We start from the raw sequence: 72,089 nt of genomic DNA on the forward strand, positions 1-72,089 counted from the left end.
GGAACAAAAACAGTAACATTTTAAATTTGAGTTTTGGTATGGAAATTTTAAAACAGACAATTAGACAAAATAAATATATCTCAAGTTTTTATATATAAAATTATTTACCAATTTTTTTTTTTCACGACCCAATTTAGTTCAAATATGTCAAAAACTTGTGTAAGACAATCTCACGGGTCGTAGTTGTAAGACGAATCTTTTATTTGGGTCATCCATGAAAAAGTATTATTTTTTATGTTATGAATATTACTTTTTATTGCGAATATGAGTAGGATTGACCCGTCTCGCAGATTAAGAGACGGTCTCACGTGAGACTCACTCTTCAAGTATATGACGAACTGGTGCTATTTTTCTGGAGATTGATCTATCAGTTGGAACATCGAATTCAGTACTGGAAAATATGGTCCATTCCAATTTATTGAATAAGATGATAGATGGGTACCCCCAAGCTCAAAAGAAAGAGAGTTGTGAAAAGTGATGCTAATCTCTTCTTTCAATTCCAACCTTTTCCACACCTGGATAATTGGATTTCATCTTAGAAAATTGTTCAAAATTTTGAATCAGATGCTATTTACCTCAAACAGTGCTCCAAGAAAAATGAGATGTATGTGTCCAATATTTTTTCCTGGAATCAGCTTTGTATCTTGTTGTAGTCATACATTGGACCGGTGGCATAGACATACTGTAAACCAGTTCCGACATTCTCCTTGATAATCTCTAAGCAACAATTTTATCAAGTCTGGGATCTCAATGCTTTTATCCAGTCAACTTCAATGTGAAAATCGCCTGGACCAGACTTAGCACCTGGAAATCCACCTTCTGCATTGACTGACAGGGATAAACCAACTATTCGAGCTGGGTTCATCTCTAACTGTGCATCAATAACATTGCCTCTCCATGTGGGAAGATATCGAGCAAGAGGAATCTGCATCATAAAGGTGATGCAATTAATAAATTAATATATATGCAAGTTGCTACCATCAATTCACTGCCATTTTATAGGCAAAGTTCAGATCGATCTTGCTTCAACTTGTCTTCTGTATGAGACCAGGTCGAAGCCAGCACTTGAAGAACTGGGTAAATTCTGTTTTGTCTTTAGACAGGGCTCCATTATTATCAAATTTATATTTACCTCAAACAAAACAACAGACGTAAAAACTTCAATAATCCACATGAATTCGTAAGTTTTTGTTGAAGGACTTCATCCATGTTTTCAACTATTTAACTCTAAGAAATCCAGAGATGGAAAACTGAAAAGAAGGTTAGGCTCTATCGCAAGTATGCATCTAGATATGTCTGTTCTGAGCGAACAACAGCCATCGAGTTCATAGTTGGAATGAGCACGTGTATGTACGCATGCAATAGCAAGGGAAGGGAGGTGGAAACTTGCCTTTGCGATATACCAGTTGTCCTTGGGCACAAAAACAAATGCTTGCCATGAGTTATCTTCCTCTTGTCCAGGAGAATTTACCCAATTTTCAGTATAAATCTGCGAAAAGAAATAAAGGTTCAATGAAGCTTGGCCCTAGCCATTTTTACTCATTCGTTCGTACAAGTTTCAAAGATTGCAAGCATGGCAGACACTTCCTTTTATTTCTTTTATAATTTATGATAAGAGCAAAGTTACTCACAGTAGAAATGTAGCATCTACCATCTCCTTTAAGTTTAAGTGCTATAGTGTCATATGCATCCAAATCAATGAAGCCATCAAACTGCAGAAACAAGGACAATGTAAACTGACAACCATTGATATAAACTGGGACAGACACGAAATTGCGTCCAACGAACACCTCCAAGTTTAGTCCGTCACAACATTTCCTAATACTCCAGATATGCAACGATACTAGGTAAGATCATTCACCTTTTTAGATCGCATTCCACAGAAACCACTTCTACTAATATTCCATCTTGAACTTTCATTGATATCCAATGAAAGGTTCCCTGAGAACAGTCCTATGAGATACACCATAATCAATTGAAGGTCCGCAGTTATAACTAGAATTTAACGGTCAATGAACTAAACACAAATAATAAACCTGTATAATTTACCATAAGAGGAACGAAAGAGATATTTATGGACCTGTACAACTGGACCCATTTACAGGGTTTTGTATCTCCAGTGATGCTGATGATAAACCTGATCAATCAGTTCAAATCAGTGATAAGTACTTGAGAATTCTATATATTTAACCCATATACACAAGAGAGAAACCCAAACACAAAAGACTAGCTTTTGAAATGGAAGAATCCCTCAAGCTTATTAACTACTTCAGATTTAATTGTGGAACTCTTGAGTAGCTGCCAACTCTGAACAATCTGCACCCGCACATTAGTAATCGGTACATGCATCTCAATCCAGCCGATGATCCAAACACAAGCTGCATTACCGATATAGACTGATGGTAGCACTTTCTCAGCCCCCTTTCAACACCCTCTCGGAAAGACAACCAATATTATACCATAAACCCAAAAAGAGGGCCATACCCAAAAGATTAGCCTTCTAGGCGGGAGAGCCATTTAAACTTAACATCGCTGCACATTCTATACTAGAAAATATATGGACACATAATCATCTTTATATCTGTAGTAGCAAAATTCCATTTTTTGAAATGTAACCGTAGGGAATTAGCAATTTTGGACTAGTATATATTCAAGTTGCAAATTTAGTCCTGTATTTATGCTCTTATTTACAAAATTAGGACATGTCTCTAGAAACATTACATTGTTTAGCCGTGTATATATGTTTTGATTAGCAAAAAGTTGATCTTGTATCTAATAAAGTTTCACATTTAGCTCCATATCTGCTTCAATTACCAAAACTGGTCATATGTACAAAATAATTTCAACTATGGCTGTTTAATTTTCCCCAAAGTTTAATATATGAAGTAACCTTTTAGCTTAAATCTTTATTTCTAAACGTCAATGAGTGTCAATACAATATCTCCAATAAACACATTTAAGATTTGCATGTATGATATGTTAACACTTCATCTAATTTATTAAAAAAACTCACTATTGAAGCAAATACGAAATATAATATTTTACTGTTAAAATGCATTTTTAGATCGATAAAATAATTGTAATCATGTACAATAATATTAAAGTTATTTGATTTTAAGTTTTTAGTGGCCTAAAACATTATTGCAATCTATAAAATTATAACTAGTATATGTTTCAACACGAAACCATAAAAAGTATGTAAATGATGATATGAATGATTACGATTAAAAATTTTAATATCAGAACATACTTAAAATTTATTAACTAAAGGTGATCAATGTATTTACTTTAATTTATGCAATTTTAATGTTCTAATAGTAAAAAAAAATCTTCAAAAAGTTAGTCAACATTATGCAAAATAAAATATTTCATCTGATAAATCAAAAAATTCAAAACTAAACACAAATTTATATTTCCTGTATGTGGGACCGGACGGATTAATTGGTGCATAAATAGTAGGACTAAAATTGGAACTTTGATTGACATAGAACCAATTTTGCTAACAAAAGCACAGATATGCTACTAAATATGCAATGCTAATAGACACGAGAAGAATTTGCCAATCACAGCATAGAATGAGAGTAAATTTGCAACTAGAACACATACAGAATTAAAAATAAGCAACGCTAATCTGCCAATCATATCATAGATATGAGATTAAACTCGCAACTTGAACACATACAGAATCAAAATAGAAAACCCCACAACAAGATGGAAAATTTTCCATTTTTATTTAATTTTTCTAGGAAAGACATACTCCACTGTACGTAGAAAAAAAAATCATATCCAAATTTTTTCTTGTTTATCAAAGAATGAGCCCATGGTTTATTCACACATCCAGGGAAAAAGAAAAAAGAGAAGGCTTAGTTGCTATGTTTCATCTTCCGTATCCTTTTCAATTTTTCGAGAAATGTATCCATCAATATTGGATGCACTGAGCATGAATTGAGAGAGAGAAAATCTGATTACTCTATTATTGCTCAAGTGAAGTGTAAAGTCTAGGTTTGTACAGATATATGCATCCGCTGGTTAACTAACTAACTAAAAGCAGTGAACCGCTAACTGTGATGCTAACTAATAATTAGCTGACTAAGTATTAATTAAAGCTAATAATCAATACCGAATCTTTTTTTTTCCCCACAAGTCATGTATGTCACCATTATAAGCTACAAGAAATACACAATTAAATTATCTTCGCCCGAAAAAAACACTACAATGAAGTTTAATTAACTTTTAACGGAGTAGCAGAAAACTTGGGCCTATCCATACCTCCATATTCAGAATCTGAATACAAGTGCCACCTTTTAAGCTCCTCTGCTGAACTGAAATTGAAGATATATTTTTCATTTGGAGGAACTAAGTCTTCAAGGTTCCACGTCAGAGCTGCAAGGCGTAGAAAAATTGAAAACAGCTATCGAATTCAAACAACAAAAAATTCAAATCAGAAGAAAACTGAAAAATCACACGAATCTAGACGAAAACAGACGAGGTAGGAGCGATCAGGAAATCAAATCACACACCTCTTTTCGTTGCATTAACAGAAGCTTGCCACAATCCGCGAAACCTCGACATACTCCGATAATCTACGAAGAAAAGTTTAGAGTAGAAGCACCTGTGAGTCGAAATGGATTCGCCCCTGCCACCGCTACAATCTGGAAGCGTGAAGCAAAACGGACAAACGACACCGTTTCGAGAAACAAGGTTTATCGGCCCGTGTGAATCGGGACAGTCTCCGTCGGGTCGGGTTTGGACCATTTTTTGGTCCATCAAATCAACTAAACCAAGAAAAATGAATCGGGCAGATGCAAAAGCCCACCTTTTAATTTATGTACTTAAATAAATCATACAATAATTTTATTTTATTGTTTGAGACATTTGTTATTGTATATATGTATTTTCATTATCCCCTCCGACTCATTAGTTTTTGCTATCGTTATGATAATAATAACATTAAACATATATAGAACATTTTTTTCCTAAAAAAATGATGCACTAAACTATGTTTAAAAATAAACTTTACAAATGATTAAAATATTTAAATGAATCTGAAAAAGACTGATCGGACTAGGGGTGTTCAAACTTCGGATAAAACCGAAAAAACCGAAAATCCAAACCGAAAAAAACGAACACTAAACCGAACCGAAAATCGAATTTTATAATTCGGATATAAATGTTAAAACCGAATTAATTTGGTTCGGTTTCAGATTATAAATGTCAAAACCGAACCGACCGAAAAAACCGAAATTTAATTAAATTAATAATGTTATTTTTATTTTATATTATTTATTGAGATGATATTAGTGAACGAAGAATTATTTTGAATAATACTTATTTGATTGTTGTTTATGTAATTCATTTGTACTTTATATTTAAATATTTTACTAAGAAATCATTTAAAAAAATAACATATTATATTTTATAATATATTTATATTATTAATTTAAATAATTGTATCAAAACCGAAATAACCGAACCATTTCGGTAGAAAACCGAACCGAACCGAAGAAAAATGGTTCGGATATCGGATTATATATTTGTAAAACCGAAAACCGAAAAAACCGAAATAAAAAACCGAAAACCGAACCGAATCGACCGATGAACACCCCCAGATCGGACCAAACCGAACCGAAAAACTCAAGGTTACTCAAAGTTTTAAACCGATCAACCAATCCGAACCGAAATTATATATAGTTTGCCATAAATTTAGTTAGATTCAAGAAGAAATGGTTACAAAACCTCCAACTTTTGAGCGGATTATTTTTGACTGGCTTAAACGACATACGACGCTCTTTTATGATGTAGGGAATTTAATGGATTAAATCAGTGGCCGACTCAGTTTGGCTCGAGGGAGGCTCTGATTTGTTTTTCTGGAGGGAAAAAAGTGCTAATACATCCATCTTCCACTTTCACCTATATATATGTTTCAGATGCAATTTGTCCAAGACAGATTTTGTTGCATCTATGGAGATTTATATCACATCAATAAATTAAAAATAATAAAAGAAATTTAACATTGCAGGGAGAAAAATGATATTGGCAAAGAAAAAAATTATTTCAGCAAAGAATTGTAGATGTCAATTTCTAAAGAACTCCCTGCAAATATTCACAAGACTGAATTTTTAGTCTAGGAATTTATGAACGGGGATCTAAAGGGAGTCTATTTGTGCACTGCTTTGGGGTTAAAACGACTCTAGATGTAAATTAATGCCCGCAAATTTACAGTTTGAAATTATTTTTGGTGAAATCTACTACCTTCTGTACCAAAAATCTTGACCTGTCCCTTTCTTTAATATCATCTTTTGCCATATTTATTTCCAATGAATGATACATTTCCTTCGGGTGGGTTCAGTTCCAGATTAGAAATTCTCGACTTCAAGGAAAAAATAGATCTCCACGGGTAACCCATTGCACGAATCTTTTAGGGAATCCGGTCAATGGACGGGAGTCGATATCTTCATCTGCAGGTTCCTTTCCCTGAACAACGAAGATGACCAATTTTATTTCCCGACACTCAACCAACAATACATAGAACTCAAGAAAGTCCTTTAATGTATCTCCATAGTGCCTTTCATTTATTTAGCTTCAGTCTCAGTGTTACATTTGGTTCATTATTGACTACGTGTCGTATGATAACCGGATATCCATCAGATCAGTCAGTTTGGACAGAGCATGTTATAAAAAGTCTAGCTAACGATTTGTATTGTGGGGAATTATAACGATATGCAGGAGACAGACAGATTATTTTTATATCAGGTATGGTGAGATAGAGGCATCATGCATGAAGGTAATCATCCAGCCAAACAATAAATTGGATGCAAGTGAACTAACCTTCGGGAGGGAACTGGACCCGTTTTCCAAGCTGGCCTCCGGTTTAATTTCATCCGACGACAAACCAGCAGACAACGAGCCAATTAGTGCAGATCTGGAAACGTCAATAAGATGAATTGTCTGTCAAACTGTCGCAACTCCACGAAATGTAAAGTTGAACAAATGAAGGGAAAGTAGATACAAGATTTTAGTATCAATCACGTAAATGCTATTCGTAATGATAACAATCAAAGTTAGTAATTAATAATTGATCAGAATTTAAGGCCTAGAATCAGAATTAGCAGCTTTATCGATGGTTGGGATAAAATCGTACACAAAAATCTTGTATTTTGCTTTCGTTGAACCGCAGTCCAGCACCCACCCACCAAAAAAAAAATCTCTTCACTAAACTCTATCTGCCCTCGTATTCACTCAAATTATGGGAATAGAACATGAGAGCAAAATGGAGAATTCTTATCTATACAATTATTACCTTTCGTATGTTTCCTCTTCACAAGAATTTCCAGATGAAGAAAGCCAATCAATGTCAAGAAAATTTGAGCAGCTGAATGAATCTCCACGTTTATATAAGCACATGTCCTCAGTTTGGAGATACTGATCTGGTTCCGTATCTGGAAAAAGCTGTCTGCGGAACATTGAGGGGGTATATCTGCATAACGCAGTCTCCATTAGAAAGGGTGAACAATACAAACAGTATCAGCAAACAACTGCTAACGTGATGTCAAAAGCAATATTTAATTTTTTCAAAATGAAACAGTAACACTAATTTCCTATTTACTTGTCCAAAAATCCAGTCATCCATTCATAATTCAAAAATTGCCAGGAATAAGGAATATCATTAGGTCAAGACTTGCCTGGAAAAAGATACTTCGCTTCCACAAGTTGAGATTTCCGGAGTTGACTCAGAAAGACCCATGTCACAGCTTGGAGTCTTTCCAGATAGTGGTTTGTTAGAATTATCCACGTTTTCAGCATTTGCATCATCAATAGGCGAGTTGGTATCGCAAAGAATGTTTCCATCGGAGAGTGACCTTTTGATAATTGACCTATACACTCAAATAAATGAGAATCAAGGCATTTTCGAGGACCCTACTTGTTCGACACAAATAAGCCTGGAAGATGTTTAACGAATACTTCAACCAGGGGATGCTCAACAATTTTGTCCAAATGAATTCTATTCTAAAAACAATTACCAATTGACATACAAATAAAGAGTTAAAAACACTTATCAGATGCTTATGTCTATATATTTCCTGTCAGGTTCGTTTTTCAGGAAAAAAAAAGGATATTGCTGCAAAGAAGGGCATAAGTGATATGTTAGATGCTAATTTCACATGGAGGAAACCAGTGAAAATGCAAATGAAGATGACTGCAATAATATGAAAATTTAGCTTCATGAACTAGGATTTGGAGTATTAAGTTAGATTTACAATGTTCTAAAATTGAACAAACAAATTTATAAAGCGTAACCTAATTTTAACTCCAATTAGTATTAATGGGGTGTTTTAGATGAAGATTGAAAAGGTGAAATATCTTTTCACTTTGGCTTAAATATATTGGTGGTGAGCGGGTCACCTTTTTATTAATGAAGTACTTTTGAGATGAATACTGTTAGGAAATCGAATTAAACAAGACATACGAGCGGCCGGTTATTGAAAATTAGACTAACATTAAGCTGTCTTCAAGTATATAAACACTTGAACTTAACAAACCTAGCACTTTCTTCAGTAAAATCAGAACCACGCCTTCCAACATCGTAATGCTGATCAGAATCAAGTTCCCACAGAGCTGGTTTGCCCTGTTGTGGCTGAAAATATCCCAAAAACCTGCTCATGGGAAGAAGAAGTAAGCACTACATATTAAGCTGGAAATGTGGTATTCTTGATAATGGACATTCTAGAAATGGGCTAAACTAAAATATGCCTGAAAACTTATTTGGCAAGATAAATAAATTAGAACAGGAACCAAGTTAACCCTGATATCTTTCATTATAAATGTGGTAGAACCAATAGGCTTACACATTAATGGTATCTTGTTTCTCAGCATCCATGTAAGTATTACTGTAATAGCGTTGAAGAGTTCTCAAAAACTCCTGGGATTGTGTTGCCGCTTTCCATTGACCTCTTCTTTCTGAAAATATCTGTTTAACATAGCAAATGTGGAGTGCATATGGTGTGTGTTACGACTCTGAAGCAATAACATTAATGCATTGGTATATATAAGAAAAACCATGGGCTTCAACTGAATAATCAAGCAGAAGATAAATGGAGGAAAAGACACAGCTGTACATCTTATCACAGATTGCAGCTTTTCATCAGACAATGGTTGATACACTTCTGCAATGAAATGAGTTAAGTCAAAGCATCATTACTGCAACAGTGCATGATATTTGTTAATGCCATCGATCTGATGGAACAAACCATCTCCCAGGTAGTGCAAATAGATAAAATATCATGTTTTCAGCATTCAATAATCCAAAAATTGAAATAAGCAATTTAAGTGAAACAATGCCTTCACACAAACAGAAGAATCTCAGCTCTTCGGCAGGAAGATAGTGGTCAAACATAACCAAGCTCTTATCTTTGAATCAAATGTTAAACATTGTTACCTAACAAAAAGTAAAAGATTTTTGAAGTGGCATACATAAGTTCTTGAGTGCAAAATGTACTTCTCTTGTCAGAAGAAAAAAAGATCCTCACTGCTCTCAAAAGAGGTGAAAAGTTTGGATCTAATATTAATCAACTCCATTGTGGCCCATCCTGACAGTCACGAGTAAACGTAAATATTCTAAGCAAAGATTAAATGTTGAAATACATCTTTTGATCACCTTACATTCATTAAGCAGAAATTTCATCCATAAAAAGCCTTAAGCTGAGTCATATATTTTAAGCCTTTGAAGATAAATTATGTAAATTTCCCCCAACTTTTGGGAACAAAAATATATCAAGTGAAAAATTCCACTCAACTCGTTCTAGCACAATCATAACAATATAGCTTCCCAGCCACATCATTTACCTTATTGTGTGCTGCAGATCCACCATATTGTAGAGCAAGGGTGTCACCCATCGCCTCATAAATCTTCATTAAATCATTTGCCAAAGGGGAGTCTAGGTTGATGGTAGGAACATCAGTGTACCCAAAAGCATGCAGCTGACGACCAAGAGCAACCAGCCCATACACATATTGAGCAACATTTGTGCGATCCAGACAGTCGATGCAATTTGTCCTTAAAACTCCTTTTTGGAAGGCAGAAGCCTTGACAAAAGGACTTCCATCCACTTGACCATTTTCCTTGTCCTCTTCATTCAAGTTGTTAGAATCCTCAACCAAAATGCATAGATCCTCAATGGCGCAATTAACGTTACAGTTATTACCGCATTGAAGTTCACTGTAAAAATTTCCACAGCTGGTCAGATACAGAGACACACAAGGAAATATTTCGCTCCCAGGTGCTCAATAATGTCCAATTGTACATAAAGATCAGAACATCATTTCTAGGAAATACATATTCTATTGACAAGGACAAAAAAAACAACTTGGGGTTATCAGATGAGCCAAAGGAGCACAAACCCAGCTAATGCTAAGATAAGTAATACATTTGAAATAACAAGTCAGTTTGTGTATGACAAGTCATTGCGTGTAACTTTGACAAAATGTCCTTTGGCACATGGATTTTTCCGAACAACTAGAACTTGTAGCAGGCGAATGCATCACCAAAGTAACATGATACAAGCACAAATCAACGTTATGGTCTCACGCTGACAATCTCCCAAGAAATACTGACTGAAATAAGAACGAAAAACTGTGTTTTACTAATAGTGGAACTCCTCAAGTCAAACTCGGTCCACTAATAAACTTCTCTTACCATGAAGATGGGAATACTTGGCAGCAAAAGAATCCGGTCAACTCTAATGCATTAACTGCTACTTTGACTAAATATGCCAACACACTTGTTCCTTTGCTGAAAAATAAACAAGTTAATAATTGAGTCAATTATTTATAACCTGCAAAATGCACTGGAGCCAAAAGAAAGCAGGATACACAAACATACGTTCTCGAGTATTTATTTAAATCCCAGTGAAGGAACTTTAAGCGACTTTCAGGGGTAAGATCTTTATTAAGAACCTCAATAGCATAAGCAAACTCTGCACGGAGAATAGATTCTCTAGGCTTCTTCTCACGAGTCTGACAATCAAGGAAAATATGGAAATTAGACATATGAACCAAAAACTGAAAGCTAAGGAAGTATGCAAGTGTTTGGAACACCAATCCCAACCAAAAGTACCTTAATTAGATTTAATATAATGATAGGATTCCCATATCTCTTGACAAGATTCCCGAAGTGAAGTTTAGTGGCTTCATACATGGGGTCCTTTCTTGATACTAGAAGAAGATGTGGAGTCAGCATTAGAATGAAAATCAAACAATTTGAAAAAGCCTTTAAGTTTTATGAGCCATACATAAAATATCAGGTTTGATATTCAAACGCGATGTCTCTTGTGACCAAAAAAGGGGTATTGATCCCCGGTTCTGTACAATGGAAGACATCTGTATGGGACTTCCTTGAAGAGCCTCCTCGAGCACAATTTGTTCAGTCTCAACGTCATTTGCTACGCGGCCCTTCTCGTTCACCCCCCGTTTCAAATATCTGAAATACAAAAGAGAGAAGGGAAATGGTCAAACTATAAAAGGAAGAAAGAGAAGATTAGCTGTCTCATTTGTCATATCTTTTGGTCTTCCATCAGACAAAAGTGCCTTGTAAGTCCACTGTAGCAAAACACGCGCTACAATATATTAAGCTTAAGACAATATTTTGTTAACTATGTTTTGTTCCTTCTACATGCAATGATGTGTGTCATGTTACATGTATAGTATCAATTCATTCATTAGCAATAGCAGAAAAATCATAAAAAGTCACCAATTATAAATAATTTGAAAACCTGGTTCCAGCATAGTGACGGGATCTTCTAGCAATGAGAATAAAGTTGAAGTAACGCCCAGATATTGACAGTTGAACCTGTTAAAAAGAATAAAAAGTGCATCTACATGATTCCACAAAACGAAGAAATATAAACATAGGGGCCAACAACATATTTGATAAACCACATACTTCCAAATAATAACATATTTGATAAACCGCTATACATCCTTGAAAGCTTAGTCTTAAAATTTCAACCTTAGAAAAAGAAAGTCGTAGAGAGATCCAAAGCGAAGGAGTATATAGTAAGCAAAATGTAACGTCAACCAGAGAGAAATACTATAAAATACTATGTTACAAAGACTTGAGTAGTAGTTACTAAGTTAACTCACAACCGTCGTGCTCTAGAAAAACCTCAAACTGTTATTACCTGCTTAAAGAATCCATAAAGTAGAGCAATTGTCCAAATTGAATTCCTGATCTGACTACGAATTCCACGCGTCAAGAACGCGTTCCAGACGAACATTGTCTCATATATAGCTTGTCCTGTTTCATGATTGCTCATATTCTTTTGAAGAGTATACATAAGACGGTAGGAGTAGCTAAAAAAGAAGTCCTTTGTAAGATCCATGGACCGGAGCAGCTTCTTGTATCTATTGATCAACGCAAAAGAGAAGGCAGAGGTAAAAGCAAATGAATAGAAGTCCACTGTATTGACCAAAAATGATACTTAAATTCATCAAATATAAACAAAACAAAAAGGTAATATATGCCCTGCTTCACCTCTGATGATACCTTTTTTGTGTAACATGATAATACCTTGTTTTGTACAACATGGCAAATTAACATCACAACACATCATCGTGTGCCCCTGCACAGTTACTGGGAGAAAAAAAATTGCAATGGTGCAAAGAACATTGAACTATCAAAGGCTAACAAAACATGAAGTATTTCTCCGCTGTTCGAGCTCAAATAAATGTACATAAATTAATTAATTTCATATGATTGGCCTCACGCTAAGAAGGTGCCCTAGCAACATAATCAGAGACTACCACCACTGTATAAGTGGTCTAATGCTAAACCCTAGACAAACAAGACAAAATTAGAGAAAAACCTACATTAAGACAGTAATCTATACACCCCAAATGAGCATGATTAATTTACAGTTCAGAACTCTCCTAATATCACCATCGCTTTACATTTTCATGCAAAATCAGCAAACACCTGTTCTCATTCCTAGAATAAGCCATATTTGATTGAATCATAGCGTTGGGAATGGGAATCATCTCGCTCTTGGCAATGGCATATACTGCATGACCACATATTGTGCCAATATTCCTTCTTTTAGTGATAAGCAGCATGTAATAAGGTCCCAGAAATTTTATGAAACCTAAAACCACAAGAAAAACATTAGTAAATATCTGGACAGAGGTAGAGAGGGCAAGTTGCTTCTCAAGTTTAAACACATGCAAATTTTGGGGAATAGAATCTTGAGAATATAACATACCAACAATTCCATAACAGGTGGTGACAAATTTAAGTCCACCAGTAGACATATTTCCTCCATGTATTCTTCTCAGGAGGTCGTAGCAATCGAATTCTGAATATGTTGTTGAATCTTCAATGATGATCAGCTCAGTCTGTTCTAATCTATTGATCTTTAAGACTTTCCAACAGGTTCTACTTTTGTCCCGTCCAATCATATAAAAGTTCTAAAATGAAACGAACATAAATACTCTCAGCATATTAGAATGAAAATCTAATAAGTGACAACTTCTGACTACTTCCTATGAAAAGGAGAAACAAGAAAAGATGTCGAAAGACAGAACTCGTTGAATACAAGCAATATTAAGCTACTGTGCATGACCAATGACTATAAGAAAATTGTGGATGTGGAATATAAAAAGATGATCCCACTCTAGTTGCAGGTACTAAATAGATAAATAAAAAAGGGTTAGGTTCGTGGAAACCATTTCAACGGCACAGAACTGTTGACTTAAACCCAAAATTACAAATGTTCAGCAAGAAATTTACAAATTTAGAAGAAAAATCGCACCGCAAACACATAAATGTAAAGACATTGGAATTAAAATTACTCTCTTTGTACGAAAATTAGAAACCGTCATAAAAAATAACTGGGCCTTGTCAACCCTAGATTTCACCTCTTTTTCTAATATTCAAATAAGTGATTTCCTTCTGTTTTCCTCCTTGCCAAATAAACACAAATGCAACTGCATAAAGTGGCTTAGTGAATTTTGCCTCACAAGAAATATCTCGCATAACCTTGTGTTGTCACAACATATAGCATTGATGTGATGGTTCACAAAAAATTAATTACAACGATTTGGTTCAAGCTTCCCGATATTTGTAATAGCTCTTTCCTCTCTCCATTTGTTTTCTCATCCATGGATTAGGAAACAGATTTCATACCTAAAAGGTCAAAATTACCGTCTACCATCCATGATAAACACGAGAGATGCATTTACTTTCTGATACACCTTTCACTTACATCTGAAAAGTTAATATTTATCACTTTTACGCCAAAGTGTCATAGATGCAAGGGAAAAATAACATCTCCCATCCTACCAGCTTAAGGCAAATTAAATCAAAACAATAATAGATGGAGAAAGCAGACATAGGATGCCTCATGAAGTTCTACAAAACTGAAGCATGGTCGTAGTTGTCACGTCATGGAAAATTAAGAAACTAATATTTAAGACTAAAAAATAATGTTGGACACGTGTCCGGTACAATAAAAGCCCGAAATTTTTCACGGTAATAAGGTTAAATCAGCACAGTATTAAAGTTAGATGCACTTATATCAATAAGAATGAAGTATACGCGTGGCTGATTCTTCAATCCAACCACAAAGTAAGAGAATAACTTTGCATTCACTTTTATAATTACAAGTTAAAAGAACCGTTTTAACGTCCTATCAGCTAACTGTTGGGTAACACTTCTATTTCCACTCAAGCAAAACATGCATGCACGCCCTCACGTACCAAATCTTCAGTTTTATAGGTTTCAATCATGGTTTGAGAATCTTTCACTGCTGCATCTATACTTGCAGTTGCACAACTCTCCAGTTGTATCCTACCTCCAGATCTGACACGATGCCACGCACTCACGCTAGTAATTCCATATTTTCATCCATAAATTATACCAATTTACTAGATTCGTATAAAAAATGGCTGGATGATTTGATCAAAAAAAATAAATGTCTGGATGTAAAGTTAAAGTGTTGAGCAGTTGAGTTTGCTCCAACCTATCTTCATCCCAAATGGCAGTTTACACGTAATCATTCCAATTAGCTTTGTTAGAGAAAGTTGGGCGAAGATCACCATATTCACGGGATAATTTAGGAGTTAAAGGGGAAAAAAGTTTTTCTGGCCAAGCTTTCCTGCATATTTCCATCAAGTTCTAGGAAATTTAGCGAAAAAGATGTGAAACAAACAGATAGGGAAACCTCTGGATTTTTCTAAATCACAGCGAAAAAACTAACTATTTACAGCAATCATCAAGGTCTCCAAGATCAAAATCTACTGTGATAATAGACAATTTTTCAAATTCTAGGTTTTACATGAAAATAGCATTTTGTAGGGAATAATAAATGCAACGGGAGATTCAAGATCCAGTTTTTGGTTTAATTTCAGTCTTCGATCACCGACCTTTGAGCAACATCCTACATTCTTCCTTACCAGACAACAAAAATCCGTGCTTAAGCAACTACACATCTACAAATACGCAAGATAAACGATCAATCCATTGGAAGCAAAAAAAGGATCAAAAAAATTCAATCACAAAATCATACCGATGATGTCTCATAAAGCCTGAACTTCTGCAAATAGCCACAGCCCTGAATGCTGCTTATTCTCTACAGCCATGCTTCCCATCCCGAGCCTTTTGTGCCCGGGCTTCAATCAAGTGATCAGCGCATAAAATAACCAGAGTCAACTCTGCCTTACAAACCCTAGACTACTTCAACAAATCACACCATACAAACATAAATGTATATACATATCTAGACACCAGAGTCCACTCCTACGAATCAAAAATTTTATTGCATTGAAACTCCGAGAATATAGCTAATTCACTACAATGAGGCAAGTCCCAAACAATCGGGAAAATAAACAGCAAAGAAAATCCAAAAAAAAAAAAAAAATTAAGAACAAAACAACATATTCTTACGCAACACCAAGACTAATTGAAGCAAACATAAGAGAGAAATTCAGATGTTCTCAGGTGTAGATCGAGAGGACAATGGGAGAACCAGAGCTAATACGCTGACGGCTCCAGCCCAAAAAGAATAGAGCATACTCTAGCATATTGGCTGTCTGTCTCAATATATATTTGATATATAGTAAACATATGGTGCATACTCATGTGATCATCGATGAAGTGTCACGTATCTATTATATGTGTAGTTTTTATATTTCATCACGTCCAATTAGTCATGTTTATCGGTTCCGGCTCCAGTCCAGTTCCAGATCAGGTGGCGCAAGAGACGGTCAAAACCAGTGGGAAACCGATTCCGGGAACCAATCCGCACCTCGGACCGAATCTATGCTTTATAGACCATTTCCGATAGGATCGAACTATTCCGAGTTTCGAGTCCAACTATTATTTTTTAATATAAAATTACTTTAATTAATAGAATTTTTTTAGTATTTTGCGTTGAAACGTTAGTGACTAATCATAAAATAAAATAAATTTAAATATTGATTTTGCAATTGAATATTTATTACGATTTATTAAAATATATTTTGAATACTCTGGATCTTTGTCGGAACTTGAGCTTTGAAATTCGTCGATTGCTCCAATTGTCTTATTCTTTTTTTCAGCTGCAACCCATCTTGTATGGCTTTAAATTAGTTCTTTGTTCACTGATGATTCTTCTTATTACTGAAAATGATGATTCGGAAGCAACATTTGAACTTTGAACATATATGACATCTCTTGCAATTACCGCTAACACTTAATAAAGTTGAAAACTCACCGTCTACAAATTAAGAACATCGAAATTCTGTGTAGTTTTGATATACTGACTTAGATAAATTTGGATTTCATTGTATTCTGTTGTTGTTACCGATTTTCCTTTGAAGTTTTGTCGCTTCAAATTTTGAAAGAAGTTGAGTGCCCCATTTTTGCTTTTATATATCGGTCTCTCCTTCGAATGTGCACTCGGTTCATGTTGTTCACTAGCATACAAATCAAACGATTCTTGAAAAGAATGCATGATTGACTTCTTTTGATCGTCAACATTCTTCCGAAGAAATTTAGCATAATATTCAAAAAACACGTCTAACTCACCTTAACTTTGACTATGATCAAGTAATGTTGATAAACCATACACAATTGGGATATTATCTCAATAGTTTAAAATTTTGCTTTTCATTTTTTAAACAAAATAACGGTTAATAGCATTATCACGATATTCAATAAATTTATAAAACATATTAAAAATAAAGGTAGAAACTAGAGATGTCAATTGGGCGGGTATGGGGCGGGTTTAGCTAAACCCAAGACCCTCCCCATGAAAAAAACTTTGACCCATTACCCACCCCACCCCTGTTAAATATTCTTCGGACCCACCCCACCTCGAATACGAAATGGGTCCGGGTAGACTCATGAGACCCGTGAGACCCGAATTTTTTAAATAAAAAGTAATCTTTCTTCTCACATGACTGAATTATGAAACAGACATGCCTCTAAATACAACATTGTGGAAAATTAATTCATGTCTTCGACTACACTTAATAATAACAAACAAAGTATTTTCACCACATAAAGAATTATATATATAAAAAAAGAGTTACTAGCTCTCCAAAAAAATCTTGACATCCCCAAAAAAAGTCATAACATTATTTAAACAGATCAATATAAAATCAGTGAGTAGACAATATTTAAGTCTACTAACATGAGGACCAACTATTCTTCCACTATTGCTAAAAGTAGATTCAAATGTAATAGTTGACAATAAGAATAGCTAAGATCGTTATAATTGAGGTGAGCTACTAAAAAATGAAAATTAATAAAACTAAAACCCTAGAATATTTATATGTACATATATATGGGGCAGGTATGGGGCGGGTATTATAGGACCCATGACCTGCCCTATATCCGACGGGTCTGAAAAATTAGACCCGAGACCCACCCCATGACCCATTTAGTATGCCCAAACCCACCCCATACACGCGGGTCCATTGCGGGTCTGAGTAAAACCCGGACCCATTGACATCTCTAGTAGAAACATGGTTGAAGTATGATAGTTAATTCCATAAAATTTTCCGGTTGTTTATTTTAAAATTTCTAACAGAGAAACAAATTTACTCAAAATATTACAATTATCGTCAGTCAATATTAAAGACTCTGTCGCAATATTATTGTAATATTGAGTAACTAAATCTTGAAAACGTAACAAAAAATGAAACAAGCGATATAAATAATTCCATTTAGTTTCAACATAAAGATAAATTTTTTTAGTTTAATCTCGTTTGATTCAACCAATGTTTTTTATTCACGTCCATGTCTTCTTTCACGTAATAATTTTTCACATACTTGAAATTTTTCTATTATAATAGACATATACTCATGACATGTATATTTAACACATAAGTTGATAATATGACATGCATATCTAACATGAAATAAAATACCATTTAAAATCGGTTTTAGTGAATCTTTAAGATATTTAATCACAAGAGTATTGACATTCAAATTATCTAACGTGATCGATATTATTTTAGTTTGTATGTCATAAATCTTAATAACATTTAAAACATATCTAACTACAGTGTATACGTTGTGTGACGATTTTAAATGATCTAATGCCAAATTTTTTTTTTCATAGTTTAAGTTTCATCAATCCAATAACATGTAACAATAAGATAAGACTAATATTTCAAATTAGTCCAAGTATCAGTTTTCAAACTAATTCCATAAGAAATATTTGAAAGATGCGATTTTAATGTTTCTTTATATTTCTCAAATCAATATTTCTCAAGTGTATGCCTAGAAATATCGTGAAAACTAGGTTGGATAATACTAGTAAATTCAACAAAAACCTTCTTGTTCAGTTATTATAAAAAGTTGACAACATTTGGTAACAAATTTTACGATGGTTTTTTGAAAAATTTGTCTTGTAATTGTGAAAGATTTACCACTTGAATGATTAATTGGTTAGTTGATTGATTCCCTATCGAATGCATGTAGCGAATCGGGGGGTCAAGTATGTGTACTTTGACTAAATGTTTTTCAAAGCGTCGGTGTCATCGGAACCACAATTCGTTTTGTAAGAATATCTGGTTCTGAAAATTTTAATTATGAAAAAAGAGTTGTCCGTATCTTGTTGTTCAATATCGAAGTAATCTCAAACTTTGCTCGCTTTGCTAGGGCTATCATCGTGCTCATTACCATCGTGTTGCTTGCTCAAGTGGACGATGACATCCCTACATCTTTGTTGGGGAGTATTATAGCTTCTTCGTCCTCATGGCCAAGTTTGACTTCATCAAAGTCGGGGATGTAATCAAAATGTTCATCAAAGTCGGAAATGTATTCACCTCCACAACCACCACAATTTAAAGATGATGCCATTGAAATTCGAATTATTCATACGAATAAATTACGAAATAGTAAGTAAATAATAATAAATAGAATATTGATTGTAGATAAAATATTGAAGCTCACGAGTCTATTGAACAAAATAATTTAGGCTCAGGTTCGGAACAAATTTGATTATTTCGAATATGAATAAAATGTTTTTTTAGTCAGCTCGTGAGATAATATTCATCTACGTCACTGGTTGTATGGTAATGATAATAACGAGTAGCGACGGGATGTTGATTAGGTATCTGAAATAGAATAATCTAATACTCAAATTTGAAAAATATTAGGTGACTAGAATTTTTATGACCGAAATAAAATAATCAGTCATTGATTTTTACGTTTGTAGTTTCTTGACGATGGAAACTGAATTTATTCTGTGGTCACATTTTAGTTTTTTAGTCTTTTGATTTTAATTTTGTGGCATATGTAATCACGTTGAAATCTGGTGGATGAGAGTCAAATAAATTCACAAACTCACTCTCAAAACAATTTACAAATTTTAATGGTGTGACCAACAGTAGCAACTAGCATGTTGTAATAACGGCTTGTTCTTTTACTGCAAATCTGAAATAGTAGCCGATAGTTGTTCTATGTTGACACGTGAAATCTTGCTCATTTACTTGTCTCACCAAATACTTTCAAAAAAAAAAAATATCAAAGAAAATACTTTCAAATTTTTTTAATACACAGCAAGATTCAAGCACAAATGCCTCAAGATCATTGACCAATTTCTCATAATTGTTTTTACACACTCTCTGGGCAATTAAGATGATAAATTTTATCCCGAATTAACGCGAAATTATTCAAACATTGAATAAACAATAAATTAAATGAAGGAAATTGGTTGGCACAAGAGATTTCATGTGGTTCGATTCTTCTGAAATCTACATCTGCGACAACCAACAGAAATAATATTTCCAACATGAAATCTGGAGAAAATCGTGCATGTGTATTACAACTAGCTTTCACGTATACATTGTTAAATAGAATTGGACAATCCTCTACCATCGAGCAAGCTTTTGAGGTTGAGCTAAGTACAATTCTCAATCTTAACATGATACCAGAGACATATTCTGATAAATGACTCAGCCCTACCGTTATATGTTGGATTGTTCTATGAACAACTTCATAATGTTTTGTAAACTTCACGCTTCAGTTGATCATTCCTAGACATGAGAAGGTGTGTTAATGTCTCACATCGACTGAGTTAAAAGGGTGTTTGACAGAACTTATAAACTCTAAAAAGCATCGCATGATTTGCTTTGTAGCTTATGAGCTCTCATAATTTGTTTGGTTGAAAAAGTTACAGACAACTCATAAACCATCAAAATAAAATGTTGGACGGTTAATAAGTCGTTTTTTTTTTAAAAAAAAAGTTGGATAGCTCACATTTTTAAAAAGATCTTATTTTTATATTTCACTTCTCTAAAATATCTTTACATATTTTCTTTAAACTTCGTTTCATTCTTACTTCTTAAATATCCACTTTATCAATTTTTTTTATCAAATTTAAATTACGATTTTATTCTATCTTTTTATTAGAATATAAAAAAAGTATTAATATTTTATTGAATAAACTATTAACTATAATTTTTGAATCAAAATTTATTTACACATATTAAAAATAATATTAAATATGATTTCTCGAAAGAACATAAATATTTCTAAATATAAATATAAAATAGATTTATTATTTAAAATTATTAAAAATAAATCTATTTTCATATACATATAACTATATATATAACGCATAATATCATATTATTTTTGTAATTTTGACAATAAAAAGATCTTATAATATCAAACACATTGACGTTTTTATGTTGTTTAAAATAGGTTCATTCAAACATTTCAGCAACTTATTTTTTAAATAAAACCTCACAACTTATAAGATTATTAAACAACTCATAAGATGTAAGAACTTATAAGTTATTTTAAATAATTTTAGCCAAACAACCTTCTAAGTCATGAGAGTTGTATATATAAAATCGGACAATCTTGCTTTCGAGGTTGCGTTAAGTCCAAATATCAATCTTAATATACGTAGTTGTCAACAAACGGTTATTAGCTGCACTAACTAACCATGCAAAAAGCTCATAACCACTAGAAGCTTCTTATCCTTCGTTCCAACTAATCCTGATACGACTGTGGAACAAATGAGTCGAGGATAAGAGAATTTCGAAGACTAAACTACATTCAACAAATATCAATAAAAATCTCCTTGTATCTAAAATTTCTAATTACTTCTCGCCCCATTTAATCGAATTAGCCATCCTAATATTTGGTGCTCTCCTTGAGTCTCTTATTTTTAAAATAAAACCTCACAACTTATAAGATTATTAAACAACTCATAAGATGTAAGAACTTATAAGTTATTTTAAGTAAGTTTAGCCAAACAACCATCTAAGTTGTAAGGATTATTTTGTCTGACAGATATCGAAAATAATAAAAATATCAGAATATGATGTAAAACAGTAAATTCGTGTTTTATCAGAATTAAATGTTGTGCCAGATGTTACAACATCTCGGACAACATCTATACGCAGCGGAAAATAGATAACACAAATTGACTTGAAACAAATAGATGGACAAGATTAAATATGCACAAGTATAAATACTTGTGCGGTGCCTTATGGCAAAAATTAATCACTAGAAAACTTAACCGTTCACAAAAACCTATCACTAGTGATTTTTACAAAAATCAATTTCCTCAACACTTTGAGAAAATAAAGCTTTCTAAAAACAACCAACAATATTAAAACATGAATAAGAAAGCAAAAACGATATCCCTAAAAACACGAGCAGCTAAACACGATCTTCAGCCAACATCGTTACGGATGTTGTCTGTAGATGTTGGCAGCATTCAGGGCAACACGTAAACCAGCACTCTTCAAAACAGCAACGTCTCTTGAATAAAGTTTTCTCTGAAATTCTGAACGTGCAAAAGTGCATAAGTTATGCATTCATGAAAACCTCCAAGCGAAGAGTGAAAACCATATAAATCGAAAAAGCTCTCTCTTAAAAGTATGCGTGAATCCTCAATCCAAGAGCTCTCTCCAAAGTGCGTGTATGAATAATCGAGAAGGCTTGTGCACAAGAAAGAGAGAAGAGAGAGTAAGAGAGAAAGCTTCAACAATGTCTTTGATCTCTTATTTATAGATGTAGACTTTTATTCTTCAAGGAAACCTATTTCACAAAGAAAGTGAGAGTTTAATTAGAAATAAACTCCTTTTAAATATTGATACCATATCTCTAAGATCTTTATCATAAATATAATATCTAGCAAATCTTTATCATAAAAATAATATCTAGAAAGGTAAAACTCAATATTCCACATGATATTATATCACAATAAAATCTTAACATAATTATCTAGAAAGGCAAAACCATAATTATATGTTATACTCAATCAAATCAACAAAGAAAAGATAATATTAGGGAAATTATATTTCCCTTCAATCTCCCCCTTTTTGCCTTTCTAGACAAAATCAAATCAAACTCAATTTCTCAGTTAAGCTCCAGTTAACTCCCCCTTAATATGAGAATTTTTCTCCCCCTGAATAAAATCAAGTTAGTACGGGTGTTGTTCGTTGTGTTGGCAACAACTGAGACAACATCTGCAAAAATCATTAACAGTTCATTAAAACAGAAACACATCAGGGAAGCAGAACCTTAACAAAGCAGAAGCAGAACATTAAAAACGAAATCAAGCAAGGGTATCAGATAGATGGTATCATGTGATCCTTTCAATATACAGTCCCACGAAATCAAGCAAGGGTATAAGATAGATGGTATCATGTGATCCTTTCAATATACAGTCCCTTGAGTTTGAGTCGAATCTTCTCCCCCTTTTTGTCTAGAATGGAAATCTACCTCCATAGCCAAACGATAGTCAGAAACTAAGTTCTCATAGGAGACAAGATCAGCTTTAGCGAGTAATTACTATCCAAAATTAGTGAATAATTGCGTCAAGAATCATTTCAAAGAAAAATTCTAGAATTGAAACCCACATCGAATTAACACCACCGAACCATCAAAAATCACAAATATTGGATTTCTAGCAAAATCAGGATTTTCATCGAATTTTTCCTGTTGAAATATGCATATCCTCTTGACCAACAATATTCACAATGTTATGTTTATGCATGACCTATTTATGCCTAATAACAGAATGTAACAGAAATAGAAACATGAAAACAAATATGAGATATGTTCACAAATGAAATGTTTTCACAAATGTTGGCAACATCTTCTGATAACACGTATAATTCCATAAAAACAATTTTTATTTTCTTCACACTTGAAAAGACTTATCAACTTTCTGATCATAGAAGTGGTAGCTCCCACACTAGAAGAACGGTCTTCTTTAGGACTCCTCTAGGTAGCTTTTTCCATTTTATTCTATTTTTTCCCTTTGTATTAAATTCAGAAGAGGTAGCTCCCACACTAAAAGCACAGTCTTCATTGGACTCTTTTAGGTAGCTTTTCCCATCTTTTCTTCTGATACAAAGCATATGCATAATTGATTTTTCTTTTTACTCAATCTTTTCAAGTCACTTTTCGTATGAGACAATGTCATGGAGTACATGATCATCCTTCAACTATTTTGTGATTTAATCAGATTGTTAAGCATATCCAAGTGTGTTAAGTTTAGATAGAACAAGAAATTGTAAGTGCACCAGAATATTTATGCAACATAGTGATAACACATCATATAACAGTATGAATGAGAAATGCATAATGTCTAATGCCTAAAAATGCACATGCATGTTAGATGTTGTAACATATGAGACAATATCAATGTATGATTAGGTTGAACATATGCTAAGAGATTTCCTAAGGTTAAAGAATCTCTCAAAGTCTAATGGTTTTGTGAATATGTCAGTCAGTTGGTTATTTGTACCAACAAATTCAATTCGAATCAATCCTTTTTCTACTAAATCTCGAATAAAGTGGTGTCTAATGTCAATGTGTTTAGTTCGAGAGTGTTGTACTGAATTTTTTTTTTGAGATGTTTATTGCACTAGAATTATCACAGTATACAACTAAAGTTTCACTTGAAAGTCCATAGTATTCAATCATTTGATTAATCAACAAAAGATGAGAGCAACCACTTCCTGCTGCCACATATTCGGATTCAGCAGTTGAAAGTGACACAAAAAGGAACAAAATTATCAGCATGCTTTTGAGATGAGGAACCAAAGATTATATCATCAACATAGACTAGACAAATAAAAATCTCACCTTTAGATTTCTTAATAAAAAGAGTTTTGTATACCTCACCTCGTTTGAATCCAATTACCAGTAGATATTCACTCAATCTGTGAGTATAAGGAGCTCATGCAAATAAGTCCAGCCATCTTTCGGTAATCCACTTTTTCTTTCTTTCGAGTTTGGACACCTTCATGCATACTTCCAATTATTTGAGATGATGGATGGTTTTTCTGAATTTTACTTGGAATATTCTGTCCATCATCTACTGCGTCATCATCATTATTCGTTTCGTCCGCAGCTTCAGTGACTTCAGTGTCAGGTGTTGTGTCAGATGTTGCAACATCTGGGGCAACATCTACATTTTCCAGTGATATTGGAATTTCCAGAAACTCATCCACATCATCTTCAACTGTTTTCTTTTTGAGATCTGCAAGGTCATCAAAAACAACATTAATGGATTCCATAATAGTCCTAGTTCTTAAATTAAACATGCGATAGGCTCCACTATTAGTGGCATATCCCAAAAACAAACACTTATCACTCTTCGAGTCAAATTTTGCAAGTTGATTCCTGTCATTCAAAACATAGCACACACAACCAAAAACATGAAAGTATTTAAGATTAGGCTTCTTTCCCATGATTATTTCATAAGAAGTCATGGTAGAACCACTTCTCAAATAGACCCTATTCGAAATATGACAAGCTGTATTAAGGGCTTCTGCCCAAAAACACTTTGAAATACTCTTTGAAGCTAGCATCACCCTTGTCATTTCTTGCAAAGTTCTATTCTTGCGTTCGGCAATGCCATTTTGTTGTGGAGTTTTTGGTGCCGAAAATTCATGTGAAATTCTTTTTCTGTCACAAAATGATGAGAATGAAGAATTTTTAAATTCCTTACCATGATCAGTCCTGATCCTTCTCACCTTCAAATTATGAAAGTTTGTGATCCTTGTGACCAATCGTTTAAACACATCGAAAGTGTCCGATTTCTCCCTAATGAAACTTATCCATGAAAACCGTGAGAAATCATCAACACACACAAAAGAATACTTCTTACCTCCAAAGCTTTCCACTTCCATAGGACCCATAAGATCCATGTGTAGCAATTCCAGACAGCATGTTGTCCCAGATGTTGGCAACACTGGGTGCGACATGCGAGTCTGTTTCCCTTTTTGACAATCTCCGCACACAAATGGTATTCCAAATGAAAGATTAGGCATACCTCTTACTGCATTGTACTTACTCAATGTTCTTCAACGTTTTGAAATTTGCATGTCCGAGTTTTTTATGCCAAAGTTCAAGTTCGGTGATTTGCACATGTTTGCATGAAAGATCTTCACCTATTTGGTAGAAATTATCCGAAGACCTTGTACCTGTCATAATGCACATATTAGTTTCATCAAAAACTTCACAAGTATGTTTATCAAACTTAACAAGCAAATTATCATCACACAATTGGCTTATGCTTATCAAATTTGAATTTAATCCTTCAACATGAAGGACATTGTGGAGCTTTGGTAGTCCTTCCATATTCAAAGTTCCCTTTCCCACAATTTTTCCTTTAGCTCCCCCTCCATATGTCACTTTGCCACATTTTTGTTTAACATAATTGGTGAGATATTCCCGTGATCCTGTCATGTGGCGTGAGCTTCCACTATCAAACTACCAATGATCTGCAGTATTAGTTTTCAATGAAGTATAGACAACATTACAGTGAGTTTTTACCTTTGGTACCCAAATTTGTCTTACTGTAGGTCGATGGTGGGAGGTGTTGCGGAAAGTGTTGGACAACATTTGGGGCAACATCTGGCTCGACTTTTGATTCATGCGATCATCCCTGAGTTTAAAACAGTAGGGCCTTATATGACCAGGCTTAAAGCAGTAATGACATACATACCTTCGTTTTCTTCTCTTAGGGACATGTGTAGTATATTGTCTTTTTGGTGGAGAGATTTTCATTGAAGGCATAGGCTGTGATGGTGTGAGTGTTTCAGTCTTTCCCTTCACAAAAACAGTGGATTTTGAAGATTCATTAGTTTCATGTACACTGTCTTTGAAGCCTAAGCCTTTTTTGTCATCTCTTCCCATCAAAAGTATGGAATCAAGCTTGGATGTGTTTGAATTGAACTTGGACAAGGTTTCAGTTGCCTTTTGAAGTTCTTCTTTGGTCTTACCAAGTTCAAAATCCTTTTTGCTCAAAATTACCTCAAGTTTGGCAACTACGGCTTTTAGATCAGTGTTCTCCTTCACAAGACTTGAGTTCAACTTGTTTCTTTTGGTCCAATCTTCAAATAACTCTTCATAAAGCGTTTGTACACCCTCAAGAGTGAGTTCTTCATAATCAGCCTCTGATCCATCATCTCCACTCAAATTTCCAGAAGTTGTGGAGTTCAAACATACTGAATTTTTGCAGATGTTACGGCCAGGAGTGGCAACACCTAGGGCAACACCTGAAGGATTTACTTGCAACCAGCGTTTTTCTTCATTCCTTGGTCGAAACTGTTGTTGGACAGGAGGTTTAGGAGCTGGTGGTCGAAGTGCTCCGTTTGCAAGTGATGTGTCCATTAAATATTTCTGTCAAAACAAAACAAAAACCAGAATCAGCACTTAGTATATCAAGAGTTGGCTCTGATACCACTTGTAAGGATTATTTTGTCCGACAGATATCGAAAATAATAAAAATATCAGAATATGATGTAAAACAGTAAATTCGTGTTTTATCAGAATTAAATGTTGTGCCAGATGTTACAACATCTCGGACAACATCTATACGCAGCGGAAAATAGATAACACAAATTGACTTGAAACAAATAGATGGACAAGATTAAATATGCACAAGTATAAATACTTGTGCGGTGCCTTATGGCAAAAATTAATCACTAGAAAACTTAACCGTTCACAAAAACCTATCACTAGTGATTTTTACAAAAATCAATTTCCTCAACACTTTGAGAAAATAAAGCTTTCTAAAAACAACCAACAATATTAAAACATGAATAAGAAAGCAAAAACGAGATCCCTAAAAACACGAGCAGCTAAACACGATCTTCAGCCAACATCGTTACGGATGTTGTCTGTAGATGTTGGCAGCATTCAGGTCAACACGTAAACCAGCACTCTTCAAAACAGCAACGTCTCTTGAATAAAGTTTTCTCTGAAATTCTGAACGTGCAAAAGTGCATAAGTTATGCATTCATGAAAACCTCCAAGCGAAGAGTGAAAACCATATAAATCGAAAAAGCTCTCTCTTAAAAGTATGCGTGAATCCTCAATCCAAGAGCTCTCTCCAAAGTGCGTGTATGAATAATCGAGAAGGCTTGTGCACAAGAAAGAGAGAAGAGAGAGTAAGAGAGAAAGCTTCAACAATGTCTTTGATCTCTTATTTATAGATGTAGACTTTTATTCTTCAAGGAAACCTATTTCACAAGGAAAGTGAGAGTTTAATTAGAAATAAACTCCTTTTAAATATTGATACCATATCTCTAAGATCTTTATCATAAATATAATATCTAGCAAATCTTTATCATAAAAATAATATCTAGAAAGGTAAAACTCAATATTCCACATGATATTATATCACAATAAAATCTTAACATAATTATCTAGAAAGGCAAAACCATAATTATATGTTATACTCAATCAAATCAACAAAGAAAAGAGAGTATTAGGGAAATTATATTTCCCTTCATAAGTCATTGAGAGTTGTATATATAAAATTGGACAATCTTGCTTTTGAGGTTGCGTTAAGTCCAAATATCAATCTTAATATACGTAGTTGTCAACAAACGGTTATTAGCTGCACTAACTAACCATGCAATAAGCTCATAACCACTAGAAGCTTCTTATCCTTCGTTCCAACTAATCCTGAGAACAAATGAGTCGAAGATAAGAGAATTTCGAAGGCTAAACTACATTCAACACATATCAATAAAAATCTCCTTGTGTCTAAAATGTCTAATTATTTGTCGCCCTATTTAATCGAATTAGCCATCCTAATATTTGGTGGTCTGGCCTTGAGTTTTTGATTCGTATTTCTTCTATTCATTGAGTTGATTGATTCTTCATCATGGCGGAAGAAATGTCAAAAACAAGTTGGAATATTCTCCTTGTCAGTGGTGGATCACTCAAATATTGGTGCAGCTGGACGGGAAGAGGATTCGAAGGCTAAGGGCATCTCCAAAATTTTTTTTATTTGTATTTATTTTAAATATTTGTATTAAAAATTAAAAAGAAGAGGATTCGAAGGTTAAGAGCATCTCCAAAAAAAATTTTATTTGTATTTATTATAAATATTTGTATTAGAAATTAAAAATATTATTTAAATAATATTATAATATTTATTTTATTTTTTTAATAATTAGATATTTAATCATATAAAATTAAAAATAATAATTGTTGATTTTTAAAATATTTATTTATTTATGTTAATTATTATTATTAATTAAGGAATAATTTGATTTAATGATTTATAATTAATATAATTTTAATACAAATGCAAAAAATTTAATATAACAATACAATTCATAAATAAATTGAAAAAGATTGTTAGACATGAATTTTATTGTGGCGATGATAAACTAAAACCAGCAGACCAGAACAGTTGACTAATTTATCAAGAGCTACTGGTCTGATAAAACTAAACCAATAGAAAGGACAGTAATACAAAACCAGTAGAGGACGTTTCCTAACGTTGCTACCTTAAATGTTACCGTTAAAGAGTTCCTAGTACTAGTATTAATTGTAGCATTAATTACTATACGGAGTCATTTAATGCATTTTACCCAAATAAGTATGAAACAAGACTGATTGTTTTATAGCTTTTCTGCAGGAACTTCTTTTGGTAATAAAGCTGATTGTATCAGTTATCTGAAGACATCCTCTGATTGTGAACGTTGAACTCAGTCGTTTATATATACTTGGATCAAATCCTTTTACGACAGCTCGCTTGACATAATATTATCTTTCAAGGAACAAAGCCATTCTCATCGTTTCAGACTTATCTCGAAATTCCTTGAGTACTTAAAAGTTCAACACAAAGAAAAGTAGCACACGCTTCATAGCAAATATCTGATCTTTCGAAGATCATCTTGTGCTACTGATTCTTACACTATTCACAATCTTTACATCATTTATACTTTATCAAGAAGAGTCTGTAATCTGAAAAGAGTATTTTCAGAACTTTGTGTTTCGCATTCTTGTGAGTTGAGAAACTAAGAGTTTCAGTTGGCCGAAGTGTAAGTCCTTCTGAAGTGGGTGTGTACAAGAGTTGTACTGTAATATCCAAAGTCTTTTAGTTATACCTTCTGGAAACAGAAGAAGGGGAGACGTAGAAGAGTTTATCTTCGAGCTTCCATAAACAACTGCTGCCTACTGTTTTATTGTCTTTCAACTATTTCATCAGATTGTTTCCGCACGTTTTATTGTAATAAGGTGAAAGTATTCGCACAAGATAAACTACTATCCATAACAGGATTTTAGTACCTCATCAGAAAAGAAAGAAAAACGAGTAGAGTTTATTCACCCCCCTCTAAACTCAACTTCGATCCCCAACAAAGATAATCGAAATACAAATACAACTTGAAACACATAATTCAAATACAAAGACTTGAAGTAAGTGAGTTGGAGATAAAAGGAATATTACAAAAATATTCTTTTTGGCGCAAGTTTTGAAGTAAATAGATTGGAGATGAATGTTGTATTTGGTGCAGAAATCGCACTATTTTAATGTAAAATTTACCCCAAAATAGATTTTGTGGTTGGAGACTGCCTAAACAAGTTAGTCTAGTTCACGTGGTTGAAAAATAAATAATGGAAAGAATGATTATTATAGTAATTGATGTCAGTGACAGAGCCAAAAGAGGGCGGTGAGTGTGACCATCTCCCTCAATTTTTTTATTCATCAAATAAAGACCTAAAATTTTCACTTTCTTCTTCAATGTTTGCTCATGTTCCCTGATTTTTTCTCTCTTTCAACCTCTATTTTCTGGCTCGTTCCCTAATAGTAATATCAAATTATATCAGTAGGTTAAAGACTCTCTATGCATTCAACAAATATCAATAAAAAAATTTCTTCTGTAATTTCTTGATTCATCTCGTTAGCTGACACGAACTAGTCATCTTAACAAATCCTCTAGTCCATCATGATAACGTCTTTTCATCCCTAAATCGATACAATTTCAACAGTTAAATTGTAATATTTCCGTGTTACATTCAATTATCTGATTTAATTTTCCTGTGAATTTCACGTATCCAATCAAATATGGATTATTTGATGTAACACTCAGACATTATACCTGCTGCTTTTTGGGTCTTGAGAATCTTTTTTTTAAAATTCAAAATTTCACATTTTTTTTATGTCCGTGTGCTTATTTATTCATTCCATTATTGGGTTCATGGATTTGGCATACTTTTTCAATGATTCGATTTTTCCCAATCAATTTTTGATATGGTCATTGGATTGAATTTACGTGGACAAGAATTTTGTTAACTTTTTTTCTTATAGTAAAAGTTTCATATATATATATATATATATATATATATATATATATATATATATATATATATATATATATATATATATATATATATAATTCGTTTTACGTACAGAGTGATATTCATTATTTTTTAAAATTAAATATATTAATCATATTGACTAATTAAATAAAATTAATTCTATAAACAAAAACAACAATATAATTAGATAATTTGCAATAATTTTCGCTGCACGTTACATGAAAAAACAAAAAATATTAGAGTCATATTTTACTAAATTGTCCTAGTTATTTTTGTAATAATAGAGGATTATTAATTTATGATATTAAAGGAACTATAGCTTTAGACTATAGTTTTATACAAGGGTATTAAAAAAAAGTATCTTATTAATTTAACAAAATTATTAATTTAGAACATTGAGCCAAGTCGAGACTGAGGAAAAATATTATTTTAAAATGTTATTAATTTATCGAATATTAATTTACATTGTTTTGTCTTTTTGTATTTTTACCATATTCACATTTTCCATCAACATACAAATGAATAGAAATAATGTTAAATTCAAACAATCAAAATAAAATCATGAAACACTGCAAATAAATATGAATGAAACAAGGATAAAAATCATATTTTCAATTCTTCATTCGTGTTTTATATAGAATAATAGGAGCAAAAGACTACATTCGCTCTCGAAAAGGTTTCCGAGTTGGTAGAACAGTATAACATTCGACCAATAATTATTTGTTTGATTTTTTCTATCAACACCTTCTCAGATGACCTTATCACACTCACACAAGGACTTTCTTAATGTGATTTATCAGTTTCAAGTTGAAAGAGATAAATTGAACAAGTATGACCGTCTCTATTAAGACGTACTATTAAACCATATATACTAAAAACTACGGTAAAACGATTTATGAAAATCTTTTCAGCGAACTTGATTTTACCAAAGATTATGATAATGTGAACTCCGACCATTTATGCATTGAAGAGATCGTTTCTTATTTTGTGCCAAATTTATTTTATAAAGTTGATGATGAAACCAGTGAAATCAAAATGCATTACTTGAATGTTACTACATGTACATGTGAAGAAATCACGAAAAGAACTATATTTTCTAGATAATTGGGAGTTCTTATAATAATACATGACTACTTAATAGGAAAACTCACTACAAATTCTAGCTCAAACAAGCTTTTTCACATAGAGCTTGCTCAATATGGTGTACTTAACTAATGAAATTTACAAGTTGTTTCGTTAGTTTGAAAGTTTATCTAATATGCAACGAAAATAATTACAGTCGATTCTCACATTATAAAAAAATAATATCTTTAACTTTCAAGATAATATATGTTATAATATAAAAATCTTTAATACTTAAATATAATATAATACTGCATTCTACTTGGTTAAATAAAATGTACGATAAAACAATAATTTAAATGTCAAAAAAAAAAACAATACTTGAGTCATAACCAATTTCGTCAGTTAAAATCCTGTAGAGTATATAGCCTGCAATTCAATAGGCGGATCTAATAATAATAATTTAAAAAAACAAGAAGAATTTCATGACAAGTTTCTGCCAAACAATATATATTCTTAGGTACCGTTTTACAGCGCTGTATTAATTATCTACATTTTTATTAAATTTTAATCTCATATTTGGTGCACCGTATTAATTATCCATCTATCAATCATTTATCTTACATAAATCAAATCATCAATAATTTATCTCACATCAATTAAATCATTGAATTGAAAATACAATATTACCATTAATAAATAATATTATAACTATTTTGTTAATATTTTCATAAAGACAAAACGATAATATCACATTATCTCATATTTAATCATATTAATTATCATCTTTATTTATTTTATTATATAAAAATATTACTTATTTCCATATTATTTGTCTCACATCACAAACCAAACGATACCTAAAATTATCTATTTTAACCATAAATAGGTCATTTTCCCTCACTTGGAAGGTATTGAGTCTAATATTTAATTATTTAATAAAGCCAACAATGGTAATACCAAAAAAGGAAAGCCCTCAAGACTTGCCATTTTAATTTATCAAGCGCCTCTAACGTTTTTTGTAAGTAACGTAGGTGACGATCTGCTAAATTTCTTGTGGGGTTCATAAAAGCAAAAACTACTCACCCGAAATCTCGTGTCTAGCGTTTGTCTGAATTTACCTAATTCAGATAGCATTTTTATTTAGCTAGATCAATATTGGCTTTTGTTGGGAGTTATAATTATTCACATTGAAAAATAAATCGAAACATGATCCTTGCACTGATATATGTTTTAAACAATTGGAGATGCAATGTTAACAATTGCAACCGAAATGTGAAGTTTGAGTTATTGCACGACTTAAAATATTGGATTTCACTATTACCATCACCTATACATCTTGGCAAAATGACAAACATTTGATCTTATAATTAGGTTTAAGAGTCAATGTCGCATGTGTCAATTCCTGGTGGTAAAAAATTGCAATTATTGAGTCGAATATTGTTGAGAGCAATAATTTTTATTGGTGGGAGAGTAATTGAAATGTGACATTTAAGTTTTTGTACGATTTAAAATATCATAAATTATAACTCTTAGTAAAATGACAAATGTTAAATCGTATTTATTTTAAGAGAACTACCCATCCGATCCATTTTGTAGACCCCCAAGTAGAGATGCAAATGAACCAAACCGTTTGCGAGCTATTCGAAGCTCGGCTCGATAAAAAACTCGTTTGAGTTTGTTTGTTAATCATATCAAACCAAGCCCAAGCTCGATTTTGAGCTCGAAAATTTTAATCAAACCAAGCTCAAGCCTAAAGATATTCGGCTCGTGAGCTCGCAAACATGTTTGATAATAGGCTCGTGAGCTTGAGCTCGGCTCGTTTAGCTGACTCGCAAACATGATTTTGGAATGTTCAATAATGTAAGGCCCGAGAATTTGATTACCGTAACCTGAAATGATTTCGGTGTAATTACCGTAATATGAAATTAATCTGAAACGATTTATTGATGCATCAAGGTAATTATAAACGGAACGGATCAGACCGGGAGAGTCGAATGAAGATTTGACACGAGGTGTAAGGAAGAATCCCATGCGCGCACATGCGCGGCTTGAATGCGCGCACATGCGCGGAACGTCCAGTAGCCTGAGGAAGTGCTCGGCGCATATGCGCGATGTGAACGGCGCACATGCGCGAGCTTGGCAGAGAAGTTGGCGCACATGCGCGGTGGAAGGCGGGCATATGCGCGAGTTGGGTTATGCATGAGACCGTAAGTCTCGCGCATATGCGCGAAGATTTGCGCGCATGTGCGCGAGCACTCCAGTAGCCAACAATATGGGACAGAAGCTCTGGCGCATATGCGCCAGGCATGCATTATGTAAACTCGCCACTTGGCTTGTGAGGAGCAGCGTGTATATATATATATATATATATATATATATATGACTATACAAGCAACTTCCCTCAGAATCGAGAAGGGAAACCGAGGGAAGCTTCAAGGGAAATTGAGGATACGAGCAATCCATCCCTTTATTTTCGAATCCGACTTCAATATTGAGTTCCTATCAACGTAGGCTACAACTGGACGTAAGTTTTGCTACGTTTTGACATGTTTTGAAATTAGACTATTGTCAGAATTGAATAGGATTCGTATATGATGTTCTTGTCATGTTAGACATCATAGAATCGAAGTCAGGTTGAAGAACAGATTGATTATGTAATTGTTATGATTTTTGGAGTCGATTTGACTAAGAATTCATATCAGATATGTATGGTTATTGAGATTATGACTAGTATCGATATTGATTATGAGTTCCGGTATTATATCTGTGATGTTTGGACTGACGGGGTTATCGAGACTATATTGTTATACCGTCGAAACATCAGTTGATTGATATTGAACAGATTCGGTAGTGATTTCGATTTTATAGTGATATGGTCGATATGGATTAGAGTGTATCTTGATTGGATATTTTGATCAACATATATTTCGATTTGAATATTAATCAGAACATGTATTGAATTGAGTTGAATATTGATATTATATATGTTCGATATTGTTATTACCAGATTTGGGAATGGACCGAGATAGAGTCGGGACTTCTTCTTCTTCTTCTTCTTCTTCTTCTTCTTCTTCTTCTTCTTCTTCTTCTTCTTCTTCTGAGCGAGAAGATAAAGGTATAAATTAATGTTGAGTTGGGATTGCACAACTTGAGTGAGGTTTGACTCGAGTTTCCCTAAATCACATACTTTATTTTATTGCATTGTTATTTGCAATTGAATACGATTGATATTTTTGGTCTATGGATTTATAGACAATGTATGTCTTGAGTCATAAGCAGATATGCTTAGTCGTAGACATTTCATCTTGTGACAGAAGGGCCGGATAGTGAGGACTCGTCACTGGCCCATTGCACTTTGTCACAGGACAGGATATTGGTGATAGGACCACAGTCCATGACGGTTAGGTCAGGACACTGGATGTTTGGTTATATCGACGTGGATAGAACTGGAGTCTTTTCTATTACTGTTGGTCGATATAGGAATACCACATCTGGAAACCGAGATCCCTAGGGTAGGATTGAGTCTAGTCTAAAACGTGGAGTCACGAGTCTGAGTGACGATTATATTGATTTATATTTATTGATGTTGATTATGTTCCTGAATATGGTTCATGTTCCTTGCTGTTCCTGATATTGGTACATGTTTAGAATAGGAGTTATTCTTGATATTGAGTATGTTCCTGATATTGGTACATGCTTAGAATAGAATTTATTCTGGATATTGAATTATGTTCCGGATTAGGATACATGTATAGAATATGATTATTCTTGTTATGGATTGATATCATGATTTTGATATATAATATGATTTTTGATATATGCTTTTATATTGTTTATATGATGGCATGTATATATGATTTATACTGGGATATTTATATCTCACTGGAGTTATCCGGCTGTTGTCTTGTTTGTATGTGTGCATGACAACAGGTGGGACAGGATAAGGGTCAAGAAGAGAACGAGGCTGGACTAGATAGCGTGGAGATCCGGGCTTCAGAAGCAACTTAGGATTCAGCACGAACATGTAGTTGAACCTAGTTGGACTATGTAGATCATACCATAATTGTTAGATTATGTATAATATGTAATTTGAATTTAATTACATTACGTTTCCGCTGTGTAATTTAAGGTAAAAAATAAATTAGACCCTGTTTATACTAATTGATTAATTAGTCATCATTATGATTAAGAACGTGATTAGTATCCGGGTCCCCACAACAGGTGGTATCAGAGCTGTAGGTCCTTGAACTATATGTTCCTTAGCACTGAGATAGAGAAGAGTGAGCTGGGTAGAATGAGTTTTCGTTCCTTGCATATGATTGCTAGCATGTGATTGATTATAATGTGGAATTACATTGTGTATGCTAGCATGATATTATGTTTTACTGCCTGGACTTATATGGCATATGATTGAATATAATGTTGAAACCAATGTTATCCAAATCGGACCGGACCGGCCGGTCTGACCGGTTCAACCGCGAACCGGCCCCCAGACCGGTCCGGAGATAAGTAAAAACCCGGAAAACAGGTTTAACCGGAAAAAACCGGTTAAACCGGAAAAACCGGAACAAACCGGTTAAAATCCGGTTAAACCGGAGATAAGTAAAAACCCGAATTAGCGACGGTTTATAGCGACGGTTTTTTAAAAACCGTCGCACATAGCGACGGTTGTTACAAAACCGTCGCAAATAGCGACGTTTTTTATAAAACCGTCGCAAGTTGTGGTTACATGTTAGGTGTAATTTGGATTTTTGAATTTGAAAAGTGATGTTTATTTGGATATTTGTTGTAATTTTCATCTTAAAAATTAAGTAAAAATTATAAAAACATAAATAATCAATATTTTACTATTTTATTTATTATATAAAATAAATAAAATATTAATTTTATTTATCTGGTTCGACCGTTCGGTGGAACCGGTTGAACCATTTTTTAAGGCTTGACCGGTTCGATTAACGGTCCGGTTATAAAAACACTGGTTGAAACTACATTGTATATACTATGATTTCAGTATGTTGTTACTGGATATTAAGTTACATGTTACCTGAATATCTGAAATGATTTGGTAATATGTATTATTTGAAGCTGGATCAGAACCAATTCTTGATCAGAGGTAAGCTGATCAGGATTGGGATTGAGACAGATTTGTCTCTTGTTATTACTAACGTCTGTGATTATCAGATATTCCTCCTAGAAGGATTCCAGAAAGGGGTAGTTCATCGTATGATCAGATGGATGTGTCTGAAACTCTGATGGAAACACAGATGATAAGGTTTCAATCGTTTCAACCACCGATTTTGAGGGGTGTTGAGGCACCAGCTGATTGTGAGACTTGGCTGGAGGAGATTGAAATGCTGTTTGAATTTCTGGGATTCACAGATGAGTGCAGAATTAAATTGGTTGGGAATCAACTACGGGAAGTCGCTAGGAGTTGGTGGCTGATAACCCGGGAAGCCATAGCACAGCGTGGTTTCACGATTACGTGGAAACTTTTCAAAGTGGAATTTTATCAAAGGTTTGTACCTCTATCATATCGAGAGGACAAAAGTGCAGAATTTGCAAATTTGAGGCAGGGTCCATTGAAGATTGATGAATATTTGGCTCATTTCTTCACCTTGTTAAAATTTGGTCCGCAAGTGGCTAGAAATGATACAGCGGTAGCTGATCAGTTTATTGATAAGTGCATTTTATGCACTTATATTAGTCCTATATTTCATATAGATTGTTAGTCTTTCCGGGCGGAATTACGCGTTTTTTGTTATTTTTGGTGTGATCGCAGGAACCTAGGTGAAGCCACTGAAATGGCGTGAAAAGGAGCGAAGATGGTGCCTAGTAGAAGAAATGTGAGCCAAGTGAGCAATGGAATGCAGAAGCACCCGCGCACATGCGCCTCCCAAAGCGCGCACATGCGCGAACCATACAGTGAGCAGCGCGCATATGCGCCGTTCATGGCGCGCATATGCGCGAGAAAGAGAAAAGGCGAGTCCACAGCATCGCGCACATGCGCCACCCAAGGTCGCGCACATGCGCGACCCATCCAGAGAGCAGCGCGCATATGCGCCGCTCATGGTGCGCATATGCGCGCAAGAAGGAAGCCCACTCCAGGAGACCCGCGCATATGCGCGAGTCTGTGTCGCGCATATGCGCGCGGCGCGACATCTGAAATTAAAATAGGTATTCGCGCGGACTTAAAGGGCATTCGGAAATATTGGAGCACAGCCGTCATACCACTCGAGGAAAAAAGAGGAAAAGCGAGAGCACACGGAGTACGGGACGCGAAGAACGGAGATAGAAGACGCTGAATTCGGACACTTTATGCACTTTATGCACTTATCAGTTTATTGATAAGTGCATTTTATGCACTTATATTAGTCCTATATTTCATATAGATTGTTAGTCTTTCCGGGCGGAATTACGCGTTTTTTGTTATTTTTGGTGTGATCGCAGGAACCTAGGTGAAGCCACTGAAAGGGCGTGAAAAGGAGCGAAGATGGTGCCTAGTAGAAGAAATGTGAGCCAAGTGAGCAATGGAATGCAGAAGCACCCGCGCACATGCGCCTCCCAAAGCGCGCACATGCGCGAACCATACAGTGAGCAGCGCGCATATGCGCCGTTCATGGCGCGCATATGCGCGAGAAAGAGAAAAGGCGAGTCCACAGCATCGCGCACATGCGCCACCCAAGGTCGCGCACATGCGCGACCCATCCAGAGAGCAGCGCGCATATGCGCCGCTCATGGTGCGCATATGAGCGCAAGAAGGAAGCCCACTCCAGGAGACCCGCGCATATGCGCGAGTCTGTGTCGCGCATATGCGCGCGGCGCGACATCTGAAATTAAAATAGGTATTCGCGCGGACTTAAAGGGCATTCGGAAATATTGGAGCACAGCCGTCATACCACTCGAGGAAAAAAGAGGAAAAGCGAGAGCACACGGAGTACGGGACGCGAAGAACGGAGATAGAAGACGCTGAATTCGGACACGGAGACGCACTTCCACCTCTCGCCAACACGTTCTTAATTCGGTTTCCTACTTTTACGTTTTTTATGATTACAAACAGGTTTTGTATTGATTTAATCACGAATATGAACTAATTCCATTTTCTAGAGATTGATGTAGTCTTGGTTGAACCTATGTTATTGACTTTTTAACTTTTCATCTAATTAATTCGTCGTATTTATTTGTGATTTCTTGTGATTAATGCTTTTGGATTACTGGCCATAATTCGATTGATTGAATAATTAAAATCTAACACTCGAAAGAGGGGATTGAAATTAGGACAGGAGAAATCTCATCGTTAGATATTTATAACGTGCAAAAGACGTATAACTCTGACGAATCCATAAGAGGACCTTGGTTGCATTTATTACGTGTTGCTTGATTTTGAATAGACATATTAAAATCGGTAATAGGTAATACAGTTCTATTTATCACTCGACAGAGGGAGTAGAAACAATGCGAGTTCTTGGTTATAAATGCGATGCAATTTAATAACATGTTAGTTAATGCCGATTTAGCATAGGGGAAGCCAGACGAAATCATATCTCTAGATTTATTTCTTCAGTGAATTCTATACGGCGTGCTAGAATTACAGTAATTACTATTTTATTTGACTTGATTACAAACCAACCATTCGATTTGTCTAAATAAAGTTGAGCTATGTCAATTATGGTAATTAATATACAACTTTGAATAATTACTCCTCGTGGGATCGATATCTGTACTCATACAGTACTAAAACTTGACACCGTATACTTGTGGTAGTGAAAACACGCAACAAGTTTTTGGCGCCGTTGCCGAGGAGTAAACTATTTAATTGCATATTGATATCATTACTAATTAGTCTTTACTTTAGTTTAGACTTCATTTTATTTTGTTTTCTTTACTTTGTTAATCTATAGTCTTTTTGTTTTGCAGTGCATGCGAAAATATCAAAATCCCGACTTGCTAATTTTTGATCCTGAGATCGAAAGAACTGCCAGGAGATTAAGGATACGGTAAAAATGAACGGTGTTTCTGACGAACTTATTCGATTGCGCCTTTTTCCGTTTTCTCTTAGGGATCATGCAAGGAGTTGGCTCCAATCTCTACCGCTGGGAAGTGTTACTACTTGGGCGGATTTGGTTACGAAGTTTTTGTCAAAATATTTTCCTCCTGCTAAATCTGCTCAGCTGAAAATAGATATCACCAACTTCAGGCAGAGAGAATTTGAGGTATTATATGAGGCGTGGGAGCGATACAAAGAGTTACTCAGGAAGTGTCCGAATCATGGATATGCAGATTGGGTACAAATCGAGCTATTTTACAATGGTTTGGATAGGCCGACTAGAGGAAATGTGGATGCTGCCGCCAGAGGTACTATTTTTTCTAAAACACCTGATGAGGCTTATGATTTGCTTGAACAGATGACCATCAACAGTTATCAGTGGCCGAGTGAAAGATCTGGATCAAAGAAACCTGCTGGAGTGTATGCCGTAGACCCGATTACATCACTTACTGCACAGGTTTCGGCATTGACTACACAAATTGCAGCGATGAACAAAGCAAGCCAAGCTACGTCTGAAGTAGCTTTTGGTGACTGCTGAGGAAGAGCCAGTTATGGAGGAAGCTCAGTACATCAACAACCGTGGCTTTGGAGGTTATCGAGGTAATCCTCCCCCTAATACTTATCATCCAGGTTTGAGGAATCACGAGAATTTCTCTTATGCGAACAACAAGAACATGTTGAATCCTCCACCGGGGTTCAATACACAGAAAGGGGAAGGAAAGCCATCTTTTGAAGATCTAGTGGGCACATTTGTGACTGAGTCTGGAAAGAGGATGGCGAGAACTGAGTCTCGTCTTGATAACATGGAGACACACATGGGTAATATGGGTGCCACGATGAAGTCCTTGGAGACACAGATAGGGCAACTAGCCAATGCTTTGAAAGATCAGAATCGAGGGCAGTTTCCCAGCAATACCGAGGTGAATCCTAGGGAGCAGTGCAAAGCTGTCACATTGAGAAGTGGTAAGGAAATTGGCATCCAAGAGCCGACTGAAGAGAGTGTAGAGATTCTTGTTGAGGAAGATGATGGAAAGTGTACAAGTGTTGGAGAAGAGAGAGTAGAAGAACCTGAGAAAGTACTTAAACAGCAGCCTTTACCGAAGGTAAATCTTCCATATCCACAGAGGTTCAAGAAGAAAGGGTTAGACGATCAGTTTGCGAAGTTCCTGGAAATTTTCAAGAAAATTCACATCAACATCCCATTTGCCGATGCATTGGAGCAGATGCCCAATTATGCTAAGTTCATTAAGGATGCGATGTCCAAGAAGAGGAAACTTCAAGAATTCGAGACCGTAAAGCTGACTGAAGAGTGTAGTGCAATACTTCAAAGGAAACTACCCCAGAAACTCAAAGATCCAGGGAGTTTTACTATTCCTTGTGTTATTGGTGGTTCTAGAGTAAATAGAGCTTTATGTGATTTGGGTGCTAGTATAGATTTAATGCCTTTTTCTATTTACAGGACTTTGGAGCTTGGCGAGGTGAAACCTAGCACTATCACTTTGCAGCTGGCGGACAGATCACTTACCTATCCACGAGGGATAGTAGAGGATGTGCTGGTAAAGGTAGACAAATTCATATTTCCTGCTGATTTTGTTATATTAGATATGGAAGAAGACCAGGAGACTCCGCTTATCTTTGGAAGGCCATTCCTAGCTACCGAGAAGGCATTGATTGATGTGCACAAAGGCGAGCTCACATTGAGAGTAGGTGGAGAAGAAGTCGTTTTCAACATCTACAACACCATCAAGGGACCCAATGAGGTAAGTACTTGTAAGAGTATTGATATAATTGATTCATGTGTATCTCATGTTGGTGCAGGTAAGTTGACAAAAGACTCTCTGGAGAGATGCTTGTTGGAATCAGCTTCTACACTGGATGAAGTTGATTGGGATGTGCAAGAGGAGTTACATGCTCTCAATACACTACCTAAGGAAATGTGTGATAACCAACTTGAAGAGTTACTTGAGGATGCAAGTAAAGAGGTACCAAAAGCATCTCCTGTATTGAAAGATTTACCGAGTCACTTGTGCTATGCTTTCCTTGACGAGGGGTCATCACATCCGGTAATTATATCTTCTGCTCTTACTAGTGATGAGAAAGATAGGTTGTTAAGGGTGTTGAGAGAATTTAAATCTGCTTTGGGATGGACAATTGCTGATATAAAGGGAATTAGCCCTACTGTTTGTATGCATAAAATTTTGATGCAGGAGTCCTATTCCCCCTACGTTGATCATCAGAGGAGGCTTAATCCTGCCATGAAAGAAGTTGTGAGGGCTGAGGTATTAAAATTGCTAAATGCTGGTGTTATTTATGCTATATCTGACAGTTCATGGGTGTCACCAGTACAAGTAGTGCCCAAAAAAGGGGGAATAACTGTAGTAAAAAATGAGAATAACGAATTGATTTCAACTCGTCTAGTGACTGGTTGGCGAGTGTGTATAGACTACAGAAAATTGAATGATGCGACTAGGAAAGATCACTTCCCCCTTCCCTTTATTGACCAGATGCTTGATAGAGTAGGTGGTTATCATTATTATTGCTTTCTAGATGGCTATTCAGGTTACAATCAGATTGTTATAGCACCGGAGGATCAAGAGAAGACCACCTTCACTTGTCCCTACGATACATTTGCTTTCAGGAGAATGCCAGTTGGTCTCTGCAATGCACCTGCTACTTTTCAGAGGTGTATGATGGCCATATTTTCTGACATGGTCGAAGAAATAATGGAAGTGTTTATGGATGATATTTCTGTGTTTGGCTCATCTTTTGATCATTGTTTGCAGAATCTAACGCTTGTTTTGCAGAGATGTCAAGCGAAGAATCTAGTGTTGAATTGGGAGAAATGCCATTTCATGGTCTCCGAAGGGATTGTGCTTGGGCATAAAATTTCAGCTAGAGGGATAGAAGTGGACAGAGCCAAAGTTGTGGCAATCGAAAAGCTCCCACCGCCGAAAAATGTGAAAGGAATCAGAAGCTTCTTGGGACATGCCGGGTTCTATCGTCGTTATATTAAAGATTTTTCTAAAATTACTAGACCTTTATGTAATTTGTTAGAAAAGGATTCAACATTTATTTTTGACGATGATTGTTTGCAGGCGTTTAACAGGATCAAGGCAGCACTGATCTCTGCACCTATCATGATAGTGCCTGATTGGAAGGAGCCCTTTGAGCTCATGTGTGATGCTAGCGACTATGCTGTGGGAGCGGCATTGGGACAAAGGCGAGACAAGATGTTTAAAGCCATCTACTATGCGAGTCGTACACTCGATGCAGCCCAACAGAATTACACAACTACTGAGAAAGAGATGCTAGCAGTAGTGTTTGCATTCGACAAATTTAGAACATATCTCATTGGCACAAAGGTAACGGTTTTTACTGACCATGCAGCTCTTCGTTACTTGTTTGCCAAAAAGGATGCAAAGCCCAGGTTGATACGATGGATACTCCTACTTCAAGAATTTGACTTTGAGGTCAAAGATAAGAAAGGTTGTGAGAACCAGGTGGCTGATCACCTGTCACGACTAGAGCTGGAAGAAAGAATTGAAGGTGGAGCTATCAACGAGTCGTTCCCAGATGAACAACTTTTCAAGGTAAGTGTTGCACATCCGTGGTTTGCAGATATAGCTAATTTCCTTGCTGCAGGAGAATTACCTTCAGATTTAACATATCATCAAAAGAAGAAATTTCTTCATGATGCCAAGTTTTATCTGTGGGACGATCCGTTCTTGTTCAAGAGATGCGCTGATCAGATAATCAGACGATGTGTAGCAGAGGAAGAGGCGGGTATGATTCTAGAGCAGTGTCATTCCTCACCCTACGGTGGACACTTTGGAGCATCTAGAACAGCAGCTAAGGTATTACAGTCAGGTTTCTATTGGCCTAATTTATTTAAAGACAGTTATACTTTAGTCAAGTCATGTGATAAATGCCAAAGAGTTGGCAATATTTCTAGACGACATGAATTACCACTAACAAATATTTTGGAGGTGGAACTTTTTGATGTCTGGGGTATTGATTTTATGGGTCCATTCCCATCTTCTTTTGGTCAATCTTACATTTTACTTGCTGTTGATTATGTGTCAAAGTGGGTGGAAGCAATCGCCACCAGTACTAATGATGCTCGAGTTGTTGTTAAGTTTGTCCACAGGAACATCTTCACAAGATTCGGAACACCTAGAGCCATTATCAGTGATGAAGGTACGCATTTCTGTAATAAAATTTTTAACTCACTATTGGCCAAATATGATGTGAAGCACAGGGTGACACTGGCATACCACCCGCAAGCCAATGGGCAAGCAGAGATATCCAACCGGGAGATCAAACAAATCTTAGAAAAGACAGTGAAGACAAACCGGAAGGATTGGGCGATCAAGCTAGATGATGCATTATGGGCGTACAGGACTGCATACAAGACACCTATCGGGATGTCTCCTTATAGGTTGGTCTTTGGAAAAGCTTGTCATCTCCCTGTGGAACTGGAGCACAAAGCATATTGGGCTGTGAAAAAGCTAAATTTTGATAAGGGAGCATCGGGCGAACGACGACAGCTGCAGCTGAATGAGATGGAGGAGTCTAGGAATGATGCATACGAAAATGCCAAGATATACAAGGAAAATGCCAAGAGATGGCATGACAAGCAGATTCTTCGCCGACTTTTTGAACCGGGGCAACAGGTGCTACTATTCAATTCTCGACTGAGGCTGTTCCCTGGTAAGCTAAAATCACGATGGTCTGGACCATTCACAGTGGAAGCAGTGTACCCACATGGGGCAATTGAGCTAAAATGCAAAAATGGTGAGAAATTCAAGGTCAATGGTCAGAGAGTCAAGCATTATTTTGGAAATGAAGTGCGACACATGGACAACATCCCACTGGGAGAACCAAAGTAGACTGAAGAAAGTCAGGCTGATGACGTTAAACCAAACGCTGTGTGGGAGGCAACCCACAATTATTTAATTTTTGCATTCGTCTGTTTTTAATTATTTTTTTTCAATTCTTTAGTTTATTAATTCTAATTTTCTTGATTCAAATATTGAGTTGCATTGTGTTATTTTTGCAGGTATTCAAAAAAAAAAAAAAAAGGGATCGAAAATTTATGGACAGGAGCATGGCGCACATGCGCGATTTATTTTCGCGCAAATGCGCGAAACAGGCAGTGGGTTTGGCGCATATGCGCCATTCCGAGCGCGCTCATGCGCGAATACTCCAGAAACTTTGGCGCATATGCGCCATTTATGAACGCGCACAAGCGCGAATTTTCCAGCAAGGTCAGCGCATATGCGCCACGTTGTCCGCGCACATGCGCGTAATTTACAGAGAGTTTGGCGCATATGCGCCAATCAGGGTGCGCATATGCGCCACATCCAGCATTCAGGCCTGAAGCATCCGCGCATATGCGCCGAACCAAGGCGCGCATATGCGCGCGTCTAAGTATAAAAAAAAAGGGTGGGCCGAGATCGCGATTTCAGAAAACAGATCACACCAAACCCTCACCGCCCCGCCTTCGCACAACACCGCCGTTCCTCCTTCAACCACGCCGCCGCCGCGACTCCGTCGAACCGCCCCGCCGCCGCCGCCCTTCCTCTAAAAGCCAACCACACTTCAATTTTCAGTAACCCTCTTGTGAACTCAAGAATTTATCCGGATTATTTGACTCAAATCTTGACATTGGTGTAAATCTATATGTGAAATTGGTGAGATTGTGTGTAGTGGATGCTCTAAATTGAAGTATTTTGTGAGTGGGTGTACGTGCATTGCTTGTTGGATTAGTGGTTAGTGAAATTATATTGTTTGAGTATTGGGGGTCCGATTAGCTTCGATTGTGGTTTCTGTTTGTTGGTTGAGTTATTGTGTTGTTGTGAGCATTTGATCATTGAATTGACATGGCACCAAAGAAGAAATCAAAGAAGGGTGCTTCGTCCTCTTTGAGCTTTGATTCGCACAAATTTTGGAGTGAAGAAGCTCAACAGGTGTACGAGAACTCGATGACTCGGTCGATTATCCCAGAGAGGGGATTTAATTTATCGACGTTACGTGGTTTTATTGAGCGAGAATTGGAAAGAAGACAGTGGGTTGAATTTGCTCAACCACCTTTTGACGCTGTGATTTCTGTCGTCAGAGAGTTCTATGCCAATCTGCGGATACGACATGATGACTCAAAGGTACTTGTGAGAGGAAAATTGGTATCGTTTGATTCTTAGACGATAAATACGATATATCAGATGCCGAGCCTTGAAGAGGACGAGTACAGTGCATTCTTAGACGACGAGGTCGATTATTCAGAGGTAATCCGGACTGTATGTCAGGCAGGCGCCGTATGGAAGATAAGCGCGAGTGGTCCAATCTCACTGAAGAAATCCGAGATGACTCCTAATGCAAGTGCGTGGACGTCATTCGTGTTGGCTCGAGTGCTCCCATCCTCACATTACCACGACGTAACCAAAGACAAGGTCGCGCTTGTCTTTGCGATTTTGATGGGCAAATCTGTGAACTTGGGAAGATTGATATATGGCTCGATCATGAGAGCAGGCACAGGATTAGCCGCGGTCGCCCTCCCGTGCCCTCACATTGTCACCGACCTATGCAGACATGCCGGAGTTGCTTGGTCGCCCGATGAGCAAGTTCTCAAACCGAAGGCTCCCATCGTTGCGCCTTATATGCCCCCCGTTGATTCAGATGACGAGGACCTGCCACAGGCACCGCTTCAACCACTGCCACCACCACCTGAGGGGGGCCGACAGCGCAGGGGAGACACATTGAGACGACTAGAGCTTGAGATGCAGGATCAGAGGAGATTACTAGTTGAGCAGCGCCAGGTGCTGTATTCGCTTCAGTACCGCACAGACTATGCCATGGGTTATATGATGGACTTCACGTCCGTCCTTGCTCAGCGGTTCCCGCCTTTAGGTCCAGATGATCCCATGTTTCCCCAGACACCTGTTTGGCCACCACCGTATCCACCACCACAGTATCCAGGACCTCCACCGCAGGCCCCACCCCAGCACATGGATGAGGACGTTGATGATGATGACGGCGAGCACTGACGCTCGTCGTGTGAGGTATGATTGTCCCGTTTTTTCTTGATTATACATTGAGGACAATGCATGTTTTAAGTTTAAAGGGGTGATTTGATTATTTGATTTGAGATGAGTCGATCTGAGTTGATTTTTTTGAATTTCTGCTTTAATTTTTGGTTTTGATGTTCATTTATTTTTTTATGTTATAAAAAAAAAACAAAAATATCATTTATTTATTTTCATTACATGTTAGAATTGTTAGGACTAGTCATGGATAAGCTATTGTGAGGCCGATGATGAAAATAAAATCGAGAGTCTGAAGCATGAATGTATTCGTTATTACTTGGGAGTCACATTTTATTGCACTGTCATGTTTGTTGATATTGTTGGTGCTCAGAGACTATTTGCGTGCCTGTGATGCCAATTAAACAAGAGAAGTCTGATTTTAGTAACCCTTACATGACATTAACTGACACTTTTGCGACCACAGAAATGATCTAGGCATTCTTTCGCAATATCTTTGGGGCCTATATTCTTTGCTCATTATCAATTGTTAGCCCATCGAGCTTCGAATAAATTTTTGAGATGCTTAACTTTTCTTTGTGCACCTATATCATATATCCTTTTGATTGAAAATTGCATGTGACTGGTTTGTATGAGTTGACTAATGGATTGACGGAATCTAGAACTTGTTTGGACACTTTTCGAGGCGAAATACGGATAATATGTGACATAGGAATGATTTAGGCGATCTTTGGAACCGTTCAAGCCTTCGAGCCTACCTAACGAACATGAAATATCCCTAGTGTCCCATTTTGAGCTTGCTATCAAGTGGTGTGTGTCAATGACACACAATTAGCCCCCACTTGTATTTATTCTACTTCCCAAAACAACTACCTAATGAAGCTTATACACTTATTATCCTACCTAAGTTTTGAGAGAAATAAGTTCATTGGTGTTGGAATGATTCAAACACTCCTTGAAAAGAAAAAGAGAAAAATTGAATGTACAGAAAGTTCAAAGAAAAAAAAAAGGGAAAATAAAGAGAGAAAAAAACAATGAAAAAAATTAATCAAAAGTGGTGAGAAAGAAAGCATGTGGGAAATGATGGATATGAATGAAAAGAAAACAATAAATGGGTGAAAGTGATGAATTCAAATATTTCTCTGAAATTTTGATCCCCACACCTTTTTTGTAGCCATGAGCCGTAGCCTAACGTTACAAGCCTACAAGACCTATTAACCTTGTCACATTTATCCAATATACTAGTGGAGAAAAGTTGTTCAAATCAAGCCTATGGATACCTGATAAACATGGTTAATAAGTATAGACTTTAATCATTTGCCTCTAAGCATCTCATTGTGTGACTTTAGCTTTGGTATACTTGTGATGAATATCTTTTGAGCCAAACAATCACCAATAAAGTCCTTTGTGATCTGTGTAAGTAAATGTGTGTTTTAATGAAGTGTAAGTTGCACCGAGTTGAGGACTTCTTAAGTTTATGAGGCGATTTGGCACTGTGAATCTATTTGAGCATTCGATGAGGTAGGTAAACATTGACATACCACACACGCACGTGACTCTCAAGTAAATATGAATCACATAAAAATAAATGAATCTGAGGCCACTGTCATTTTTTGCATATCTATGACTATAGTTGTTAGTGCTTATTTCTTGCTTGAGTCTGCAGTCTTATTTTTAGTTTTATTTTTGCTCGGGACTAGCAAAAGTTTAAGTTTGGGGGGATTTGATAAGTGCATTTTATGCACTTATATTAGTCCTATATTTCATATAGATTGTTAGTCTTTCCGGGCGGAATTACGCGTTTTTTGTTATTTTTGGTGTGATCGCAGGAACTTAGGTGAAGCCACTGAAAGGGCGTGAAAAGGAGCGAAGATGGTGCCTAGTAGAAGAAATGTGAGCCAAGCGAGCAATGGAATGCAGAAGCACCCGCGCACATGCGCCTCCCAAAGCGCGCACATGCGCGAACCATACAGTGAGCAGCGCGCATATGCGCCGCTCATGGCGCGCATATGCGCGAGAAAGAGAACGGGCGAGTCCACAGCATCGCGTACATGCGCCACCCAAGGTCGCGCACATGCGCGACCCATCCAGAGAGCAGCGCGCATATGCGCCGCTCATGGCGCGCATATGCGCGCAAGAAGGAAGCCCACTCCAGGAAACCCGCGCATATGCGCGAGTCTGTGTCGCGCATATGCGCGCAGCGCGACGTCTGAAATTAAAATAGGTTTTCGCGCGGACTTAAAGGGCATTCGGAAATATTGGAGCACAGCCGTCATACCACTCGAGGAAAAAAGAGGAAAAGCGAGAGCACACGGAGTACGGGACGCGAAGAACGGAGATAGAAGACGCTGAATCCGGACACGGAGACGCACTTCCACCTCTCGCCAACACGTTCTTAATTCGGTTTCCTACTTTTACGTTTTTTATGATTACAAACATGTTTTGTATTGATTTAATCACGAATATGAACTAATTCCATTTTCTAGAGATTGATGTAGTCTTGGTTGAACCTATGTTATTGACTTTTTAACTTTTCATCTAATTAATTCGTCGTATTTATTTGTGATTTCTTGTGATTAATGCTTTTGGATTACTGGCCATAATTCGATTGATTGAATAATTAAAATCTAACACTCGAAAGAGGGGATTGAAATTAGGACAGGAGAAATCACATCGTTAGATATTTATAACGTGCAAAAGACGTATAACTCTGACGAATCCATAAAAGGACCTTGGTTGCATTTATTACGTGTTGCTTGATTTTGAATAGACATATTAAAATCGGTAATAGGTAATACAGTTCTATTTATCACTCGACAGAGGGAGTAGAAACAATGCGAGTTCTTGGTTATAAATGCGATGCAATTTAATAACATGTTAGTTAATGCCGATTTAGCATAGGGGAAGTCAGACGAAATCATATCTCTAGATTTATTTCTTCAGTGAATTCTATACGGCGTGCTAGAATTACAGTAATTACTATTTTATTTGACTTGATTACAAACCAACCATTCGATTTGTCTAAATAAAGTTGAGCTATGTCAATTATGGTAATTAATATACAACTTTGAATAATTACTCCTCGTGGGATCGATATCTGTACTCATACAGTACTAAAACTTGACACCGTATACTTGCGGTAGTGAAAACACGCAACATTTATCAAGGGCTTGAATCCAGAAATACGCACCTTGGTAACTGTGAAACAACCGAGTAATTTTACTGATACTCTGAATCGAGCCAGAAGAGCAGAAACCGTTCTAATGAGACAAAAGGAAGCTTCATATGTTCTTCCAACACCGATACCACAACAACTGCCTTCCAGAATCGAGATTGGCAGTAGCAGTGGTGGAAAGAAAGAGATGTTGAAAGTTCAAAAGAAGCAATTCAAGAAGTTTGGGAGCGGTTCATCTAGCTCCAGTGGCTCTAGTCCGAATTATACTGGAGTTTATTGCAGGAATTGCGGTGGGAGACATTCCCCGGAGCTATGCCACTGAGTGACTGGTCGGTGCAACTTCTGTAAACAGCAAGGACACTTTGGTAGAGTCTGTCCACAGAAAGGTGCCCGAAGATTTCAGGGAGCAGGATCATCTGGGGGTGGTGATCGAGAAACAGATCCAGGACACACTTGATGATACAGTTACATATACTGGTCTTTTATGATTAGATTGCATATGTATTGATATATACTAATGCATTCTTTACGATTATCTTTGACTGAGTTGCATTGATATACATTGTACCTGTTGAGTCTGTATTTACTGTAGTCTTGATTCCTTATTTTTTTGGGGAAAGAAATTTGATATCAGTGATATTCTGTGATATATCATATACTGCAGTAAGTTGAGAATGAGATTGAGTTAGACTATCTTGTACTTGTATTGTCTGATGATGACTGCATGATTGATATTGACATATCGAACAAGTACCGAGCTATTATAGAGTCTTGCCAGGAAATGGTAAGATTTGGACCTGAAATGGCCAAAGAATGAATGATATACGGTAAGGATTCTTGATTTTGAATTCCTTGAAATCCGTATTATATAAGATTCGATGATTATCGAAAGGAATGGAGTAATTCCTTATGTGTTCAGTTGATGACTGAAGCTAAGCCTATCAGGATTGATTTACTAGTAGCAGGAATTTTGCTATAGGCTGGCAGATGAGATTTCATGTTGGTCCTGTATCAGGGAGAGTGATTTCGGCCTTGATGTGATTCCAGGTACTGGTTTCTTTCTAGAATTTCTTATAGACTGATACTGATTGAATCGAGAGAATTGAGATATCAGTTGAAAGGTTTATTACCTGAAGGGTTAGAGTTACATCTGATTATGTGTTTCTCTGGAATATACTTCAGTTCCAATTATGGGTTGATAAATCCGATATTCAGAGATATTCTCATGATATATGCTCGTTTTATCTATGATATTTTGATATATTCGCGGCATATGATTGATTGAATCGGACAGTTGACAGCTGTATTGAATATTTTGGGTACTGAGAGTGTGTATACAGAATTGTTCGGATATGAATCTCAATTGTAACAGATTGTATTCAGAGTCTGTGATATCTGAAGATAGTATCCTGATTGATTGTAGCACTGTGAGACCGTGATCAGTGGCTGAGAACGACATTGAATATGGCAGAATTTTCGAAATGTCAGAAATTGCATTTTATGCAGTTATTAAATCAGTATTGTGTATTGATATTCTGAATCTGATCTGATATTGTTATCATTCTGAATCCGTGTTTGATATCGATTGTTATGAACCGTTGAGCTTACATACAGTTCAGTCGAGTCAGAACTGATTTTGAAAATTAAAGCAGTTCAGAAGTTTGATCAGACTGTCCAGAATTTGATTTTGATAGTCAGAACCGAATACCAGGTAGGTATTTTCTTTAATTTATATTATTAACTGATTTGTTTGTGTCAGATGTTCGAATTAGAAATGACAGGTATTGTCAGATGCACAGAATAGTAGATTCAGTACTATTCTGGTAACAGAAAATGTGTGATAATTCAAATAGACAGTTTTGAAGTAAACAGATGGAATCAGTTATGTCAGAATTTGTATTGAAATGTCTAAATCGCTGACAGATGAAGACAGACAGATAGAAACTTTTAAATTACTGATCTTGATTATTGATTTCTAAATAGAAATGGGAGTACATTTCTATGGATTGTGTGATGACACTACTGTAATCTTTCCAAGATAGTGGATATGATTGAACGATTGTTCAAATCTGTATAGGTTCTATTGTACAGGGTGATGTAAAAATATGACCAGACGACGGAGAGATATGTCAGAAAAAAGGTCAGATCGTATTGAATGCCAAAATTGATTATATCAGACCGTGATTTTCGTTTGATTTTATACTTTTGGCCGAGTGTATAACATGATTTTTCATCTATAATTTATAGATTGACGGATAGTCAGAGTGAACTATCCTGATACTGGAGGATATCCATGAAATGTAGTGCTGGATTATAGCACTAGTTGACATGATTCATTGTCACCTTTGAACTACTGTACGATAATAGCTACTAAACGAGTATTGAAATAGCTTGAGTTGAAGTATTGTACAGTGAAAACTGCTATTTTCCTTCTTATGGGAATGATATTACAGTGATGCTTGAGAGCAAATTTGCTAAGATCAGTGATCTGATAAAGGAAATGAAACTGATTCAGAAGAAAGGAGGATAGCTCAGAATACATAAACTAATAAGCCAGAACGTCGGATGATGACTGTTGGTAGTTGAAACCGAAGATTAAGTATATCTCTGACTGGGATATTGATTGTTATGAGTTGTTGATTGGTATATACGGATGTGGTATAGCCAATAGTGTGTCATTGATTTTATCACGAGTGATGTGATTGATATGAACTTATTGCATATTCTGTATATCTCCTTCTTGTATCTGATTTGAGATCTGATATGATTATCGGTACAGTAAGAGTAGATTGTTGTGATTTCGGGGACGAAATCATATCTTAGAGGGGGAGAAATGTAAGGCCCGAGAATTTGATTACCGTAACCTGAAATGATTTCGGTGTAATTACCGTAATATGAAATTAATCTGAAACGATTTATTGATGCATCAAGGTAATTATAAACGGAACGGATCAGACCGGGAGAGTCGAATGAAGATTTGACACGAGGTGTAAGGAAGAATCCCCGCGCATATGCGCGACTTGTATGGGCGCACATGCGCGAGGAAGACAGAACCATGCGCGCACATGCGCGGCTTGAATGCGCGCACATGCGCGGAACGTCCAGTAGCCTGAGGAAGTGCTCGGCGCATATGCGCGATGTGAACGGCGCACATGCGCGAGCTTGGCAGAGAAGTTGGCGCACATGCGCAGTGGAAGGCGCGCATATGCGCGAGTTGGGTTATGCACGAGACCGTAAGTCTCGCGCATATGCGCGAGCACTCCAGTAGCCAACAATATGGGACAGAAGCTCTGGCGCATATGCGCCGGATTGAGGCGCGCATATGCGCCAGGCATGCATTATGTAAACTCGCCACTTGGCTTGTGAGGAGCAGCGTGTATATATATATATATATAAATATATATATATATATATATATATAAATATATATATATATATATATATATATATATATATATATATATATATATATATATATATATATATGACTATACAAGAAACTTCCCTCAGAATCGAGAAGGGAAACCGAGGGAAGCTTCAAGGGAAATTGAGGATACGAGCAATCCATCCCTTTAATTTCGAATCCGACTTCAATATTGAGTTCCTATCAACGTAGGCTACAACTGGACGTAAGAATTCATATCAACGTAGGCTACAACTGGAGTTCCTATCAGAATTGAATAAGATTCGTATATGATGTTCTTGTCATGTTAGACATCATAGAATCAAAGTCAGGTTGAAGAACATATTGATTATGTAATTGTTATGATTTTTGGAGTCGATTTGACTAAGAATTCATATCAGATTTGTATGGTTATTGAGATTATGACTAGTATCGATATTGATTATGAGTTTCGGTATTATATCTGTGATGTTTGGACTGACGGGGTTATCGAGACTATATTGTTATACCGTCGAAACATCAGTTGATTGATATTGAACATATTCGGTAGTGATTTCGATTTTATAGTGATATGGTCGTTATGGATTAGAGTGTATCTTGATTGGATATCGATCAGCATATATTTCGATTTGAATATTAATCAGAACATGTATTGAATTGAGTTGAATATTGATATTATATCTGTTCGATATTGTTATTACCAGATTTGGGAATGGACCGAGATAGAGTCGGGACTTTTTCTTCTTCTTCTTCTTCTGAGCGAGAAGATAAATGTATAAATTAATGTTGAGTTGGGATTGCACAACTTGAGTGAGGTTTGACTCGAGTTTTCCTAAATCACATACTTTATTTTATTGCATTGTTATTTGCAATTGAATACGATTGATATTTTTGGTCTATGGATTTATAGACAATGTATGTCTTGAGTCATAAGCGGATATACTTAGTCGTAGACATTTCATCTTGTGACAGAAGGGCCGGATAGTGAGGACTCGTCACTGGCCCATTGCACTTTGTCACAGGACAGGATATTGGTGATAGGACCACAGTCCATGACGGTTAGGTCAGGACACTGGATGTTTGGTTATATCGACGTGGATAGAACTGGAGTCTTTTCTATTACTGTTGGTCGATATAGGAATACCACATCTGGAAACCGGGATCCCTAGGCTAGGATTGAGTCTAGTCTAAAACGTGGAGTCACGAGTCTGAGTGACGATTATATTAATTTATATTTATTGATGTTGATTATGTTCCTGAATATGGTTCATGTTCCTTGCTGTTCCTGATATTGGTACATGTTTAGAATAGGAGTTATTCTTGATATTGAGTATGTTCCTGATATTGGTACATGTTTAGAATAGAATTTATTCTGGATATTGAATTATGTTCCGGATTAGGGTACATGTATAGAATATGATTATTCTTGTTATGGATTGATATCATGATTTTGATATATAATATGATTTTTGATATATGCTTTTATATTATTCCAAAAGGTGAAATCGCTCACCCCGGGCGCCCCTCACACCCTGCCCGACGGGTATGTGAGAGGAGGTAAATCATGGTAACCCCGGGCTCACCGCGCACAAGGAGCCTCCCCCCTACGTCGAAGGGAATATATGCTTTTATATTGTTTATATGATGGCATGTATACATGATTTATACTGGGATATTTATATCTCACCGGAGTTATCCGGCTGTTGTCTTGTTTGTATGTGTGCATGACAACAGGTGGGACAGGATAAGGGTCAAGAAGAGAACGAGGCTGGACTAGATAGCGTGGAGATCCGGGCTTCAGAAGCAACTTAGGATTCAGCACGAACATGTTAGTTGGACTATGTAGATCATACCATAATTGTTAGATTATGTATAATATGTAATTTGAATTTAATTACATTACGTTTCCGCTGTGTAATTTAAGGAAAAAAAAATTAGACCTGTTTATACTAATTGATTAATTAGTCATCATTATGATTTAGAACGTGATTAGCGTCCGGGTCCCCACAAATAATATACTGATTTATGTTTTTTTTAGCTCATATTTGTGTAGTTTTGGTTATTTATGAATGAATTTACATTTTTATGTCTGATTTAAAATTAGTTTACAGATATATTTAATTTTTAACAAGCTCGATTTAAACTCAAACTCGAGCTCAATTCTATGCTTATCGAGCTCGAAAACGAGACGAGCTCAAGCAAAGCTTGTTAAACATGCTATTAATGAATCAATCTCGAGTCTGGCTTGATTAAAATGCTAAACGAGCTTTTAACGAGTCGAGCTCAGTAATTTCAATACAAACCAAACTCGAGCCTGATAATAGAAGCTCGACTCGAGCTCGAGGCTCAAACAATCTTAAACAAACCAAGCTCAAACCTGATACTGTTTGGTTTGGTCTGGATCGTTTACATCCCTACTCCCAAGCCATCTAGAATAAATCCTCCTTTAGAAGCTTTCAACTTAGTCCCGAGATATATCTTTCATTTCCATTATTTTCATACATCTATGCTATATTTTAAAGTTGATGTCTCCATACTAACTTTTTTTAATTGATTGGTGAAGCCCTATTTAATAACACAATTATACCCCTCATTATTCAACTTTATTCGTTTTTTTATTATATTTTCCTAAAATAACCTTAAGGTTTTAAATCTTTCAATCATATATATTTATCAGCATTTTAACAATATTTCTTATCTTTATCTATATTTTTAAAATTTTAGATTAAAGAAAAATAATTAATTCGAAAAAAAAAAAACATATCTTGTTTATATAATTACTCCAACTATAAAGCGTGTAATCAGACATTAGTTATATAAAAAAATCAACATATCATCAAACATGTCCAAAAAACCAGAAAACTTAAGAGACTTTTAGGTATGAAATCCTATAAATTGTAATATGTAAACTATGAATTTTCTCATGGTTTTCTAACCGTGATAAATTGAAAAACATGAACAATCAAGCAAAAAATAAATTAAGTTTTTTTTCCGATGAAGCTCATCCGACGATAAATATTATTGAAGAGGTAAAATTATGTAGGCTAATATGATTGAAATGCTAACAATTAATTCAATTTGTCTACTGTTTTTCCGAAGACACAAACTTGTGTGAGACGGCCTCACATGTCGTATTTTATGATACGGATATCTTATTTGTGTCATCCATAAAAAATTATTATTTTTTGTGCTAAGAGTATTAACTTTTATTGTAAATATCGATATGGTTGATCTGTTTCACAGATAAAGACTTGTGAGATCGCCTCACAAATAACATGCTCTTTTTCAGATTAAGGAAGACCTCGTTATGACATTAGTTTTATCAAAGAGAGAAGTGTCTTATTAATTCCATGTTTTGGGCTTTGGATAGGTCGTTAGGGCTACATGGACTTAGGGCTATATCACAGATTTTTGGTTTGAGGATTTGATCCGATCCATTCAGTTCGGTCGTCGCATCTCCTTTGTAGAAAACAGGACCGGCGTCCCAGTGAACAAGGCGGCCAGACTCGCGACGCCGAAATGTACGCTAGAAGACCTTCACCCGCCACCCTCAACTCTCTCATGCGTCTATTTCACGTAAGTAGTGTCAGAAACCTTAGTTCTTTGACGGAATCCTTTAATTTGGTTAGAAATCTTTCCACAGCTGCTGAAAGAACAGATTTTCACAATCATTACGAAGGGGTTATTACAGAAAATTGGCAAGGTTACGAAAATGGCAATCAAGACAATCTTTTTTACGGTCGGAATTTAGGTGGGGTTGAGCAAAACAGAAGCCCTAATGGGTTTCAAGGGGATAACCCAAATGGGCAGCTTGGTGATTTTCCACCTTCTTACGAGCGAAATGTCCCTCAAAATGGGTTTCGTAGTCATTGGAACAGTGGTAGTTTGGATTCGAATTTGGATGGAGTTAACCATGGCCATAGCTCAACCGGGGATTATGGGCTCTACAATAGTGACCTTCACGGGAATTTGGCGCACGGGAATTCGAGGAATGAGGTAATTTCGGGTCACTTTGATGTGGGAATGCAAAAACCCAGTGGAATAAATGGACAGGGGGGGTTCGAGGGGGGTTTTTCAGGGCGATGCCAAACATCAATGCAGCAGAATTTGCCAAATCATTTTACCGGGAACATGGAGTTATCTCAGCAGAATTACAGTGGCAATTACTTTGGAAGGTATCAGCAGACTGGGGGTGGGGATTATTACTCCAGTGCAGGAAACTATAAACAGAATTGGAGGGAGTCTCAAGTTGGCGGAATAGTTTATTCTCAAGTAGCAAGTAATTTAAATGAAGGGTCAGTTGGAATTGTTGAAGAGAGTCTGCCCGTGAGCAAATCTGAGGATCTTGATGAGTTGTGCAAGGAAGGAAAACTTAAGGAAGCAGTAGAACTTTTGGGACAGCTAGAACAGCAGGGTATCACAATTGATCTGCCTAGATACTTGGCTTTGATGCAGGTCTGCGGCGAAAATAAGGCTTTGGAAGAGGCCAAATCTGTTCATGATCATCTCTTGAAGTCAATGCCGCATCCTGAAGTTAGAATATTCAATAAGATTCTCGAGATGTACTCTAAATGTGGTTCCGTGGTTGACACATTTGACGTCTTTGACAAAATGCCCAGACGAAATCTGACATCCTGGGACATTTTGATATACTGGCTTGCTAAGAATGATCATGGAGAAGATTCCATCTATTTGTTTGAGCAATTCAAAAAATCTGGGCTGAAACCTGATGGCCAGATGTTTTTGGGGGTGTTTTCTGCATGTGGTGCCATAGGTGACTTTGTTGAAGGAATGCTGCATTTTGAATCCATGAGCAAGGATTATGGAATTGTTCCCTTGATTGAGCACTATGTTGGCATAGTGGACATGCTTGGAAGTGCAGGATTCCTGGATGAAGCTTTGGAATTCATTGAAAAAATGCCTGTTGAACCCGGAGTAGAAATTTGGGAAACCTTGATGAATTTCTGTAGAATGCATGGAAATATGGAACTTGGAGACCGATGTGCTGGTATTGTGCAGCTTTTGGACCCGTCCCGCCTAAATGAGCAATCAAGAGAGGGCCTCATACCAATAAATGCCGCTGACCTTGCAAAAGAGAAAGAGAGGAAGAAGTTAAGCGGTCAAAATCTTCTAGAGGTTCGAAGCAGAGTCCACGAATATAGAGCAGGTGATAGATCTCACCCTGATCATGAAAGGATCTACGGATTGCTTAGGGGACTGAGGCAGCAAATGAAGGAGGTGGGTTATGTTCCAGAGACTAAATTTGTGCTCCATGATGTTGACATAGAAGCTAAGGAGGAAGCTCTTATGGCTCATAGTGAGAGACTTGCTGCTGCACAAGGTTTCCTAACCACTCCAGCTAGATCCCCTCTGCGAATAATTAAGAATCTTCGTGTTTGTGGGGATTGCCACAATGCATTTAAAATTATCTCAAGTATAGTTGGTAGGGAAATTATTGCACGAGATAGTAAGAGGTTTCACCATTTTAAAGATGGATTATGTTCTTGTAATGATTATTGGTGAAATGCACCGAATTCAGAGGTATTTGATAACATATATCATCTCATATGGACAGTGTTTGTACTCTCAGTTGATGTTTTGATATAAAGATATAGATGCAGCATTTTTACTTACGGTTTTTCTGACAAATTGTATAAATGTATCCTGTAAGTATTCCCTTCCATTCTCTCCTTGGGAATTTTGACTAAACTGTGTGATCAATGCTTTATTAATGTCTGTATACCTAAAACCTCCAGAGGCATTAACTATGTGATCTGATTGTTTTTCTCTGTATGTGTGAATCGCCACTTGTATAACTTGGAGCTCGTTAAGCTGAGAAAGTGGATGGCCAGAAGTGGACCTAGATGTCTGTCTTCCATTTTGTCGTCTTTGATCCACATTTGATTCTTGTTATTTCTTTTTTGAACGCAGCAATCCCTGATGAGATTTTACTTGATGAAGCTCTTTGTAATTTTTCACTATTACTCCTTCTAACTTCTTGATCTCCTACGATGAACTAAGCTTTTGATCTTCGAAAGATTTTGTTTTTTTAGTTTATTATGACAAGTTAGTCTCTGAATGCTGTCAAATTTAAGTTGCATTTTACGAGTTTGATCCTGCTAACATCAAGCTTCATACTACGATAATGGAATGCTGTCGACTTCATCATACTGCGAGTCCACTATAATCTAAGGAGCTCTAACAGAAAATGGAGACACCATACCTTCTGAGTCAACTACACGCCTTTCATTGGAAGGTGAATTCAGCTCTCTCTTTTGTACTATTACTTCTATGAGACATCGAAGCATAATTTTATTCGATACACTGAAATTCAAGTTAACGAATCTTATAGAGAACTAAACTTATAATGGCTTAGTCAGGCACTGAGTATGAATCCATCTCAACCTCCTGAATTTTTCTGCTTGGATTGTCATACTTAGCTTGTGATATTTATATCAGAACTATTTCAAATTGTAAAAGGGTAATTATTGTATTAATAATTCAGAGAGAACTAAACAACAAGAGTTTTAGCCCTATATTCCATGGTTTGGGTCATAAGATCACCCAACCAAGTAATGCTTTGTCTTGTCTCTTCTCTGACTCTTCACTACGTTCATGCAAAAGCAAAATTAAAACACCCACACACCCAAAAAAAAGCCAATATGTGGTAAAAGGCTCGAGGGAAAAGATCTAGAATTTTACGCAAAACAGATACATCAAAACCAACTTCTATCCGAATGAGTTGTACATGGACTATTAATTGTAAATAGTAATGCGCAAGAATATTTAATTAAAATGAATAAAGATTTTAGAATCATTGAAAGAAACTTTTTAGGGTATTTATTCCTGTTTGATCTCCACCCCACATACGATCTGCCATTTGTTTGTACACATTCTCAGTGAGATGATATGAATCCCAAAAGATGAACTCATCTGGATTTTCGCACAGCTCAAATTCCTTTACCGGTCTTTTCCCTCCACAGCTGAATATTCCATTAAAACTCCCCGTTCCACAGCATGCCTTTCTACTTTCTTTAAGACCTGGAAAAACACAATATTTTTGTTGAGTTAAATATGAAGCTTAATTTAGCTGTCTTAGACACAAGTTGCTTTGGTTTGAGAAGGATATACCATATTTTGAAGGTTGATTAACTTTTCGGGCTAAATCCCCGTTGAAATCATAGAGATAATACTTGAAGCCATTTAACTTCATCTCTATTTCTGACAAAGACTTGGCGAGTTCAATATTATGTAGCGTTGCTAAACTTGAAGCCTCTTCCAAGCATCCACCTTCACTTCTGGTATCAAGAATTCTTAGGCCAGGTAAACAACCCAAGTCTCCTAAATCCAGAAAACCAAATTTTCTTCCACCTTTGTTGTAGATTTCCTTCGGGGAAAAAATCATAATTTATCAAATACGTTTTGTGATTAAATATACATGTATAACCATCCAAGGTAGTTGATAAGTACAATATATATCATAGCTTTTATTGAACAAGTTGCCATATCAGTCTTTACTTGGAATTACTTGTTCCTCTTCATGCATATCAATGATTTTTTTTTTCTCCTGTGTAGGTTGAGTGAAAATGTAAATATGGTAAACATATGAAGAAAATTTCACAGAATTTTTGCCATGTAGACTAGAGTTGAAAGACGTATCAAAAGAGCTAGGGAAAAGACAGATTGAAAATATCGAGTCAAGATGACCATTGAACTGTCCTGACAATGGTCGACTCTATGCTCATTCAAACTTGGAGTATAGAGCCACAACCATGAATCTGCAAAGGTACGCTAACGCTCCATTCCCTAGTTTTGCAGCTCTATATCAAAACACCAGGTTAACCCCACGAAAGTTATCCAATTCCATGCTACTGTACATGTTCAAGGCATGGGAAAAACAACCACAGAACCATGCAAAATCCCCTGGTCGAGTCAGCTCTCTGTCTGAACCATGAAAGTGAGCATGAAGGTCAGGCACGATTCCATGGTAGGCATGGGGATCAAGTATAGGAACAAAGCCACTGACTAACATCCATGGTAGTAACTGAAGCCCAAGTGTAAAATTCATAGGTGATCAAGAAATGGGCACAAGCTAGTAACTTACGTGGAGTTAGTTAGAATCGGTGAACAACGCATTTCTGGATTGGCTAAAGGATTGATAGAGAGATCTCAAGGCTGATATATAAATTTGAGAAAGGTTTCAGTGAAGAATACAGACCGTGCAACACAACACAAAAGAATAGCTTGAGAGTCTTCAGAGATAGTCATACAAAGTGTTAAATTCAAGAGACTTCTTTCTGTATTCAAAAGAGAGAATCGAGTGAATTGGTAGTACAAATATTTGTATTGTATCTCAAACATCTTGATCGATTAAAGTGTCTCCGTGGATGTAGATCTGTTTAGGATCAAACTACGTAAAATTCTGGTGTTCTTGCATTTTCTATTATGTTCTTGCATGTGTTAATCGAAAATCAATCTTGATCGATATCTTGTATGTAGATCTCAAATTACACTCATTACTGGAGTGAAATTGATCGAATATTTGGTGAAATTTAACACAAAGTGGCATCAGAGACATGTTTTTATCCTAGTTCCGATCAAGAAAAGATGACAACAAAGATTGATGTGGGAATGTTTGATGGCAAGGGGATTTTGGAATCTGGCGCCGGAGAATGTATGCAATCCTTGTTCCACAAAAGTTTGCGAAGGCGCTGGAGATCTAAAATGTTTACCAGAAACACTCGCTGATGAACATAAGTTTGAACACATGGAAATGACCTTCAGCAAACTCGCACTGCATTTAGATGATAAGGTGTTGCGCCGAGTATATATGAAACAACCGCTGTAGGACTCTGGAAGAAACTTGAGGATCTCTACATGACAAAACACCTTCAAGACAGAATCTACTTGAAGGGTAAGTTTTTCTGCTATAAGATGAATGTGTCCAACTCAATTCCTGATAACCTTGATAACTACAATAGATTAATCCTAGATTTGGGGAATATAGGGATTAGCATTGATGAAGAAGATAAGGCTATTATTCTGTTAAATGCCTTGCAAAAATCTTTTTAGACATTTGTAGAAACAATGAAATATGCCAGAGAATCGCTATCTTTTGTTGATGTCAAAATGCTTTAAAATCAAAAGAATCGAAAAATCAAGTTGAAAAGCCCACATCAAGCAAGCAGATAGTCTCAACGTTAGAGGCAGACCAGAAAAGGGCCCTCAAAGACAAATCCAAGAACAAGCATTAGTCCAAAACAAAGGAGATGAAGTGTTTCCACTGTCACAAACGGGGACATCCTAGAAAGAACTGCCCTGATAGGAAGAAAGCCACAGACAGATAAGAGTAAAGATCAAGGAGATTCAGCAGTTGTATCAGATGGTTATGAAAGTGCTGAGGTTCTTTGTGTCACTGATCTTGACAGTGAACATTGTTGGGTACTCGTCAGTGGTTGTACCTTCCATATGACTCCAAATAAGGGAAAGTTCGAGTCTTTTCGAGAATCAGAATGGGGCCAAGTTATATTACGAAATACTAAAACCTGTCAGATACTTGGCATAGGGGGTCCATAAGACCAAAGATGTTTGATGGCAGTGAAAGAATTCTCAGAATTGTGAGTGATGCGATCCTGGCGAAATGGACGAGCAGGGTCGGGTGCTCCACCGATCAGATCAATAATTTATTAAGGAAAATGAGCAAGGTAGATGAACCCGTGAGCTATAGCTTCCACTGTGACCTGCAAATAAGGAGATGAACTCGTGAATGGGCGCCGGAGAGGGTGTCCGACGTGGCCACTCCGATGCTTAAGTCAGCAGGTGAAGATGATAACCAGTGTAGCTTAGATAAAATTAAAGGCTACTGGTGTAAATAAGTGTGATAACATATGTGTAAGGGTGAATTCTCCAGAGAGAACCAGAGAGGAGATCCCTCAAATGAGAAGTATACCTGCTTATTTATAGGAGAAAATGAGGTAGGTACCTCGATTCCAGTGCCACCTACTAAGTATGGCAAGTCGGTTGTCCATACCCTAGCTTCTGATGACTTATAGGACACTCCAAGCCCAAGTTGTTCTGACAGATTAGACGGCCTGTATCAATCATACTCGAGTGTGGTTCAATTCTCGAGGTGGCCCGGTTAGAATACCTCCCGGGGCTTTATATGAGAGCACGGGCGTCTGGTTGCCCGGGGAGTAGAGTCCGAGCTTGCACTTGCCCGCCTTCAGAAGAATCCATCCTGCAAATTGATCCTGATTTGGGAATCCATTTGATATCCCGGGTCATTCATGACCCAGGCTCTTACAGGGGTATCAGTGAGGTATAAACCTGATCTCACTTGGTGTTCTGGACCAATCAGGTCGCGCATTAAAGGTGAAAATGGAAGACTAAGTACAAGAGCAGCGTAAACAAGGAATACTTCAAACTAAGCAGTTGGACCCTCTGAAGTTTTGTGAGGGCTGTGTGAAAAGAAAATCCACAAGGATCAAGTTCTCAAAGGGTCTTCGTGTGACTAAACTCCCTTAGACTATGTTCACTATGATTCGTGGGGACCCTCAAGGGTGGCCTCGAATGGTGGAGCTAGATAGATACTTCATGATAATTGTAGATGATTTCTCCCAAAGGATATGGATATTCAATGCTAAAATTAAAGACTGAAGCACTTGAAAAGTTTGAAGGCATGGAATGTCCTTTAGGTAAATCAAACTGAGAGAGAATTGAAAAGTCTGAAGAACATACAATGGATTAGAATATTGCTCGAAGGATTTGAGGATTACGGTAAGAAGGAAGGCATAATGAGACATCACATAATAGCTTCTACATTTGATGTTGCACACACATATCAAGTTTGTATTTTTCTACATTTGACCATTTAGAATTGTTAGATAAATACAAACCCAAAGATGTAAAATATAATATAAATACAAACATAAAGGGTATATGCAATTTTAGAAATTGTCATATTTATTTGTTATTTGTCATGAATCTCGAAGGAGTAAATGTAACATTTAAATATATTTTGATTTTTGTTGTTGTAATTATGATTAATCTTAGGAAGATACACGTAATTATCCCTAATTTTTTTAACCACTTTAAATATTTTGTCTATCTTAGCTTCAGCGATTAAATTAAAGTATACTTGGAAACAAATTTGAACTCTTAGCTGAGTATACTGCATTTGCTAAATGAACAAAATCAATGTCGAGAGAGTTTTCTGTTGATTGTAGATTAGTATGAATCCAACCTGGCTTAGGAATCAGTGATCTATATCAAATTACGTAATTCCCGTTGAAAGTGGACCACTAGTCTACTTATGTACTTATTTCTCATCATATTATTAATAAAATATCGTTTTTTATATATAAAAAAAAATGATCTGTATCCAAAAATTGAGGGGAAAAAAAGGGTGGAAGTACAAATTCACTTACTTGGATAGCAATGGTCAAGTTCCCGACAACCATCCCAACATATTGCGATCGTGTAAAGCCGAGCACTGCCGTCGAATTCAAGAGGAAACGGCTTATGTAATCATTGGTTCCAATGCTGAAAAAATATACTGCATTTGATAATATATCATTTGCGCCATCATGGTTTAATTTGTGCTTCAATCGTTTCACTTCCATATTATAGTATCCCAGTTGTGACTTAAGATCAATCACCTGAAAATTAGTAATGACTAATGGTGAACTAAATAACATAGGAATTTAAATACTTCTTAATTTGGGAAGAAATGTGGAATGTTGCATGACATAGTTATGTGGAACTATGGAGGTCACATTCGGAAAATAACGAGTGTATTAATCATCTTATTAAAAACATAATGTTGGGGTGCAATAATTACGACCGTACAATAATTGTTCATGTTGAGTATAAAATGAAAACTATTTTTTTCATTTTTAAAATAAAAATCTAGTACATTAGTTAGTGAGGAGCATTATCCAACCAATGTTGAGATCTTCGAACCATGATGACCAACATTTTGTCAAGTATCAAAGAGTTGATAGTGATGTTAGTAGTTATGTTTAACTAGATCAAACCATGCGTACTTTAATATGGCGATGTCATGTCAATGAAAGAGATACAATCAGATGATCTTATGTCTTAAGGGAGGCCATACCAAACTGTTATAGAGTATCCGCCAACCAAATTAGGAGAACATCATCGAAGATTTCAAAAATATTGGTTTGATAAATTTTCTTAGTTGGATTACTCTCCTAATAAGATGCGGCCTTCTGCTTTCCGTGTTTCTTTTTCCAAAAAAAAAAAGAGACTCGTTATCTTTTTTTTTTTTTTACAATTTATGGTTTTAGATTTTGAAAAAGAGTTGATGATGGACTATGTTCTTCATTGATGCATACAAAAAGTCTCCTTCACCACATAACAATATCATGCAATACATGATTGTTTCGATGAATTTAAATGGCCACATCGATAAATTGGTGAATGCATACATATCAGAAAAGTGAAGAAGAAACAACTAAGGCTTATGACCACACTTGAAAGTATTCAGTGGCTTTGTTTGCAAAGATGTGTAATGAGAGGACATGATGAATCTTCACCTTCTAAAAATAATCTTATAGGGATGATAATGTTTATGTGAAAAATAAATGTTAACATAAGTAGTGTTATTTTAAAAAACAACAAGAAATACAAGGTATAATACATCACCATATCTTCAAAAAAAATATTATGCATAATCTTGCCGAAAGAACGAGAAAGAAAATATAGATTGGGAGTGAAAAGTTCTGTCTTTTAGTTGATGAGGCTAAACACATATCAAACAAAGATCAAATGACTATCGTGTTGAGATTTGTTAATTGTGAAGGCTTCTTACTGGAACATTTATTTGATATTATACACGTTGTTGATAACATTGCGACAACACTTAAAAAAAAGTAATGTGCTTGGTGAACATAAGTTGCATGAAAGTATTTGAAGTTAAGGATACGATGAAGCTAGTAATGTGCGTGGCTTATGGATTGAGGGATTTTCCACCAACATATTATGTACATAGTCTTGCACATGTACTTCGATTCGTCTTGGTAGCGGCTGCTGAAAAGGAGAGTTTTATTTGGCAGTTTTTCCAAAATTAACTTCTATTTATAATCTTATTAAGACATATCCAAAATGTCATACTAAGTTGCAATCTGCACAACCTATTGAAATTTCAAATATGGTAGGTATTGGTATTCACGAGACAAGTACTGACCTTAATCTGATTAGTACTTTGCAGTTGGGGTAGCAAGACACATTGGAATTTCATTTTGACTCGATTTGCAATATGATAAATATGTACAACTCTGTGATTAATGGTAGAAGAAGCATCTTCGAATTCTATATAAGGAGAAACTACGTGTTCTTTGATTGCACTAAGATAATTTGATTTGGTATTTATCTTATATTTGATGCACAAGATTACGAGGATAACAAATTTGCTTCGTCGAAAGATACATCTTTAGACATTTAAATGGAATGCATTTTGCCTCAACAACAAAATCTTTACCTCATACTTTAAAAGCAGAACGTTATGATATCCTTCTAATAATTATGCAATCAATTTGTGAAAATAATAGTTTGAGATAGCAAATAAAAATGCTTGTTATAGATATGCTACAAGACATTCATGCTAGCAAAGGGATTTTATTTCATTTGAGCACTAATATATTTTTATCGTTCTTGTTCCATCCCGTTGATTTCAATGGACAATACATTATTTGTGAAATCAGTTGGATCATTATAAGTTTGATATAATTAGTCATGAACGGTTTCAGAATATCTATATCATTTATGAATTATGTCGACGATTATCAGAGACTGAAAATGCACAATATAATTATTTAATTGACAGATTTGTCTTATTTTAACACTTATGTTTCTACTCAACAATGGAACGATCATTATAAGATGTGGAACGTCTCAAAACTTATCTTCAGAATAAGATTAAAGAAAAGTTCTTAACAGATTCTATGATTTTCTACATTGAAAGAGAGTTTTCGGCAAAGAGTGAAAGTGATTTTCGGCAAACAGCGACTCTGATTCAATAACTGATGAGTTATATTCTATGAAAAATCGCAGGGCATATCTTCGATTTATATGGACCGCAAGGTATACAACTATTGAGAGATTTTTTTGAGGTGAAATAATTATCTTTTTCTAAGTAGAACAATCAAAACGTACGCTTGAGCATCTGTAATGTTTAATTTTAACTTTAGGTGAGACAACAATCGGTTGACCGTACACATACTCTTTCTGCAAAATGTATATTGGTTCAAGTGACAAGAAGTTTGATTCCCCTTAAACAACGTTTGAGTTATGTGAATTAAGAGATAGATGCAGGAAAACTGCAGTTTGCAATATATCTGAACATAGACACGAAAAACATTCGAGCCTTCTCGCAATTAGTTTCAATCAAGGTCGAGCTACCAAAATGTTACTAGGAAATTTAAGAAGACGACGTCATCAATTAATGTGCGGGCCACATATGGCGGGCCTTGTTGATTTGGGCCTCGCCTTTTGAATTGACAAGAAAAGAGGGACTTTTGAGATGGGCCCACCTTTTTTGTGATTGAAGGCCGAGCGAGGTCAAGTACAACATATTAATTTAGTTGTAAATGTTGAAATTATTGCTTTTATTTTTTAGACAAATGATTATTTTATGGTAAAAACTTGTGTGAGACGGTATCACGTGTTGTATTTTGTGAGACAGATTTCTTATTTGGGTCATCCATGAAAAAATATTACTTTTTATGCTAAGAGTATTACTTTTTTATCGTGAATATTTGTAGGGCTGACGTGTCTCACAGATAAAGATTCGTGAGACCGTCTACATACTCTTATTTTATTCGTCTTTTTGTGGCCGAAAACACAACTTTTTTTCCATTATTAAATCTTGGTCGCATCAAGATTTGACAAAATAAATAAAGGTGACACCGACGTCGTAAAACACAGAAAAGTAATGAAAAAACATGCAAACCCATGGAGTGGAAATGAACCTAACCTACTAATATACACAGACACACATATAAATACACACACACACATAAATATATATATATATATATTTATATTTTATATATATATATATATATAATATATATATATTATATATATTAAATATGCCTAATAAATTGGCTCCTTCATTGACCTTAATTAACTTTTGAATCTTGATGGCTTCCAAGTAATCATTATGCTCCCACGTTTAGATTTTAGTTAATCTTAGCATTGATGGAAGTATTTGGATCCGAGAAATGATTTGAATAATTTTATATTGGGATGAATTGGAAATCTATTATAATGATTTAAAATATAACTAGTTTAAATTTAAAATTTATTATTATACGAATTTATCCGAATAAACCAATTGATTTGTTATCAATATTTGAAATCATTAGCTTCATGGAAAACATTTTGTTTACGGTATACATCGTTTGAATATAATTTTTTTTTTTTATGATTCTAAATTCTAATACAAAAGATTTTTATTTTATTTTATTACATATTATAACTGAAATGCCATATTCTCCTAATTACATGATCTATAATGTATTAGGACCGAAACATGTTTTTTGAACAAAAACTATAGTTAATGGTAACGATTTCATTAAAATATTTTAAATCGTACAACAATCCAAACATCATGTATCGACCGTTTTACCCCAACATATATATAAAACAGAGATATATTGTAATCACTAGGTATAATTAAAATACAAAAATACTTATGATAATGATAATTCATAATATTTTGTTTTCAAGATAAAATATTAAGTTTGGTGTTCCGTCTATGTTTGATGGGTTTATTTCATTCTACTCATGTAGGCATTACCCTCATGATAGGATGGATGATCAAGATTTGCTCATGCATATATATGACTCATTTTTTTTTTTGAAATTATATGTGTGACAAGATCTTACCCGTTGAAATGAAATGAGAGGAATATCCATATAGGTAGGATCTCATCTACCATGTTGATGTGTGTATTTGTAAGTGAAATGACATTTGAAATATGCACACTCTCATTTTAAAATCCATCATGATTATCCATTCATATTTATTTAGGACAATTAATACAGCGTACCCGTGAGACATAAATTTGATATAAAATTAAAAATTAAGTTAATTTAAATGCTTAAACATAGTACGTTGTCATTGGTGGTCAACCAAACTAATTAAAATAATAGCTGGAAATTGATTTTTAAAACATATTTTAACATACGTATATAGTTTTGCTGTGATGCTCACCAACCGTACTCATTTCTGTACTCGTTAATGAGGTGACACTTACCTATTAGATATGTGTCACCTCATTTGTGAGCACAGAAGTGAACACGGTTAGTGGACAATATAGCAAAACTCGTGATAAATCTAGACACACATAACTTCTGATTGAATATGCACAAAGGGAAAAATATGCCATTCAAATGGGACACTTTCAAATTTCTCTATTTATAATTTTTTTGACTAAAAAATACGATTTGAAAAATGCAAGAGAGAAAGAAAAGAGACGTACCGATCCTTGGAAAGTTTCTGTTAGGGCTCCAGCTCCAGCTGAAGCAAAATTTGCCCCATGGTAACTCTTATTATTGGAATCTTCATTTCTTGGTTGTAGATAAGGACGAATCATTGGCAACTTCGCAAGTTCAGCTACACATGCCAATATGTATATATATATATATATATATATATATTATAGACAGTCAAGTGGTGATGTTTCTTGTCGTGTTAATGTGCATTCTTGTGTGTGAATCTCAATATTTGTGTAAAAATACATATAGAATACCATTTTAATTTTTATATATATATATATATATATAACTCACCGATGAAATCTATTATCAAACGACCATCGGAAAATCTTCCGGTGGGGTGCTTGAAGTAGGTTTCACCATATGGCCAGAAGTTGGCTTGATCAAGAGTCGTCGTGTTGATGTAGTTGTTGTTGCCAGGGTCGAAAAACGAGTCCCCGAATACGAAGATTGCGGTCGGTTTTATAGGTTTCGGGCGGTGTTTGAAGCCGGCTGTTGATGGTGGGAAGGAAACTAGAGCGCAAGTGAGAATGAAGATGGGAAAGAATGGTGGAATCGCCATATAGTTGACTTGTTGCATTAATTTTCATGTATGGCGTCTTCTCTGACTTGATATGAATTATTATTATTACTATTTTTATTATGGGTATTTGTTTAATTTGTATATATTTGGATTATTTTTCACGCGCATTTAAATTAAAATATTTAGAGTAGGTCTGTTCCCATTTTTATGGTACGTATAAACAAGGTTAATAAATTTAAGTAAAGTAATTCTTTATTTAAATTATTTATCGGATACATACGATGGGTGTGTTATGTAAATTTTGGTTTTTGAAACTTAAATGATGGTTATCCGGCTAGATTAGTGGAATAAATTTTTTCCTCTTCTTTAGAGTATTTATTTTTTCCCATCTTTTTTAATTAATATTTCTTTAGTTTATTTAAAGTAGAAAAGCTATAAATGTAAATTTAGTTTAGTTTCTGTATGTTGGAATTTTGATGCTTAATGAATGAAAATTAAGCAAGTAAATCAATGTGTTTGATTTGGAAAAATTCGGAAAAGAAAACGAAGCTTAATGAATCGGGAAAAAAAAATTGCGCTTGAACAGTAGCCGACGCGCACATGCGCGCGGGTCTGCGTGCATGTGCGGGCGCTTGCCAGTGGCTGGCGCGCACATGCGCGCGGAGCGGCGTGCATGTGCGCGCTCCTGCCGAGTGATCTCGGCAGGCGCTGCCGAGCGCTGCTCGGCAGCGTGCGAGCGGGCGTGCGCCCCTGCGCGCACAGACGCGTCCCTTTGGGTTTTTTCGAATTTTCTGATGTTTTTTCATCTCCTTGGCATTGTTTGATAATTGTGATCAGTTACATTGGCCAAGGGACACTCCCTATGAATGAAAGATCATGTCTTTTGCATGAAAAACATTAAATGCATGATTATTTGAAAATCAAAAATAACATACAACATAACATCATATGCATATTGATCATCTTCTTCTTCCTTCTTCTACAAGAGAGAGTTCATCCATTTCTTTGTGAAAGAACTTGAATATTTGAGTGCTCATTATTCAAGTGTTGTAGTTGTATCTTGGGAGAAGATTGCCACAAACTCTAGTACATTGTGAGGGCAAATTATTCTTAAGGACAAAGTGTTCAACACTTGCCTCTACAAAGCCATTTTCATTGTTTTCTTCTTGCTTTCCCTCATATTTGAATACCCCAAACAACAATCTTAAGAAGAACCACTGGTGGATTTGTGATTATT

General features: G+C 35.8%; 5 protein-coding genes and 1 long non-coding RNA gene across 7 annotated transcripts; 3 read left to right on the plus strand and 3 right to left on the minus strand.

The window, feature by feature from the left end:
- Positions 1 to 384: 384 nt before the first annotated feature.
- On the minus strand, positions 385 to 4,758 carry LOC140809802 (probable complex I intermediate-associated protein 30). 2 transcript variants are annotated; one of them, XM_073167535.1, is made up of 7 exons: positions 4,521 to 4,758; positions 4,270 to 4,383; positions 2,081 to 2,137; positions 1,862 to 1,941; positions 1,632 to 1,712; positions 1,391 to 1,489; positions 385 to 925 (listed from the first exon to the last, which is right to left on the minus strand). In XM_073167535.1, the coding sequence occupies exons 1-7, from the start codon at positions 4,753 to 4,755 to the stop codon at positions 734 to 736; spliced, it is 858 nt and encodes a 285-aa protein (XP_073023636.1). In that variant the 5' UTR covers positions 4,756 to 4,758; the 3' UTR covers positions 385 to 733. The 2 variants fall into 2 exon arrangements, with proteins under 2 accessions (XP_073023636.1, XP_073023635.1); XM_073167534.1 differs by having other exon boundaries at positions 1,862 to 1,953; positions 4,521 to 4,752.
- Positions 4,759 to 6,028: 1,270 nt separating this feature from the next.
- LOC140810021 (phosphoinositide phosphatase SAC2-like) lies at positions 6,029 to 16,073 on the minus strand. Its single transcript, XM_073167817.1, has 16 exons — positions 15,558 to 16,073; positions 13,254 to 13,458; positions 12,971 to 13,136; positions 12,177 to 12,399; positions 11,769 to 11,845; positions 11,289 to 11,476; positions 11,114 to 11,211; positions 10,880 to 11,013; positions 10,694 to 10,789; positions 9,844 to 10,216; positions 8,847 to 8,968; positions 8,541 to 8,654; positions 7,683 to 7,874; positions 7,301 to 7,477; positions 6,829 to 6,922; positions 6,029 to 6,474 (listed from the first exon to the last, which is right to left on the minus strand). The coding sequence occupies exons 2-16, from the start codon at positions 13,447 to 13,449 to the stop codon at positions 6,373 to 6,375; spliced, it is 2,352 nt and encodes a 783-aa protein (XP_073023918.1). The 5' UTR covers positions 13,450 to 13,458; positions 15,558 to 16,073; the 3' UTR covers positions 6,029 to 6,372.
- Positions 16,074 to 44,611: 28,538 nt separating this feature from the next.
- LOC140810408 (uncharacterized) lies at positions 44,612 to 45,076 on the plus strand. Its single transcript, XM_073168273.1, has one exon. It carries the CDS (start codon positions 44,612 to 44,614, stop codon positions 45,074 to 45,076), a length of 465 nt encoding a protein of 154 aa, XP_073024374.1.
- A 12,087-nt stretch (positions 45,077 to 57,163) lies between these two features.
- Positions 57,164 to 59,438, plus strand: LOC140808906 (pentatricopeptide repeat-containing protein At4g32450, mitochondrial-like). Its single transcript, XM_073166250.1, has one exon. It carries the CDS (start codon positions 57,325 to 57,327, stop codon positions 59,326 to 59,328), a length of 2,004 nt encoding a protein of 667 aa, XP_073022351.1. The 5' UTR covers positions 57,164 to 57,324; the 3' UTR covers positions 59,329 to 59,438.
- Positions 59,439 to 60,207: 769 nt separating this feature from the next.
- Positions 60,208 to 70,932, minus strand: LOC140808907 (GDSL esterase/lipase 5). Its single transcript, XM_073166251.1, has 5 exons — positions 70,624 to 70,932; positions 70,314 to 70,447; positions 65,232 to 65,462; positions 60,937 to 61,192; positions 60,208 to 60,846 (listed from the first exon to the last, which is right to left on the minus strand). Exons 1-5 carry the CDS (start codon positions 70,907 to 70,909, stop codon positions 60,620 to 60,622), a joined length of 1,134 nt encoding a protein of 377 aa, XP_073022352.1. The 5' UTR covers positions 70,910 to 70,932; the 3' UTR covers positions 60,208 to 60,619.
- On the plus strand, positions 60,992 to 61,715 carry LOC140808908 (uncharacterized). Its single transcript, XR_012113044.1, has 2 exons — positions 60,992 to 61,128; positions 61,381 to 61,715. It is a non-coding gene; the product is annotated as an uncharacterized lncRNA (long non-coding RNA).
- Positions 70,933 to 72,089: the final 1,157 nt, after the last annotated feature.

This window comes from Primulina eburnea, chromosome 13, assembly GCF_022965805.1.
Source record: "Primulina eburnea isolate SZY01 chromosome 13, ASM2296580v1, whole genome shotgun sequence".
NCBI classification, from domain to species: Eukaryota; Viridiplantae; Streptophyta; class Magnoliopsida; order Lamiales; family Gesneriaceae; genus Primulina; species Primulina eburnea.

Coding starts and splice junctions, on each gene's coding strand:
- LOC140809802 (XM_073167535.1), bottom strand. CDS start 4,755: ATGGTCCAAACCCGACCCGACGGAGACTGTCCCGATTCACACGGGCCG. Junction 1,713..1,861: donor GTGGAATGCGATCTAAAAAG/GTGAATGATCTT, acceptor TTGTTTCTGCAG/TTTGATGGCTTCATTGATTT. Junction 926..1,390: donor ACAACTGGTATATCGCAAAG/GCAAGTTTCCAC, acceptor TTTATGATGCAG/ATTCCTCTTGCTCGATATCT.
- LOC140810021 (XM_073167817.1), bottom strand. CDS start 13,449: ATGATTGGACGGGACAAAAGTAGAACCTGTTGGAAAGTCTTAAAGATC. Junction 11,212..11,288: donor TATCAAACCTGATATTTTAT/GTATGGCTCATA, acceptor ATCTTCTTCTAG/TATCAAGAAAGGACCCCATG. Junction 10,217..10,693: donor CAAGTATTCCCATCTTCATG/GTAAGAGAAGTT, acceptor AAATTTTTACAG/TGAACTTCAATGCGGTAATA.
- LOC140810408 (XM_073168273.1), top strand. CDS start 44,612: ATGTCTCCTTATAGGTTGGTCTTTGGAAAAGCTTGTCATCTCCCTGTG.
- LOC140808906 (XM_073166250.1), top strand. CDS start 57,325: ATGTACGCTAGAAGACCTTCACCCGCCACCCTCAACTCTCTCATGCGT.
- LOC140808907 (XM_073166251.1), bottom strand. CDS start 70,909: ATGCAACAAGTCAACTATATGGCGATTCCACCATTCTTTCCCATCTTC. Junction 70,448..70,623: donor TTTGATAATAGATTTCATCG/GTGAGTTATATA, acceptor TGGCATGTGTAG/CTGAACTTGCGAAGTTGCCA. Junction 61,193..65,231: donor ACTTGACCATTGCTATCCAA/GTAAGTGAATTT, acceptor TTTTCCCCGAAG/GAAATCTACAACAAAGGTGG.